Source organism: Pinus tabuliformis, chromosome 9 (genome assembly GCF_031772625.1).
Source record: "Pinus tabuliformis cultivar Carrire ecotype Pingquan chromosome 9, CPIR1, whole genome shotgun sequence".
In the NCBI taxonomy this organism is placed as follows: domain Eukaryota; kingdom Viridiplantae; phylum Streptophyta; class Pinopsida; order Pinales; family Pinaceae; genus Pinus; species Pinus tabuliformis.
Window position 1 is genome coordinate 1085405049 of NC_142307.1, and position 72089 is coordinate 1085477137.

Genomic DNA, 72089 nt, shown 5'->3' on the forward strand with positions numbered 1-72089 from the left:
ACATTTTGCTTCCCTTTTTTGTAGATGATTTCAAAGTCATAACCCAACATCTTTGTGACCCACTTTTGTTGCTCTTCAGAGGATAATATTTGTTCTAAAAAGTATTTAAGGCTATCATGATCCGTTTTTACCTTGAAGTATCTTCCCATTAGGTAGGGTCGCCATTTCTTAAGTGCATGGAGTATTTCCAACATTTCCTTCTCATAAATAGCTTTGCTTAAAAACTTTCCCTTGATCGGACGACTTTCAAAAGCAATGGGTCTTTCATCTTGCATTAGAACAGCACCAATTCCATTTCCTGAAGCATCACATTCCACAATAAAGGTTTTTGTGAAGTCCGGTGTAGCTAAGACCGGTGCTTGGCACATTGCCTCTCTAAGATGTTTAAAGGCCTTTGTTGCTTCCGGAGTCCATGAAAATGAATCTTTCTTCAATAATGTTGTTAGAGGTGTTGCTATTCTCCCATAATTCTTAACGAACTTGCGATAATACCCTGTCAACCCAAGAAATCCTCGCAGATGCTTTATGGATGTGGGATTTTCCATTCCTTAATGGCTTTAATTTTGATAGGGTCTACCTTAACTCCTTCATGAGATACAATATGACCCAAATATTCCACCTCCTGGACTCCAAAGAAACATTTGGATCTTTTTGCATATAATTGTTTCTCCTCCAATAGTTGTAGCACCTTGTCAACATGTTCAACATGATCCTTCCAAGACTTGTTGTAGATTAGTATATCATCAAAAAATACCAACACAAATTTTCTAAGGAATTGTTTGAAAATTGAATTCATCAAACCTTGAAATGTTGAAGGTGCATTGGTAAGGCCAAAAGGCATGACCAAAAATTCATAATGACCCTCATGAGTTCTAAATGCCGATTTCAGAATGTCTTCAATCTTCATTCTGATTTGATGATATCCCGAACGAAGATCCAACTTGGTGAAGTAAATTGATCCATGCAATTCATCCAGTAATTCATCAATGACAGGAATGGGGAACTTATCTTTAATAGTGATCTTGTTGAGCTCCCTATAATCTGGACACATGCGCCATGATCCATCCTTCTTGTGCACAAATACTACTGGAGCTGAGAAAGAACTTTGACTCGGTTGAATTATACCAGCCTCTAGCATTTCTGCAACCATATGTTCAATTTCACTTTTTTGGACATATGGATATCTGTACGGCCTGATGTGTGGAGGAACACTTCCTGGAATCAGATGAATAGCATGATCATGATCACGCATAGGTGGGAGACCTTTGGGAGCCTCAAATACCTTGGAATGATTGTCCAGGACTTTTTGGAGATCTGGAGAAATAGATGATTCCAATGTGGAAACATCTAGCGAACATAATTGTGCAATTACACCTCTTTGCTCCTTTTTTAGAAGCTTTGTCATGCCATTAGAGCTGATTATCTTTCCTGGTTTCCCTGCAATACCACTTAATTCAACTTCCTTTACTTCCACAGAAAACTTCATGAAAAGTTCTTGAAAATTAAAAGCTATTGTACCCAAGGATTGTATCCATTGGACTCCTAGTACAACATCAGCACCTCCCATTGGAATGGAAAGCATTGGGCTAGTCAATACATATTCTCCCATGGATAGCTTGATATTATGGCACTTTACAGAACAATTTATTGTTCCTCCATTTGCAATCATCACTTGACACTCTGGTGCTGGATATAGGAAGCAATTCAATTCTTTTGCTACCCTACAATGAATAAAATTGTGGGTGCTTCCTGAATCAATCAACACTATTACCTTTTTCTTCTTGATTTGTCCTTCTATCTTGATGGTTTGAGGAGTGGTAATTCTCGCCAATGCATTACAAGATATGGTCGGATTTATTTGTTCTTCATCTAGGCTTTGTTCCTGGAATATATCCTCTTCTTTTGACCTTTCTTGCTCCTTTTCTTCTTCCTCTTAACAATCTATGTAGAATAATTTCTTCTCAGCACACTTATGACCTTTTGTGTATTTGCTGTCACAATTGTAACAAAGCCCTTTTGCTCTTTTTTCTTCCAATTGTTGTGGTGTCAACCTTGTAGGTTGTGGAAGACTATGGGAAACAACACTTCCGTCTTTATAGTTGTGAATGGTATGCTTCCTAGTTGCCATAATTTTGCTTTCCATTTTTCTTGCTAACCTGAATGCCTTCTCTAATGAATTAGGTTCCCAAAGGCGCACATCATGTTGGATATTATCCTTTAAAGACCCTATGAACACATCAATCCTATGCTCCTCTGGAATATCTTTTACCCTTATGTTCAATTTTTGGAACTCCTCAATGTGCTCCATTATTGAACCCTTTTGTTTGAGACTTATCAATTGGCTAAAAAAATTGTTGCTTTTTGTATCCTCATAATGTGCTATCAATTCTTCCGTAAAAATTGCCCAAGTGATAAATTGTTTACGAGAGCAAAGCCATTGATACCATACAAACTGATTTGGTTCCAAATATAAAGTTGTCATACGTACCTTTTGTGTGTTTTGCATATTATTGAGATCGAAGAACTGCTCCGTCTGTAATATCCATGTGGCGGGATCCTTGCCATCAAACTTCCTCATATCGATTTTTGGAACATGGTGGGTCTTCGATCCAACATTAGAGTCTATGGAATCATGATTAACATTTCTTTTGTTCACATCATGAGTTTCCTTTACAACCTTTTAACCATTAGTAAGTATTTCTTGTAGAAAATTTGTCAAATCTGTCTTCAAATCTGCCATGTCTGTCTTCAAATCTGTCCTCAAATCTGTCTTTAGATCATCCATCTTAGCTTCCATGCCCTTTATCTTATATTCCACACCATTTATCTTAGATTCCACGCCATTTATCTTAGCATCCGTTCGCTTTTGTGAGCGTGACATTTGTTGCACTTGTTCTTGTAATTTTGATATAGCATGTAGCATTTCTTCCTCTTCTTCATGAGTCATGCTAGAGCTTTCAGGCTCCTTACTAGGTGTTTGCATTTTCTTTCCTCGGGGCATCAGTTACCGATAATAATGCTTTACTATGCCCTTTGAATTCCTTCAAACCAAGCTTATGCAAAAAATTTAAAAAAAAATTACACACCTTTTGTTTTTACTTTGTAGAAGCCTGATATTGAATCTGATGTATTTCTATAATTTCAAATCATCCAGTTCTAAAACTATGATCTGTAGTAGCCTTCTATGTCCTCTTTCCAATGCCACTAGTCTGATCCAAATTGGATTCTCCAAGAAAGAGTTATGCACAATCTCCCGCAGTGACCTGATTATAGACTAGTTCAGTAGAGCGAACTTGTATGAAGTTCCACGTGTCACTGTTCCAACCTTTGACTCTAAAACATATATACAAGAAAACTACATTCCGTCCTCTTTCTGAAACTTCTTACGAAATTTTTATCCGATGCTCAGAAAGAATGTTATGACGATTTTCCCCAGGTCATCTGTTTTGAATGTAATTCAGGAGTCTGCAAAAAGACCAACTTCCTCAGATCATATCTCCGAAAATATCGTGCGAAATGCTCTGAAATTCAGTCCCAAGGTTCAGCATGATGTCTTCTCAAATGGGTTTTTTTTGCGACTTCTGAAACGTCACAGAAAAAAAGTTATAGCGAAACTGCCACGATGACCTGTTTGGAGCAGCGAAACCCTAGAATCCAAAGCTCTGATACCAAATGTTATGAAACCAGCTCAAGAAAAGATAGAAAAGAAAGATCAACACCTTATAATTCAGCCTCTTCGAGGGGGCAACCTCCTTTACATTATATAAATGATCAATTCTTGGATGATACAAATGACAAAACCTCCTTTCTATATATAGGAGTCTAAGGAGTCACAATATAATCCAGTCGACCTAACAATAATAATATAAAGCCACAAAAATAACAATAGAGGGATTCTAAGGGGCACATAAATAACAATATGGGGGTAATAGGGGCACAACAATATAAATAAGGGGTATAACTACAATAGTAATGGGGTAATCACTAGTATTATAGGGACCCAACAATGACTGTACATCATAGAAAATTTTAGGGGCGAATGTTCGCCCTTTGGCTAAATTAAGGGGTTTTAAATTTTTAGTGGGCGAATATTTTGTATCATAGTACATTTTTACAAATCACCTCAAATAGCCCACCTTATTTTAAGGGAGAGGGTAAAAAAGGTAAATTTAGCCCTTGAAATTAGGAGTTACAACCTTCCATTCGCCAATTTTCAAGAATAGGTTTTATTTAAGTGAATCCATTAGCCCATTTTCAAGAATAGGTTTTATTTAGGTGAATCCTATGGGCCAAAGGCCCAAATACCATATTTATAAAAGAGGTATGGTAAATTAATAAAAAAATATAAATAAATGAGAGGTATGGTAAATAAATAAAACATTTTTTATATTTACTCCATAAGTCACCTTATATACATGCAAGGGTGTAAACAAACAAAAATATAAGTAAAGTGGAGGTATGGTAAATAAATAAAACATCTCTTTATACTTACTCAAAAGGTATGGTAAATAAATAAAAATATAAATAAACTAGACGCATGGTAAATAAATAAAACTTCTTTTTATATTTAGTCCATAACCCTCGTTCTATTTATGAAGGCTCAAGAAAGAGGTTTTATTTAAGTGAATCCTATGGGCGAAATACCATATTTGTAAAAGAGGTATGGTAAATTAATAAAAATATAAATAAACAAGAGGTATGGTAAACAAATAAAACATTTTTTTATATTTACTCCATAAGTCACCTTATATTTACGAACACTCAAAAAATGCATTATATTTAGGTGAAACCTATGGGCAAAATACTATGGGACAAATATTTACGAACACTCAAAAGATGCGTTATATTTAGGTGAAACCTATGGGAAAAATACTATGGGACAAATGCCATGGACTAGATTGTTATTAATACCATGCAAAAAAGCATTATTAACCCTAATATTAGTATTAATAAAAATAAAAATGGCACATGGTATTGACCCATGGTATTCACCAAAATGGCACATGGTATTGACCCATAGTATTCACCTGGAATGTAGCCTATTTAAATGGGGGGATTAAACCAACATATATCCATCTTTACTTTTGATTTACTAACCCCCGAGAGGTATCAAATATCAAATATCATGATATGCAAACTAGCATAGAGTGAAAAAATATTTGCTCCGATCAAGAGTAAAAATGGATGTTGTAATTTAATGTATGTTAAACATTTTAGCTTGCTTAAAATAAAAAGTAAAATAAAAATCAACTATTAATTTTATTAATTTTTATAAATTACTAATAGTAATTTCTAAGCTCCAAGTTTATGATAACCCATGGTATTGACCCATGGTAATACCATGATATTCATGTGAGCATAGACTATTTAAAGGGGAAATTCTATCATCTTAGATCCATCTTAATTCTGGGTCTACCAAAGTGCTCAGCGGGATAAATAGATTTCATCCCCCTAAGAGTGGTAGATATGGAGTTAAGATGGATATAGGTTGGTTTTTATGATAATGAAGATATTAAATACACTTAGGAAATTATATTGTAAAAACATCTTAAGGTGAATGGTTAAAGCATAGACATTGGACAAGTATATTTGTATACTTCTGTTTTAAACTCAAACAAATCTAGGGCTAAAAGGAATGGATTGATTGCACTAGTCATCCTTCTATAACTTTCCAACATATGCTGGAATAAACAGATTGTAATTTGGGTAATTTTTCTAATTGCAAATAGGAACATACTTATGTATTGGTAGGGTGGTTACGAGGTCCCTAGAAGTGATGAATTTGAATTTTCCTTGGTTTTATATATAGTATTAGGTTTTTTCTCATGCTTTTTGTGAATGGCACAGGCGAATTTTATCGTACACCCACTAGGTTATCGATATGTAATTTCAGTAATTTTGATTTCAAAAGATATTTTAAAGAAATGCAATGATTTCATTTGTGTATTCAATAAACACAAGATTTTATAATTGAGTAAAATATTCGCCATGCCTGGTGAGAGATTCGCCAAAAAATTATATATACATATCATATTATTGATAAAATTGCCTTCCATTTTTCCTATATACCATGGAGATTCGCCCATTTATTATACATGTAAATTTAGGGGGGATTGTTAAAATTTTCCCTGCTATACATGTGGTTCTGTAAGTAGAGGGTGTTATGCAGATGTTGTACATGTGGTGTTGTGTGAACTTTTTGTTTTGTGCATGTGATGTTGTGTACATGTCATACATGTTGTGTTGTGGGCATGCGATAGTATGTATGTGCATTGTGTAGTCGTGGTATTGTGACATATTTATTCATTGTGTTATAATCCATGTACATATATGTAATGCATTGTACATCAGGTGTAGGTGTATGTAATGAGTGGTGGTGTACACCGAATGTAGGTGTATGTATTTTTTTGTGTTTTACACTAGGTGTAGGTGTATATGTTTTACATCAAGTGTAGGTGCATGTATTTCATTGTCCTTTATGTCGTGTGTGGTTGTATGTGTATGATGCACACTATGTGTATGTGAACATGGTTGAGGAGAAAGCATTAGGTGTTTGTTAGCTGTGGAAACTGATTTGGAGTGCATACAGAATAAGGACAAATGTAGAAGCTAAGGATTGATTAAAGGACAAGTATCAATATTTTATGTCATTTTTATTATGCATGTGCTTTATGATTTTGGTTTATGATGATTACATGTGATATATGATTCTAGTTTATGACGGTTACATGTGATTCATGATTTGGATTTATGATAGTTGTGTTTTGATCTAACCTAATGTGATATGTTTATACATGATGATTTCATCAAAGATTATATTTTGGCTTGTTGCGACATGAACTAAACAATATTACAAGTATACCTTATTGAAGAGCTACTAATGAGGTATGATTTGAAGTTATTTCAATTTATTTTAATCTAATGGAATTTATGTGCTTGGTACAAGAAGCATGGAAATGCTCAGTTGGACAGTTGAAATTGACTACAAGCATTAGCAACAATGAAAAAAGGAATTGGAACATGTAGTAGTATGTTGATAAAGTAGTTCATGAGCAGGGCCATTATGGGACACTGGTACCCAATAGTGCCCATTGATTTCCATGAGAATGCTATGAATGGTATTATGGTTTGAGGCAGATATATGCCTTGGTTGTTTGACTTTATGATGCAAGGAAGCCTTGCTAAGGGATGGATCGCCCTAGATAAGGGATGTCGGGGAACTTGGAAGGTGAGAGACTACATGGAAGGGGGTGACCGAATTGCTTGAGGGACTGTGTAACAGAGAAGGGAAGGTCAAGGATGGATTTGTTTTAGTCATTAGTATTCCTGGATGGAATCAAATGCACATTGGGAGTGCACCTTGGAAAAATGAGTCGGTAACTATTTGTTGAGAGGAAAAATTGCGTAGGATTATAGCGCTGGACATTGGATGTAGTTTGACCATGGCAGTGGATTCTAGACTTCCTAGGAAGGAAGTGAATCCTGGTATTACTTTGAGGGTGGAGGAATGACCCTCTGGATTCCCTTGTTGATTGATATGGGCATCGTATCCTTTTATTGTCTAGTTTAACAAATGTGCATATGTGTATATGTGTTTATTGTAGATATCATAATGAGTTGTGTTATAAAGCTCTAGTATATGGTATGTTGTCATGTTGTCATGATGTTTTTCTTTTGATAAGGTCATTCATTGTAGATACTCCAATGAGCTAATTATAAAGCTCCATTGTTAGTATGTTTTTTTTCAGCGTTTTTGTTGAGGGCTTGGGGTAGTTTAACATTGAGGATAGTGTTCCCCAAGGGGGAGGGTTCTATAACATCCCTAATTAAAAATCTATGTAAAAATATATAAGGCCATGGTTGATGGGACAAGTATTCCAAGCTCAATGGTGGGAAAAGCATCCTAGTGAGTGTTCATTTCAGTTATTATGGATAAAGGAAATTGGCAAAGGTAATCGCTAAGGATTTGGAAAGTCATGAGGCATTTATGAATTTATTTATGAAAATAAAGGAAATTAGGAGAAAAGGGAGGTGAAAGGTCACAGGTTGAATGTGAGGAGGAAAATGAAGAAAATATAGGCTTCATTCATAAAAAACCTTCTGAGGATCAGTGGGTAGGCTTGGTCAGTGTAAACCTTTTGTCAGTGCAGTTTTGGAGCTCTCTCATTATTCTCTCTCTCTCTCACCCTTGGACTCTTAGAGTTTTCTTGGAGCATTTTGGCATTGCATCAACAAAGGAAAAAAAGGAAATAGGAAGGAAGGAGTGAGGAAGGAAGAGAAGGATCAAGTAGCTACAACAATATTCTTTGCAAGTACCAATTTGAACGTCTATTTTCCTTGCTAGATTTGGCATGCATGGTATTTCATGTGGTTGTTTTGTTGTTATGGCATGCGTTTTTCCTAGTGTGACAGTGTTTTGAGGTTAGCCTGGCCATTTCTTGATAGCCACGGTGTGATGGGGTTCTCATGTATTATTTGAGCTGGATTTCCAAATGGATTCAAAGCTGAGTGAGGTGGATCTTTGAATGATAGAACACATGGCCTAGTAACCCCTGAATCAGACTCTAGGTTGCGGTAAAGCCAAATTTGTTTTTGCCCCGATGGACCTAGGAATCCTTGCCAATGAATGGTGGGATATATTGTAAATCCAAGAGGTGGTTTCTCTTGATTAGGCCTTGGAATCCTTGTAGGTGAATGGTGAGATATACAGTAAAACCTAGAGGGTGGTGTCTCAATTCAGGGCCTAGTGATCCTTGGATCAGAATGTGCATTGTGGAAAAGTGTGAGAGACTAGGAGATAGGAAAGCTCCTCATGGTGTAGGTGGAGAAATTCGATGGCATCCATGCTTGTTTGGCCTAGTGATCAGGTGGAGATCATGGTAAAGCCTATTATTGCATGTTTATTGTGTTGGCCTAGTGATCTGAGATAGATTACGGTAAATGTTGGTTTCTATGGATGAGGGTGAGGTGGTTTAGCCTCGGGATCCCCTGGTTGGTTCTTTTACTTTGAGTCCCACATTCATGCTTGGAATATGGCATGGGGGTGAATGGCTGAAGAGATATTTGGCTCAGCCATTCTATGGTCAGTTGGAATGTGGTAGTCCCATCTTGGATTTGGATTTTCCATAATCAATATGAGGTTATTTCTCCTTGTAATTCTATGAGTATTATATTGGTTTATATGTGGATCATATGGTTGCGATTCCTTGGTATTTTTGTTTCTATTATGCTAGCTATATATATACATACATACACACACACACACACAGATATATATATATATATATATGATGATGATGATGACAATATCTATGTATGCCTCCCATCATGTTTTTACTTGTAAATGAATGAACAATGTATCTATGACCTAATAGACAATAATGCAACAAATGATATAAGGGAACAATGCTTCATAGTGATTCTCAGATAGGTATGTGATACCTATTCTTAAATATGTTCTTTACACCTGTAGATTACATATTTGTGATATATTTGATGAAATACCTATCATGGCTAGTAGGGTTCTAGTTAAGGGATTATTTAAGTATTTTCATTTGCATCATTGTTTCCTTGTTATCTTTCTATTCTAAAGGTGTCATTCAACTTTTGGCAGTGACCTGGGCTGTAGGCCTGAAAAGGTGTCTCAAATCCCAGGGATCTTGGCACAACACTTAGAAAAATAGTCCCTGGACACTATTAGGCCCATAGCATGGGAGCATCTAGAGGTCAAGTGGTCTAAAACCTTAGTAGGACCTAGGGGTTGGTTACCAGAAAGGTTGGGATGGTTCTTAAGAGTCCTCTTGATGATGTTGAAGGTTTGTATGATGTGTTTCTGTCGATTCCATTTCTTGAAGGTCACTTAGGAGGTTCAATCCAATCAAAATAGCCTCTCGTCACATGTTTACCCTGATTGTCTAGTTACTTGGGTAGATGTGGGAGGAGGGTGTTACATTTATAGTGATAAAGATAAGGATGTTGAGGATGTAGAAGTCTTGAAGAAGTAACTAATTTTGTAGCAATTTTAGGATGTGTTTCCAGCAGATATTTCAGAGTTTCCACCTCATAGGGAAGTGGACATTCTATTGAGTTGGTACTAGGAGTAGCACCAGCATGAAAGGAACCTTACAACATGAGCATTCTAGAGCTAGTTTACTTGAAGTTTCATTTGAAGGAAATGTTAGACAAGGGATACATTAGGCCAAGTGTATTGCCTTGGCGTGCACTCATGTTGTTTGTAGAGAAGAAGGATGGTACTCTTAGGTTATGTATTGATTGCATGCAACTGAACAAGGAAACCATCAAGAACATGTACTCTTTGTCAAGGATCGATGATTTGTTTGACAAATTGAGGGGAGAATCAGTGTTCTCGAAGATTGATTTGATATTAGGATACCTTCAAGTATGCATCAAATAAGAGGAAATCTACAAGACTAATTGCCAGACCAGGTATAGAAATTATGAGTTTTTTGTTGTTCCTTTTAGTGAATAATGCTCCATCTAATTTCATGTGTTTGATGAATAGTGTGTGGCTTCCTTATCTACATAATTTTGTGATTGTATTCATTGATGATATATTTATATATTCTAATAATGAGAAATAACATGAAGAACACTTAGTAGTAGTGTTAAGACTATTGAGAGAGCATCAGTTGTGTGCCAAGCATAGTAAATGTGGTTTCTTTATGAAAAAGGTACAACTATCATGGAATGGGGATCTCCTAGGAATGTGGATGAGGTCAGATCATTCATGGGGTTCACAAATTATTACAGGAGGTTCATCATGAACTTCTCATAGATTTCTTATCCTATTACATTTTTTCAAAGAAAGGGAAAGAAATTTCGATAGAACGGGGAATGTGCAGCTAGTTTTGTGTAGTTGAAGCAATTGCTTATAAATGCTCAAGTTATATATATATTGTAGATCTTGATAAATAGTTTGTGGTATGTACATATTCTTGCAAGAGAGGACTTGTTGGAGTAATTATGTAGGAGGGAGAGGTTGTATGCTACAGATCAAGGAAACTCAATGAGAACGAGTAGAATTATGTGACTTATGATCTTGAGTTGGAGGTGATCATTCATGCATTGAAGATGTGGAGGAACTATCTTCTTGGAAAGAGGTTTTTGTTCATTAGTGATCACAGTGGGTTGAGATACTTATTTTCCCAACCTAATCTGAATGCCAGACAAGCTAGATGGTTGGTCGTGCTCATTGAGTTTGACTTGAAGATCTGGTACATCAAGGTTAAGGAGAACAAGGTTGCAGATTCTCTTAGCAAAAGAGTGTCAATGAGTCACATAGTAGCTATGAGATCATATGGGACCAAATTTAGAGGATTGGATCTTACAAGAAGGATAGTAGGATTAAAGGTACCAGCAACTTAGGCACAAGTTAAAACAATAGGGTACAAGTGATCAGGATGTGGATTATAATCTCAAGGTGGATGTTTTGGTGAGATTTAGGGACAAGATCTATGTCTTAGACAACAATGAACTCAAGAAGCTTATATTTATGGAATTTCATGTTAAGCCATATTGAGGTCATCCAGGAATTAGGATATCAAAATACTATAACAACTTTGAAGAAGTTATACTATTGTCTGAAATTGAAGAAAGAGGTAGTTGAGTTTGTCCCTAGGTGTTTGGATTGTCAATAGGTAAAACAAAAGTACACGCATCTAGGTGGTTTATTACAACCAATTCTGATTTTGAAATGGTAATGGGAGGTAATTTCCATGGATTTCTTCACAATGTTTTTGAGAACATCTAGACAACATCATTCCTTCATGGTTGTGGTTGACAGGTCGACCAAGGTAGCTCACTTCATTCTAGTGAAGTCTACTAATTCAACTAGTTAGGTAGCTCAAGTCTTAATCAACGAGATAGTGAGATTTCATGGTATTCCTAAGAATATTATATCTGATAAAGATATCGAATTCACTTCCATGTTTTTGAAGGATTTATTGGTAGGTTTTCGGTATAGAGTTGGACTTTAGTACAACTTATCATCCTTAGGCAAATGGAAAAATAGAGAGGGTCAACAAGATTTTGGAGGACAAGTTGAGGATGTATGTTGTGGACTAGGAGAGGAGATGGGAGGAGTAGCTTCCACTAGTTGATTTTAATTACAAAAATTGGCATCAAGAGTCACTGAGGATGAGTCCGTTCGAGGCACTTTATGGGTAGATTTGTAACGATACCATCTGTTGGATTGATTTAGTGAATAGAGTAATGATTGGACCGAACATGTTGGAAGAAATGGAACAAGAAATGAAAGTTATAAAGAAGAATCTAAAGGCCACACAGGGCAACAAAAAAAAATTATGCAGACCAACACAGGGTGTTTAAGGAGTTTTAGGTTAGGGAGCATGTGTATTTTCACATCAAGCCCAAGAATATCTCCTTGAGGATTGAGTCATGTGATAAGTTAGCACCTAGGTATTGCGAGCCTTTCTATATCCTTTAGAGGATTGGACCAGTGGCCTACAGACTTGCACTATTTCCAACGCTGAAATTTTATAATGTTTTCCATGTTTTGTTGATTAAAAGGTATGTGAAGGATGTTGATCATGTGATCAACTGGTACGTATTACATGTGGAGCCAAAAGGATAATTCCATAAGGAACCTAAATGCATATTGTAACGAAAATAGCTCATGCTCTAAAATCGAGCAATCGAGCAAGTTAAAGTCTGGTGGAAGCACTTTGGGCTTGAAGAATCTACATGGGAGATGGTTGATCAGATGTAGGATATGTATTCTTCATTGTTTGTTGTTTAAGTAAAAGGAGTTTTGGTATATGTATATATATATATATATATATATATATATATATATATATATATATATATATATATATATATATATATATATATATATATATGCTATAAATACCATGATGAGTTGTGTTATAAAGCTCCAATAAGTGGTATGGTTTTCATGTGTCATGTTTGTCATGTTGGTTTTTCTTTTCAATAGGTTTTTCATTGTAAATACCACATCAAGCTAAGTTATAAATCTACATGGGTGGTATGTTTTCATTTTTAGCGGTTTATTGGTCATATGTGTCATAAAAGACCAAGGACAATGTGTTGGAAATAACACTGAGAGGGGGTGGGGGGTGAATCAGTATTATCAAATCAATTAAACCTTTTCATTTCCATACTTAGGTACATATACGCTACTTTAATTAAGGGAACCCGCGTGTATACGCAACTGTGTCTAATGAAACTAGCGTATATCCAGAATACTTATGATTCATATAATCCATTAAATGTTGATCTTTAGTTAGTGCATCAGAACTTCATTAACCATATGTACAGTAAGCAGGTGTACTGAAACAAAACAGATCATCACACACAAGAAGCACATATGAACACCATGATATAAGGTGGCAACCCAATGTGGGTGAAAAACACCTGCTGCAAGTTGTCTCTATCTTCTTTTAATAAGAAACTTCATTTTACAATATTTCTATACTAGTGCAGTCTTATACCAGTACACAGGTTTCTACCTGCAGAGGGCTACAACCTTCTCTCGTTCTCCAGACTCTCCTAGATGGGAGCTACAACCCCCTTAGCTCTTGTACTAGTTGATCTATTTACTAGTATGTAGGTGCTTGCCTACTAAATGCTACAATCTTCACTTGTTCTCTATCTGCTACTGGAAAGGAGCTACTACCCCCTTTGCTCTTGTACTAGCTGATGTACTAGTATGTAGGCGCCGGCCTACAATCTCCTTTCACCCTCCAGGGACCACATTTCATACATTTTCAGACTAGATACTCCTGAAGCACAAAAAAATAATCTGAAGGCCACGTTTCATCAAATTTTCATACTGGACCCATAAATATCATTGAAGCACAAAACAATCAATACTAGCATCATCAATTTTTGAATCACTGAAACAATCAATACCTTAAGGTGAAGCGTGGAGTTTCAAAGCAATGTAGATGAGAAGCCATGGAAATTAGGGCATGGAGTTCTAATTCCATGAAAGATAAAGACGTGGAGTCTTCTATCTATAATAAAATGTTTAAGGTGCAGAGTCCTAAATATTTAAAAAGATCAAGGTGTGGAATATTGGATCTTTAGAGTAGATCAAGGCACAGAGTCCTCAATATACTAAGGAATGGAGATGCATGCGATAGGGGTGGGGAATACCTATTCTTCTAAAGAAAAATACCACTCATGGGCAGCTCAAGGATGAGTTTCCTAAATAAAACCTCTTTTCTAACAATCCTAGAGTAACTTTCTAAAAATAGAAAGTAATGTCTAGCATCTCAAGCATGAATTTCCAAAAATAGTAGATCACCTTGCATAAATTGGAAATCAAGTATAGTTGAAGGAAAATTACTTAACTTATCATTATTCAATCCTAATACTTCAATCTCGACTTAATCCTCAATATTATTAATACTTATATTATTATTGTTACCTTTTACAAGACTATGATATGATTATTAAAAGGGAATTACAAGTCACCTTCATCTCCTCAATCACTTCACACCTCTCTCTTTGATGACTGTCATGGCTCTATGTAAATCTCTCTCTTTTAATAATACATTACACTCTATTTTATGCACTCATCAAATAATGACATATTCCTCTTACACTCATTAAAGACATGTCCTATAATATTCCTCTTACGCTTTCTTTAATGCATAAGTTACACTCTCCTTAACTAAGGCATGCACACCTCTCCTTAATGGCATGAGTTACACTCCTCTAAATGGAATACAAGGCATGCATATTACTCCTTCTTTATGACAAAAAAATGTTTCTCCTCCTATATATGTGTCTCATGTATTCTCTCTTTTGGGGAGAGGGAGGTATATGTGATACCAAGAGTTGGAGAGATTTGAAAAATATTATGAGTGAGAGACTTGGAGAGTAGCCAGTTGCTTTCAAAATGATTTTGAAATTCCTAAACTAAATTACTAAGTAGCTCTACCTGTTGGAGCTAAGCATGAGTGGTGTTGGGAGGAAGTCAAACTTATCTTCCTCAACATGCCTTGGATATCTTTCTACTGGTATATTTTGGTATTGTTTGCGAGCTCTTACAGCTCGGGGGTTCCAGGGGGAGAAGTTCTCCCTAGATATGGTTGGGTGGAAAGACGGATGGTTCAAATGAGTTCGTTAAAGGATCAAATATGGATCATAATCTCAATGATTGGAGTTGAATATCTCTTCAGGTATAATTTTTATTTTCCTAAAATTATGGTATAGATTTAGCATAAAATAAAATGTAGAAATTTTAATTGTTGTAAGAATCTAATTTTGGTATAACCTTATGTTATTTGGAATATTATTGGATACTTGAAAATGAAGACTAAGAGGGGTTTATATGAATGGATTTTTATATCTCAAGGTGTTATGGAATTATTATTGGTGTATTATATTGTACTAGCATTGATATTGTAGCATTTGAGAAAGGAAAGACAATTATCACTGAAGGTAATGGAAATAAAGAAATTCCAAAGAACTTGGGTAAGATTTCATGAGTTATGGTTCTATTTCATGTAATTAGAGACATGTTTTAGAAAGGGTTTTAGGATATTTTGCAAAGTGTTTGTCAAAATCCTTGAATGAGAAATGTTATTATTATTTTTATCATTATGTATGAATAAGTGTTAACTTGTAGCCTACTAGAGCAAGAAATGGATGCATGTCTAAAATATACCAGGAGGATTCACTAGATCAATTGTTGAAATAAAAATGTTAAAAAAAAACAAGATGGAAGACAAGAGTTTAAAGAGAATCATTGAGGTAAGTTTCAATCATTATGTATTGCAATAGTTCAATATGCTTTCCATCATTTTGTAGGAATGATTGAATAAAAATAATGTTTGATGAATCTCAAAGCCCTTCAATTCACTTATAGTGGATGAAATGATTTTGAAAGGAATTTATATAATACATAAGTAATTATAATTTAATTATAGGTTGTTATTTGTTTTTCATAGTTGTAGATTCAATATTGCATGCCATCTGTTTGACAACAAATGTAAATGAAATTCCTGGATTTAACATATTTGCTTGTTTTTAAAAATGAATCTATGCATGGTTTCGTACCGATTGACATCAGGGGGTATTCATGACAGATGGACCTGTAACCCCTAATTTGATTAAAAAAAAAACACTTTTCAAACCCAGATCGTAACTCTGGGGGATTTTGCAGATTGTTGCTGCCAAATGTGTGCATCTGTTGTCAAGTTTTGGGTGAAAGAATAAGATGATGTATTCAGTATTTTAATATTTTTTCATTTGAAGAATTAATATATAAATTAATCTAAATAGGTTGAGGGAGAATATTATATTCTTGTCAAATTTCCTTAAGAGATTATGGCTTCCAAGTGCTTGAAAAAATTCCTTAATGGTTGTAGATTGCATGTTTGCAAAGTGTTTGTTAAAAGGCCTCAATGGTTTTTGATTACATGCTTGCAAAGTGTTTCTCAAAATTCCTCAATGGCTGTAGTTTTTAGATTGCATGCTTGCAAAGTGTTTGTCAAAACTGCAATGGATGTAGTTTTTGTGCATACAATTTGTTAGATTAAATGCCCTACTTACTGTAGATTTTATGCATTAGAAAATTTATGAATGGAGTATTTAATGGATGTAGCTTCCTATGTTTGCAATTTTTTGTATGAATGTGAAAATGAATTTAATAAGTTGTCAAAGTGTGAATAGAGAATAAGACAATTGTTACTTTTATTATCTAAATATTTCATTTAAAAAAATGGTTGTTGTTGGAAAAAATTTTAAAATTACTGATTCTGTAGGAATTTGTGCACATGAGAATAATAAATTTTGTATCAGTTGCATGTAATCATGGGTGCATTGTTGTTCTTCAATGACTGTAGAAAAAAACTACTTGTGCCCAATTTATGCAGGTCCATTGTTTTACTTAACACATTTTGAAGAATAATATGCTTGTAAATTGGTAACATTAGTTTCTCTTGCTGCAACATTCATTATACAATTCTAACAATTGAAGCATTAGCTTAATAATTGGGATTGGGAATTTTAATTAATGAATTTGGAAATTTTGTTGGGTCAATATATTTTTTGATATTAAGAGAAAGTTATCCCTCACTTCTTATGTTATATTCTTACATTGAAATAGTTGAAGGAACATGATTACATGATAGCTAAGTTAGTCATATTATGAGTAAAACAAAAATAAAAATTGAGTAATAGTATTCAATGTGACCTTTACTTCTCTATACTATTGATGGTTGGTAAGTGGGACCTTATAGTTTCTTTCTTGATTCCCACATTCATGCTTGGAATATGGCATAGGGTGTGATTAAATGAAAGAAAGATTTGGTTTAACTCAATCTATGGTCGGGTAGTACGTGGAAGTCCCTGACTTGGTTGGATTTTTCATATGTTAATAATAGCTCTTTTCCTCTTATATTTCATGAGTACTTGTATTTCATATTATGTGGATTTGATGGTTGTTCTGTCATGGTTATTATTCTGGTTATATGTTGGTTATAAACATGGTTCCGTAACAAGTTATATCTATGGATCTTGACATGTTTCGATCAATTAATAAATGGTTATTGAATGGATGAGATAACAAATGTTACTGAAGCTATTACGAGAGGGCATTAGACCTTATTCATGATTCTCAGATAAGTATCATACCCATATGTTCATATATTCATTCATACCATGTAGCTTACATGTTCTCAATATGTTTGATGAAATGAGTTCATGTTTAGGCCTGGTTAAGTCAAGCTTTTTATCACGTTTTTTATGAATGGTTTTGTATTGATGATATTTATCATTTTGCAAAGTCACAATGAGTTTTGGGTAGTGGTCTGGAGGACGATTGGAATTTAGGCTTAGAATCTAATAGTGCACCTTCTGTACTGAATAATTTAGGTCACAACCGCTACCTGGTAGGATTGTGCATTCGTTTGGAGGCCCTTAACCGAACGCAGGTTTTTTCATGCATGTGGTTGGGAGCCTAGGTCAGTGAAAAATAATTCAATCTTAGGGTTTGGGCACTGGGAGTGGTGGTTTGGATCCTAGATGTCTTGTAGCTCCTAAGGAAGGTTAGTAATGTCTTAGTTCATTGATTCCACTTCCTTAGCTATACTTAGGAGGTTGTGTCATGTCATAGTAGCCCTCATCTCATGTTTACCCTAGAAGGATGGTTAAAGTTGGTAAATGTGGTAGGAGACACATTACACTTCATGAGATATATTGCATGGTCTTCCTCTTCTTCATCCAAAAGGTTTGAATAAAAGGATTCTTCACTATGATCTTAATCTTCTAGATTATATCACAATCTAGTGGCCCTTCTTCTTGTTGTTGAATGGTCATCTTGTATTCACAACTTCCTAAGTGTCTTCTAGCATACTCTCCTTCTCATGTCTATCGAGTATCATCTTGTCACATCAAGGTGTAATACCTACAAGTGAAGTCAACTCATGACAAGACAAAAATCAGTCTAAAAACCTCCCAGTATAACTTGCATCATGAAAATTGTTCATTTAGCTAGAACCGGGTACTAGACATGATGGAAGACTCAAGGATTGTGTAATTCATAGTTCCAAAGGCTAGGAGTGAGGGAATGAGGCGTACAGCTATGCAATGCATAGTTCTGGAGGGCTAATATGTAGGATTGCACATTTGAGAGTTACAATGAGGCATACTTTCCCATTGTAATTGCATAATGCACAGATTTGGAGGGAGACTAGGTAGTTGGATTGTGTAGTTATGTACTTCAAGGAGCCAGGGAGGTAGAATGTAGGCTAGAATTACACAATGCATCAAAAAGGACTACCTAGGAGGAAAGATTGCATAGTTCTGGAGATCAGGAGGTCAGGATTGAGCACTATGAATACAAAATACATAGTTATAAGAGTGAGTGACTGTGCATGGTGTAGTTCCAGGAGGCATGGATGCAATGTTGATGCTTGCCACTACACAATGCATAATTATGAGGGAAGAGTGGGTAGAGTTAACTGAAGTTGGCCAGTGATAAAACATTCCAGAATTTGACTAAGTGTGTGATAGGCGAAGTGGATATGAAAACTAGGTGGGACTCATACATGATGACACACTAAGAACCATTGATGACAAAAAATAGAAGAATTATCACTCAAAAACAACTTGATCTCATTAATGCGACTAAAAACAACACTTTCTTCCAAGTTTGACACTTAGGATACACTTTGCAATGACAATGATGAGACTAGTATGAAAGTGCATAACATTTTTAGAATGAGTCAAGTTCATGTATGTATGATAGATAGGACCCACACATACCAAAGGTACCTTTTGAAATATACTAGAAAATTGATTTCATAATATGCGACACTTCCCACACAAAAAGACAACACTTTTTTTTTTCTTCTAAAAGGGACTAGAAAACTTAGAGGATTTACATGACATGAATCTTACCACTAGAAACTTCAGCTTGCAAAGTTAAAGTAGGATTTGAAATTTGATGTAGGCCAAAATTTTGGAGGGTGTTGTAGCAGCGACAACACTTGGAGAACACTGGTTCATCTAAGACGCTCATTCTACAACCCAATGTGATGGAGATGTGTAAGTTTGTCCATCCATTTGTGCTCAACATTTTTGATCTAAAAATAAATTGCTCTCCAAATAGAAAAGTAATGTCAGCTATAATAAAAAAACAAATGCTAATATGATATATATGTTTAGGTAGTTTCCATATGACGTAATATAATTTAATGTAAATAAATTAGAAGTAGAAAAAATGTGTGAGTAAAATGTTTAAACCATATATTTTTCAAAAATATTTCAACAAATGATTTTTTTAACTAATTTTAATATCTATGTTAACTAATTTATGTGGGCATCAATTTATTCACACATTGTATTTTGTACTCTAGAAGAAGTTTTCACTTGAATAAATTTGATCCCTCTCGGCTCATGTTATATCTGGAGTTAGATGGATCTAGGCTAGTAGAATTCCAACTCCTCTACCTTGGTCTTACTCTATGTACAAGGTCTAGTTCATTAGGAAGTATTGATTCATCATGTGGCTTACTCTGGTATTCCCACTTAACCTGGTTATAGATACAGTCCACTCCATTCCTTTCTTGGTTCAACACATTCATAAGGCTAGCTATATAACAATTGTTTCAATTTAGGAGAAGGTAAATATAGTTCATGAGTTTAAGATAATCAGAGTATGAGTTTTCATCTCTAGTATTTCTCCACTACGAGTGAGCCTATTTAGTACCTCGATGGAGTCACTACCAGAACAAAAGAATTTCTTCGCCACCAGTGAGCATGGTAAGTACCTCGATGAAGTTTCTTACTTCACCTTTTTTCATATGAAGCCTGTCTCTTCTTTCACCCTTATTTATTTTATTTATATAATTGTGTAAAGGCACTTATTTATTTCAATGGGGCGGAAGAGGGATCCTGACTTATTGGGATTGGAAGAGGCTGTTCCTTTAGATAAGCATATGTTTAACCTATGATATAAATTTTCTCATTATATATTTTCCCCTTGTCCTTCTCTACTTGATTGGATAAACATGTAAAACACTGCAACAGTACAAAATCGAGCTTAGAAATGAGGTTCCTAGAATAGATATGGGTGTCATGGTTCTACATAATTCTCTCCTCACAGAAGGATCATATTTTCCATCAAAACATCATTGACCAAAAGATATGGATGAAGATAAGGAACAGGAATTGAAGGTTAGCCAAATTTTGTAGTGTCATAAGCCCTTTTCATTTTTCCACATGCACTGGAACCAAACACAACACTTTCACACAAGGCTTTATTCACAAGGAAAACACAGAAGACAATGGAAAAAACTTACCATAAAACAAATATGTGAACAAACCCAAAACAAAAAAGAAATATGTACATCAGGTAGAAACATATCCATAGACTGCTATTGAAAATATTATTACAAATCTTGGCCATTGACAAGAAGAGAGTACATCTTCCCATCCAAATATTGGAGGCGATAAGTATGGTGGACAAGCTTGTCACCAACAACAAATGGTTTGATCTACAGGGGAAGAAATTTAGTGTGCTTCTCTTTCTCTTCAAGGGATTTATCCCACTTCAATACTAAGTATCCCACACTGAACACCCTTTTCCCTGTAGACTTCTTATCAAACCATCATTTGATACGACTATGATGAATGGAAAATTTGTGCTTTATCTTTATTCCTTTCTTCCTATAACTTCAAAAGAGTGTCCATCCAACTCCAAACCACAAGACAAGACTTACCTCATGACTCTTGATAAAGTTAAATGGTTGGTAGATATATGTTTAGAGGTAGGATGGCTTCTTTCCCATACATTAAAAGTAAGGAGAAGTTTCTAGAGTGTGTTTAGGCATAACACGGTCATCCCATAAAGAATTCACCAAAGCATTGTGCCAGTGGCTTTGTTCAGAGTAAACAATTTTCTTAATAATATGAGTCATATTTTTATTGGTTGACTTAGCACAATTGTTACTCTATGGATAATAGTTAGATGAATGTTTCAAAACAATGCCATTTCCTAATGAAAAATCATAAATTTTAAGGGATGATAAATATGTTGCATTATCGAAAAAAAGTGACGTAGGAATGTCAAACCTGGTGATGATGTCCTGTTTGAGGAAATTTATGGCTTACTATTCATTCACTTGCTTGAGAGGAACTTCTTTTGTCCACCATATGAACTATTTTATAGAAGTTAGGTTGTATCAATGTTGCTTTGATGAGTGTGGTAATATTTCTCCAATGACATCCAATCCCCATTGTTAAAAATGCTCATCTACAATGATAATATACAATGGGGCAACTGACTTCCTATCATGACCAACAAATTTCAGACAAAGTGAACATTTACTGGCATAAGCATTAGCATCCTTGAAAAGTGTGAGCCAATAGAATCTAGCCCGCATGATCTTGTGCATAGTAGTATCACTCACATAATTTACACCATCTAGTCAATCATGGAGATCATGCAATACCCTTTTTGAATCAGGTGCTTCCAGACATCTAAGTAGAACCCCATTATGGTGCTTTTGAAAATGCACTTTGTGTACCAACTAATATGATAGAGATTTTAGTTGAGTAGCCCCCTTTTGTCATGTCGATAAAAGTGATGGAAAGGTACCATGCTTAAGATAATCTCGTACATCTTCATACGAGGAAGTGTATGTGTTAGTGGGGGTAGTGTTTTCGATGTTATGCATTTCAATTTCCTGCTCCCAATCAGAAGACTCTTTTTCTGGTGTTAATCACTTCTACCACGACCTGGAATAGACCATGGGGATTTATAGTGTGAATTGGCTTAAATTCAATATCATACTCTTGTAATCTTGTCATCTAGTTCACCCTTCTTTCACCCATTTCTTGTTGAAAAAACAACGATCTGACCATTGGGTGAGGTACAAAGATAATGTAACTTTTCAGAAGGTATGGCCTGAAATTTTTTATTACCTCATATAGCGAATACACTTTCTTATGAATGGGTAGTTTAACTCAAATCCTTGCAAGCCATAACTCATGAATGATATGGGTCTCTCATTGCCTTGATTTCCCTTTTGTGTGAGAATTATAACAAGAGAAGTATCAAAATCGAGAGTATACAATAGGAAATCTTTGCCAAAATTTAGACTATATAGCTTTGGAGCTTCAATAATTGCTTGCTTGATACAAGTGAAGACATCCGTTTCACTTTTATCCCACTTATAAGTTTCATCCTTATTAATCATCACTTGTAATTGTTTTACTATCTATGCATAGTTAGAGATGAATTTATGGAGGAAATTGATTTTCCCTAAGAAGGACTACATAGCTTTCTTGTTCATCAGAAAGGGAATCTCAGTTATAGATTTGAACCATTCTGGTTCCACTTTAATCCCACTCTTTGCTATGATATAGCCCAAGATAATTCCCTCAGACACTCCAAATATGCCCTTCATAGGATTTAAATATATCCTATATTTGTGACATCACTCAAAAATATTCCTTAGATAACGCAAGTAATCAGATCTTTTCATTACAAATAGTTTCACATCATCGAAGTATACCACAACACTTTGTCTCATCAAACCACAGAGTTTCATATCCATTGCTTGTTGGAATGTAGCTCCTACATTCAGGAGTCCCAAAGGCATTCGTTTGAATGCAAAAGTACCCCACTTGGTCCTAAAAGTGGTCTCGTGTCTATTGGGTTCTACTACTAGAACTTAGCTATATCCTGGAAAACCATCCTGTAACGAGAACATCTTTGATCCCGATATTGTTTGAAAAATTTGTTCCATTAATGGAACAAGGTAGTTATCCCTGTCTCAAACATGGTTCAAATTGTGAAAATCAACACACAACCATATTTCTCCAAATTTCTTTCTTACCAGGACTAGATTAGAGACCCATGTTGAATGATGAACCTTAAATATGATCTGGGCATGCGACAATTTTATGAGTTCCTTTAGAAAGAGGGGTTCAAGCTTACGATGAACTTTTCTCAAATCTACAGAAAGGACTTAACCCCTTCCTTGATGTGAATCACATTATGGGTTATTCATGTGTTATAAGTTTCCAGATCATCATATGTCCATGCGAATTCGTCTTGATATTATAAAAAGAGGAAAATGAAAGCTTGTTTCTCTTGAGGTGTGCAACAAGTACTGAGATTTAGACAATTCATATCTTCTTTTGTGCCAAGATTCAGTTGTTCATGTGAAATAGTGGAGCTATGAGTCTTTACATTAACTGGCCCCTTGAACCAATTTTATAAGTCATAAATCTTTTCCAATGACACCACACCCTTCAACATGGGGTTTCCTTTACTTGCTTGATTTGAACCCTACAATGATTTTTCGTGCTCATATTCATCAATGGCTACATCCTTTAATACATCAGTGTTCACCATAAAGTCCAATATTTTTTGGTTGCCATTGAAAACATGAAAGTTAGTTATATTATCAGGCACAAATTGCCTATACATAATTTTAATTGAAATTCCATCCTTCAAAGGCGACAACCTAGCATCAACATTCGCTAATGTATTAGAAACAACATTATGAATCCAAGGAGCAAAATTTATGTTAAAATAATGAAAATGTGAAATAAAATTCCATACCTCTTGTTGATAATTTATGAGATTAGGTGAAACATTGTATTGTATTTCATATCGGTCATGTGACAATTTCTAAGTCACCTATTAATTTGAGTACTTCAACTTTGAGGTTGATGGCTTTCTTAAACCCAAAATGAGTGCTTCATATTCAACCACATTTTTAGTGCACTCAAATTCCAAGAAGCAAGAGATCAAATGTTTGTTCTGTTTTGGGTATATTAAAATACAACTAGTCGTGGAACCCTCCTGTGTCTTGGAGCCATCAAAATACATTGTCCAAATGTTAGTACTACTAGAGTTATTTCCTACACTAATATTATTTACAACTATATTACAAGAGTCATTTGAACCAATTATATTTCGAGGGAGGATTTCAAACTATGTATCTGGTGGGATAGGTGAAGGTTGTGCTAAATAACATCTATGATGTCATTCCAAAAAAGGATAAAAAATCTGAAAAAACATCTGTGAATCCAACTAGATCATTTTATCCCTCAAGTTGTGTCATGGTAAATTTCATATAGGGATTGATTTATTCTCAAATCTATTTATTTATACCCTTATATGGAAGCCATAAATGTGTTCAATTAGTTGAGAAATACCCTTGCCATTTGCTGGACCAATCTCTACTTAAAAGTAAACCATATGCTTTGGGACAGTCCATAAAAAAATGTTTATGCACTGGTGAACTTTATGGTATGATAACAAATGAATGATAACGTTGTTAGGTTCACCAATTTCATAGACTAATGACTTGTCTAGTTGCATGATTCGTGCTTTAGTCTTTTCCCATTTAGAGTTAATTTTCATCGCAAAAAATAATGGTATAACATTTGCAGATGCATTAGAATCAACCAAAAAATTATGGAAATTATAATTGACAACATTGAATCTATACTTGACAATATCATGAGAGTTGTAGGGAATAAGTAGAGAAGAAAAAACTTCCTTACCTACCAAAGAACACAAGGAGGGTGATTTGACAATCAATTCTTGTTGTGTCATTATCTTTGTGATCTCATGTACTGAGATGTTGGCACGAGATATTTTCATATCTTCAATAATTTTGTAATTAATAATTTCATTATTAATTGGCTCTGTTGATGTATCAGGTGGTGTAGCTTTATTTTAAGTGTGAGGAGTGGTGGACCTGTTCTTGTTGTTGGCATAAGTGTTCTTAAAAGAAGAGAACTTCCATACTTGTTTTGTGAATTTTGAGCTGATTTGGAAGGTGGAAGAATTATTCTCAACAACTGCTTCTTAAACTATTGTTCAAAGACAAGTCCTTTTATCCTTAGATTATAACGACTAGTTGCTTGCTGAGGAGGAGATTCACTCATTGATGGTTCATCAACACAATTGCTTATCAACATTGTATACAACGTGAAAAGTATTAACTGAATCTGAAGCACCTCAACTTTCCTTAGTCATGCTGGGTTCATTTGGTTATTCACTCTGCTCAGGCTATTCATCTTCCAGTAATATGTCTACAAAATTTGCCATCATGGCAGTCATGTATGATTTCATTGGGGACATGTTTTTTCTAAATGCTTCTCTTGATGGAAAGTGTAGTAGTTTTCCATTTCCCATCTTTCACCATTAAATAGTGAATTAGAGCTCTAAGAAGATTTAGCTAGTTGAGAGTTATTATTCTTTTTGAATAAAGGTGACTTGGAGAGCTTGTTTCTAGTGGTTTCCTCAATTTACCTCCTCTCCAATTTAGATACTTCATTTGTGAGCAACTCCAAATACTTGGTCAAGTTTTCCATATCAAAAGAATCTTTCTCTTTACTTTTGGTGGAAGAGGCTTTCGTTTTCTTACTAGTTTCCTTGGATTATTTACAATCATCGGTGCCTTCAATGAATCTAATAGAATGCGGATCCTTTTCAACAAAAAGGGCTTATGTAGAGTTTAAATCCAAAGTATTCTTTACAACTCTTTTAACAAACACAAAAATGTTAGTTGGTAAGGTAGTTGTATAGTAATATTTCTTTATGTCATTGTGCAGTTGGACATATGTGGGGAACTTATTCAACAAATGAGTAAATATTTGATTGAAATATTTCATTCTTTCTTTGTTCCCCATTTTCAGATTCCAAAGTTCTCTTAATCACATGGACAGAATTTTATTATTTGCAATTTTTTCAAAAAACAACTTCTTAAACTCCCTCCAGCTACACATTGAATTGGACAGAAGGTTGTGATACAATACTGACACTCTACATTCTAAAGTGTATGAAAAGAGTCTATAAGAAACATCATCAAAACGTACCTCAAGCATTCATAAATGCATGTGGAAATCATCAAAATGGTCTCCAAAATTAGCCTTCTTATCCAAATCAAACTTTGATGACAAATTTCCTGGATGTTTTTTCATTTTGTGAGGATTATCCAGAAGCATGAGTGGCCCTTGGGCCATCCAATCCAACTTTGCATCAGCCATGTCTTTTTTCCTTCCTCCTCCTCTTCTTTTGAATCTGAAGAGGCTTCTCCTTCACTATTAGAATCTTTGTTATAATCAGGATGATCCTTGTTAGAAAATTGAAAATCCTCCCCTTCAATGTCTAAATTTTCCTCAGTAGGTGGAAGTTTCACTGGTTGATTTGTGCTTTCTATAGGATCAACCAACTCTTTAAGGGTTGCTATAACCAAATATTCCTTCGAAGAAACCAATACACCACTAGGAGTTGTTTCCTTCTTTACATGTTTAGGAGGTAGAATGACAGCAATAGGGAGTAAACCAAGAGCTCTCAAAAACTAACGAGTATCCTCGAAATATCCTAGACTAGGATGAGAAGTTTCCTCTCTCTCAGGAGTATGAGTTGGAGTGGAAATTATAGTGCTACTACCTTTATTGGAATTTTTCTTGTTAAGAGGTGGTGAGCTATCAACCATAAAAAGGTGGTTTCCCTCCTTCTAGCTCTAGAATATTGATGGATCTGGAACTCGCCAACATTCAAGGGGGTCTCCCTTATGTGAAGTCCCAATTAGACTTGTCACTATTTGGTGTAGGATCCCTTCCAAATATAAGGCTCGGCTACCATTTTCTTATAGATTCTCCTAGGCTACAATAGTTAGCCCAAGAGAGTAATCTACATGTACTCTTTAATGAACAAGTGAGTATGCCTTTTGGAATGTTTGGTTGTAAAATGTATCAAGGTTCTTTCACCCGAGGGAGATGAAAGTGAGCCTTTAAGAGAAGAGTAATAGTACTAATATAATAAAGACACATGAGCATATTTATGAAATAATTTTTAATCAACTAGTGAAATAGTGCACATAGAAGTAACGATCATTAAAATAAGTACAACACACATTCAATACGATAAGCACCAAAGCCATGGAAATAGTTCAATTTATTTAGTAAAAATGAAAACAACATATATTGCAAACATTCAAAGGATAGTTGTACAACATCTATGACATATGCATGAAAGTGTGGAGGCTCAATGAGCTTCAATTATTAAGCAAAGGTTGTAAGATACATCAATACAATGAACACCACTAGCTCCAATAGTGGAGCGTTAGAACTACCACTTGCTCTCCAAAATAAATATATTCCTCTCTAATTCCTATTTAGAGAATTGAAGGTGAAAATTACTTTGCTTGATCTATGAAAGTGTATATATAACAAATGAGGCGACTCTCCACCTGCCTTGTGACTCTTGGACTCCCCTCATGAATCTTGAACTTCCATATGACCCTTTGAATTCTACATGGATTTTCATATTCTATAGGTGACTCTTGGATTTCCACTTTACTTTTCTATAGGTGACTCTTTTCTAGAGAGAGACTGCACAGTTGGATTGCACAATTCAAGGAGCTAGGGAGGCGGATTGAAAATTAGGATTGTGTAATGTGCAGAAAAGGACTAGTTGGGAGGCAATATTGCACAATTCTGGAGGTGAGGAAGCCATGATTGAGCACTGTGACTGCGCGATGTGTATTTCTTGGAGGAAGTGACTATGCATTGCAGATTTCCAACATGTAGGGATGCAGTGTTGATGCTTTCCACTGCATAATGCACTGTTCAAGAGAGAAAAGTGAACTCAAGTTGGTTGGGCAAAAAAATCTTCCAAAATTTGACTTAGTGTGGGATTAGTGAAGCGAATATGAAAACCAGGTAGGACTTAAAAATGATCACACACTCAGAACCATAAACAACACAACATAGAATACTCAACACTTAAAAACAACATTATCTTCTTAATGCAATGACAAACAACACTTTCCTCCAAGTGCAACACTTAGGATACACTTTGAGACAATAGTGACGATACTAGTATGACAATGTATAATATTTTGGGAATGAGTCAAGTGCATTTCTATATGTTATATAGGACGCATTCGTGTGAAATTGACCTCTTGAAATAGACCAGAACACTACATTCACAATTTGCAACACTTAACATGCCAAAAGACAGTACTTTGGTTTTCTTCTAAAGGGGACTATAAAGCTTAGAGTATTTATTTGGGATGAATCTTACCAATAGAAGCGATAGCTTTCAAGGTCAAAGTAGGCTCTAAAATTGGATGTGGGCCAAAATTTTGGATGGTGTTGGAGTAGTGACAACAACTTTCCAATACAAGTCTTACAACCACATTTTCCAAGAGAAATGTTTGATGAATCTACAAAGGCAACGTTTTATATAAACAAAACTTGCAAGAAAGGAGATAATCATAACCTAAGTACATAAAATAAATATTCATAATAAAATGTACAAATGAGAGAGGTTATATCCTTTGGATTGGGCCCTTATCCAAAGGGACTCGACCATCTAAAAAAAACTCATATTTAAGATAACGAGATGTTTTTCATTGATATAAAATAGTGCTCAAGTACATATATGAAAACTGAAAATGACAAGTACAAGTTCTTAGACCTAGCAGTCACTATTCTTCTCTAAAATTTCAAATCCTTTTAAGCCCTTCGGCTTCCTTATTTATACAAAACTGGTTGAGGGGGGTAGCCTCGTTGGAAGGAGGGTTTCATCCCTCCAAAATCCCTAGAAAGGGTGATCTAGGTCCCCGTAATCCTCACAATCCTTGAGTGCATCATTTTTTCAATAGATCCTTGAATTGTAGGTCAGTAAATACAGAGAGCAAGTAGATTTGATTGTGAGTAAATGAAGGGAAAAAGCCTCTGAAATATCCAATAGCTACCTCTAATGTATCACAACATAATAAATGCACAATATTCCTGCACAATAATCATGTTAGGCCACAAGATATGATAAGCACCCTTTAATATTCCTAATTAAATCATTATAGTAAAAAATGTGTTATAAAGTGCAAGGAGAGAGGTAAATATTTGTTGAAGAATGGCCATATGGGCCTTGTTATATACCTATTAGTGAGGGCCATCATCACCCCCCTATTGACATTGTTAATCATCCTCTGAGAAGTTCATCCACTTAATTTCAATGCATTAATATCCCTAGTGGTAGCCTTGACATACCAATATATCTCTAATGGGGTGCCCTATTAAGGGTGGAACCCTACTTTTTTCTCTATCCCTATCGATTCTTTTTTCTCTTATGTCTTCCCTTTTATTTCTTATAGCCCTAACAATAAAGGAGGTTTAAACTTAAGCCTAATATAGTTGACCTTCAATATTTGAACTATTCTATTATACAAGGGTTTCTTCTCGAAGGCATTCATAAATCTCTCTAGAGAGTGATTCTCTTTGATTTTTAAGCTATGTGGTAAGGAGTGGCATTGCCTCTAAAAAACTTGCAGACTCTAATTTCTTAGTAACCTGAAAGTGTCCACAAAGTGCAATATGGAGTACTCCTGTTTTCCTATGTAAAGTGGTACTAATTTAGGGTCTTCAAAAATTATTCTATGGTTGTTGATGACAAGGTGAGGGGCTCTCAATTCTACTCGTATACATAGGGATTCATCAATTTCCATAGACATGAACAATTTTGTCTCTTTAGTCCTTGATTCCTCATGTGTTAGCAAAGAGGCCAATGTCCTTGGTTGTACATCTCCCATCCTCGAATTTGGATCGTAAAATTTCATGTTAGTCAATATGAGAATGTCCATATATAATTCTACCATCTTAGCTCTGTCCTCTACACTATATATATGGAAAAATTCAATGAATTGTTTGTAGTCTTGGAAAGAAAGTGATCAATATCTTGCTAGATTCTTAATTTGGAATTGAAGCCACTACTCCTTGAGGAGCGCGACATAGGATTTTGAGGGGTGCCTCCACAACCAAGATTACGATAGTAGAAATCTCCCCTTTTTCTTCTTCAAGTTGTTCCTTCAATATATTATTTTATAGTTTCAACTATCCTATCATATTTGTCTCTTTGAATATTAATCAAACCATCTCTTCACCCATTTTCTTCATCTTTTTTTCCATCAAGTATACAAAGTCAACTCCTTTAGACTTGGAAAATTTCATTTAGTGGTGGGTTCTACCTCTTTCTTTGTCCAGATCGAGTAGGATTTGAATTGAAAATGTGTGGGGTATTATATGCCCTTGCTCATAAAATTTGTAATAAGACCGAAGATCTAGTCTTGGATTAGGTTCTTGTAGCTCTTGTGGGCACCTACCTTCTTGTAGTAGTTGTTCAACACTTTCTTGTAGTAATGATTTATTTTCCTCTAGCAGTTTTGTTCTTTGTTGTATATCTTTTCTCCCTTCCTGTAACATGGGTGATTCCTCTTACAGTTGTATCATCTTGGCTCCCGTGGTGTTTGGCTTTATTTGTGAGGCTTGGGGTTTTTTCCTTTGTCTTTGATGGAGGTGAATTCTTCAATTTGTTTCTTATCCTTCTCTAATTCTCCCTCCTAGTGACTATTTGACCCCTCAATGGTGATGGGGGTTGTTGAGGGAGGTTGAGGCTTCCCTTACTTGAGTCTATTACTTCTCATATTTTTGAAATATAGAGGACCTTGATTTGGTTGCCTCCTCTTGGCCTTTACTGGTGTACTTAAGGCTTCCAAGGTGTCAGCCACTTATTGCTCAATGTTCCCTTTTGAAAGGCTTTATTTTTGTTCTTGTCTTCTTCTCTTCTGAGGTTTGGTAGGTTCCCAAAGGGTTTGTACTTATTTCACTGATTTTTCCTCTTCCTCCTCTAATTTTTCTTCTATTTCATCCTCTTCTTTTTACTTTCCACCTTCTTCTTCTTTTGCAGATCCATCTTTGACCATCTCTTCACGTTCTAATATCATCATTGCTTGTGTTCCCAAAAAAGATTCCTTATCCATATGTACAAAATTTTTCCATGACATAGCATCTTGAATGTGCTCCAAAGCATCCATGACAGTAAGTCTTATGAGCCTATGATGAGTAGTGTACTAATGTTTCCCTTTTCTCACCCTTTGGCTCATTTCCACTATGGACAGAAGAAAGAAATAGGGAACACTTAGTCTACTTGGGATAGGAAATTCCTTTTGGAATCTTAACTCATAAAGTAGTCTGCACTGATAGGAATAAAAAATATTGAGTATCCACTCACATGATATGTATTTAAATATGTGATATGCTACTTCATCCCATGGGTAGGCTTAGCTCTCTCTTATAACCCCATTTTTATCTTCAATCAATTTTGCTTCAAGAGGGAAGAAGTTCCTTTTTGGTTGTGATAGCTTCTATCCTCTCCTCCTTTCTCCATCTTACTCCTGGGAGCAATGTGGTCAACCTGCTAATGATTTCTACATTTAAATAGATAAAAAGACCCCCTCTTTTTCTGGGAAAACTAGTGTCTTTTCGATCTGCTAGTCCCACTAGGATTGGTAGCTATCCTAGAAACAAACACTCAAAGAAATTTGTGATTTCCTTTATGTATGACAGATAGGAGAGAAGCAAAGGGACCAACCTGGATCTTCCTCTTGTTTCCTTGCTTGATTTCTCTCTCCCTTGATAGAGCTTGTGCCTCTTCTCCTACTTATTCCGCTCAATCAATACCTGTAGAGACAAATTAACAAAACACCATCAAAGCATCTCAATCTATTATATCATAACTAATGCAGAATTAGAAATACATTGAACATACAATGGCATTCACAAATAGCAAAATTCAAAAATACACGATTGTATGGAGTCATAGAACATTATTAATAATAGAAGGGAGAATTAGAACCCATTTGTTTGATCCAACATCATCCTCCCAACATCAAAGCCTTCTTCACATCATGAAAAGCAAGATCACCAAACAATACAATGCCTTTTCTCAAAGACAAACTATCAGTGCTTCCTTACAAATTACAAAATTCCAGCCTCTAGATCTCTCAGATGAGGGATCCATTTATAGATGTTTGCAAGGGTGTGAGTCATCTATGGGTTTTTTACTAGTGTCATTCCACTTGTTGTTTTTGGTTCCACTTGGAGATTTCTTTGATCTCTTACTCATCCTTGGGCGAATTCAGAGTGGTGAGTGTCACAAGAGAAGTTTCTGGAAGATTCCATGAGCATCCACTTAGCAAACGGTCTTGGAAATTTTTCCATCCTCACTCATCGCACCCTACCTGAGGCCTATTTAGTATGCATCACACCTGGCTAGTGTAGAAGCCAGTATGCATTGCACCTTGATAGTGGGGCAGTCAGTATGGTCCAGTTTTTGCCAGTTTTGAGTGGTTTTTTAGGTGGAACTTTTGGGGAATGATGTAATCTGTTGACTATGATCTCTTAGGGTATGAAACAACACTTTTAGGGGTTAAAGAGCCCTTGGTTCATCAACATATAATATTTGGGTTGCAGTGCCCAAATATGTCTATAACAGTTGCCCCCTAAAGCATGAAGTCATAAATCTTTTGATGTCGGGTGAAATGCTTTATCATGAGGATCTGAGGTATTCGAACTGGAAGGTGACCTGTATAAGATACAATACAATACATCATCATCATATTATTTTCATGATCGAGCTGAGGTGGGAATTCCCATGCTCAGCTTTATAAATTCATTTTCATGTACATAAGACAGATAATTGTCTACAATTGCAGACTGGTTCTTCATATGAAGAGTCATCTTCCCTCGCTTAGATGACTATCTGTGTAGCTTCTGTGTACATTTGATGTCTTTATATCCCTGGATATATCACAGCCCAGATGGATGAAACTAGATCGGGGTCTTCAAACTTGTTCAATCTTCGCCCGATGTACAAGTCGATCCATGTGAAAAGATGTCCTGAAGTCGAACATGGAAAGACATCGCCTGATTACTAGCCAATAATGTAAGCTGTTAACAAGCATGAGAGGAATCACTGATAATGATAATGATCCTCAAGTTTCTACAGTACAATTCACTTGGTGTGAATATATGATCCAATGTTGAACACCACGCAAAATCTTTCAGTCAAAGGCCATTGATGTAAACCTATTGCCGGAAGTGAGAAACTTGCCATTGAGGCATGCAAGCTTCAAAGTACTGAAAGGGTTGTTTCTAATTCAACGTCTTGGATAATGAGCTGATATCTATAAGAAGTGACCCGTCGTAGGAGGGTCTTAATGTACCGAACATCTACGACATGAAATGAAGCAAATCATTTTCTAGAGGTGAAAACGATCGACAACACAAGGTTCAAGAATGGCAGTCATTAAAAATGGAGGTTGAAGGTATTGCAGTGGATGAGGCATTGACTGGATGGTGAATTCTCTGAATGACTTCTCTTGAACATATCGGTGACACTCAGATGGATTGGTAGTGTTAACCCCAAAATATGGATGGTATGGAGGACCAATGGTGATTATGACCGGTGAATGGAATAACCCAACCCAACTCAATCATGGTGATGGAGTGAAAGTGTCGTGTTCAAGAGCGACCTGCTACCATAAAATTCTTCAAGTTTTCTTCCCTTTTTCCCCAGTCATTGCTAACCATTACCTCTTTATGTTCGTCAAGCTTGAGGAGGATAACATATGCTTGTTCTATAATTTTCCCTTCGGGTAAACCTGTCGCTATGTTTTAGCAAGTCTAGCGATAGTGAAACTCATTCTTGTATGCTTGGACAAGTTTGTCGCTATTGTTTTAATGAGTTTAACGACAAAGACAACTTGGTCCTTTTCATGTTTAGAGAGTTTGAAAAGGGACGAAAAGAAAACTCTAGTAGTTCTTTTTCATAGCATAATCCTTTAAGTCCAAAAAAGATTAAAATAATACAAAGGGGATGACTTTTCCGATCACTTTAGCTAGCTAAAAAAGACAAGCACTCGACAATCCTTTCATATTTAGCTAGTCTGAAAAGGTTTTAAAGTGGACTAATTTTTTAGGAACGAGTGGTATCAAGAGTAGCGACTGGTTCTGGGTAATCTTGGAACTTCTCAAAACATGGTGATGTGAAGAGGGTGGCTAACAGGACCACTCATTGCAGTTTTTCCTCAAAATGGTAAACAATCAAGTGGAAGCGTATGATCGGCCAAACGGATGGAGGTGATGGAGGGAACACAACCAAGGTTCAAAAGGCTCATATAATGGAAATCACAAAGGTTGTTTACCGAAGGTGGTTTCATTTTTTAACGAGCTTGAACTCTGGGGGAACATATGCTTAGTGGTAGGTTTATTTTTTAATGAGCTTGAACCATACAATAACATTGCTCATAGCCTTTGTATGTAGGCTAGAAACGACCAAACTACAAAGCTAAAAAACACTAAAAAGCTTAGGAACTACTGAGGTTAGGTAGGATGGCTTCATCAGTAGTTTAGACAAAACCCTTCCATTCCCTTGTCCACATTCCATACAATGGTGAATGGTGGGTTAGACCAATCACCTAACCTAAGAAGTTAAAACTAGAAAGCTAAAAAAGCTAAAAAAGTAAAAAATGAAATTGGTCATTTTTTGCTTGCATATAAAGGTTTGCATGCCCCCAGGCATCAAGAAAAGGAGAGTCTCCAGGTAACCATATGGAAACATACTGTGGTTAAGCAAGATGATTTTTTGTCAATGGTTTAGACAAAACGCTTCTTGCATTGTGTCCACAAAATAGACGAAGGTGAAAGGTGTCAAAGACCAATCACATAACTCACAAGGAAACTTATATTTTCAGTTGGGTTCATCTGCTAAATAGACAAGGGTGCATGCCCCCTAAGCTTTGTTTCATTCCCCAGACTACTCGAGGTAATTAGGTGGATGAAATGAAGGTTGAAGAGACATTCTTGACGCAAAAGGACCATTTAGAGATGATGTTTGACTTGAAGCTGTGTTTGAACTAGGAAATGAAAGCTGGTCAATAGTGACAATTTTGCCTTAATGCGGGAAACACATCACTAAAAAGAGTGTTGAAACAATAGCTTCCATGTTGTAAACATAGTCACGTCCGAGGAGTAGATTGTAATCTAACAGTCCTTGGACTACCATCATGTTCAAGTGAACGGTTTTCCTCCTCAAAGTTATCGACAACTTGGGAAGGATCCCTAACAGTCGAGTGGTTCCTTTATTAAACCCCGACAAATCCTGTGTAACAGGCATAAACAATGGTGAACCAAGTTCTTTCCAAGCAGTTGAGGAAAGGATACTCACTGAAGCCCCTTCATCTATGATAGTGCCAAACATGATCATTTTGTAAACTTGAACTATGATCCGGAATGGTACATTATAAGGAAGGCGAGATCTTGCTAGTCGATTCCAATCAAAGGAAACAATTAGACTGCTTGGGGGGGGGTACCGAATAAATGGGTAAAATAACCCCTAGAGTAGTGGGAACTGGGGGATTCTCTTCCTGTTGTGAAGGAATGGGTGGATTTCCCACAAGTTCATCGGACTATGAAGTGACGAAAAGAATTTGAACAATATCGTTCTCACTCTCTTTGGGAATGATATCATCTAAAGGTGGATCTTCTGAAGGCAAAACTGGGTTGACTGCCATTTCGACTTGTTGACTTTGGTCCGATGTGGACTCAAAAGATTCACTTTCAACGATAGGTGTTTCGACCAATGGTTCAGTTAAGTCAGTTGGATTTTTAACTAGTAAAGGACTAGGGGAGAGTTTCTTGTATCCAGGTGGAAGTCACTGTAGTGAAGCAGGACGATTATGCAAGACTCTTTTGGCCTCACCCAAAAAAGGACAACCAGGAAGTATATGGTTCCCTTTACATAACGCACATGGAACTTTGACTTTCCTTTCCTATCTGTGGACTTCACTATCACTAGTTGATGGTGTATTATCAACATGATCAGTAGAGGTTGATGACACTAGTTGGTGTGAACGGGGGGACCATTCTCTCAAGATTCGAGGAATGCACAAAAAATCTCGATGAAAATGGTTTCCTTTGGAAATTACACAAGGATATTTAGGAGATCTAGTTTGCAGATTTTCACCAGCTAATGCATCCAAATCTATGGTTGGTTGGTTTCCCCCTTGCTTAATTGACTTCTTCTTCTTCTCCTTCCCTTCCTTCTTCTTCTCAGGCACTTGGTTACTAGCATCACTACATTCACCAAGCGAAGAGGAAGAAGTGGAGGGAGAAACAAACAAAGAAGGAGGCAAGGGGTAAATATTAACATCAATTGGTTTCTGATTTGATTTCTGAGGAATCGCGTTATTTTGAACCACAGAGGTTGAGAATAACCATACAGGCAAGCCAATAGTAAGTCCTGGAAGGGACAAAGTGGACATATGAGGTGCACCAATGTTTCCCCAAGATGTAAAAGGACTAGGAATCCCCTCCAAAGGGATTCCTTGATTGGTGGACTCCATTATCTCAACCTAAGACCAACGAAGGAACAAAGATGTTATTTTGATTTTAAATAAATTTTAATGACGCTTTGACACAACTTTTCTTTTTCAATTTTTAGGAGTCGAGAAAAAGCTTAAGATGACTCTAGTCCCCTTCGACTTTTAATGAGCCTGAAGTGACAAGTGCTCAAATGGACCTTTTCTTTTAAGGAGTCAGAAAGGAATGAAAGTGACTACTTTAGAGATCTAGACAGAGGGATTACCAAACCAATCACAAAACTGCAAAATATACCTTGGTGATAAATTAAAGAGAAATTACCAAGGACTTATGTACAACAATCAATCTTCCTAAATGTTGTGTTCAGTGCATTGCGATCAATAGGGCGGCAGACATGGCTTCCTATGGATGAAAGATATAAGCCTATTGTGGTCTCCCAATATATACTCGACGATATGGGGAGCATAAGTCCATGCTAGCACTTGTCATATCAAAGAGGAGGAATCACCCAACCTTCGATGAAAACGATAGTTACTAGATTTTACGATGTCGGAACACGTTTCTAGCCTAGACCTCTAGATGTGTTGCATTAGGTTCCAAAGTGTTGTTAAGTTCATTAAAATTTATTGTAGAGTTGATCTTGTTTAGAATTTTGTATTTCAAGGTTCACCACGTGATGTAGATGTAAAATTCCTAAATATGTAATCTAAAATGATAAACAGTCGTTGTTTATCTTTAGCAATGAAAATCCTAGCTACTATGGAAAGAAGATTACGGTTCTTTCAAACAAATAGCAAAGAACACACACTAAATGCATTTTTCCTAAATCATTTTCCGCACACAATCTAAATGCAAATGCAAATGCATCTATTTTTTTTCGTTCCCTTTAATGTGAAAAATGCCAAAAAGGAAAACTAAGCATAGATCTGAAATATTTTCTTCAAAGCAACACTTCGACAATTTCTCTTCAAAATGAAAGGAAGACTAAACAACACTTTTCGATTTTGAATAGAGAATGTTTTCAACACTTAAAGATATCAACAAATCAAATCAAATACATGACAAAAAGTCCAATCGATTATCCAAGGAAGGAAGATTCAACAACACTTCTCTTTTTGATGCAAAATGACAGTTACGACACTTTTTTGCACCAAAATGATAGTTTGTTTTAAGAAACTTTTCAAAAAAGGATTGTAAATGATGGAAAAATACATAAAAACATTTACTAATCCTAATGAATGGAGGCTGAACTATCTAAAGCAAGGAGGCTTCAATAATGAGATATTGTTCACAAGCACCAAGATAATTAAACAGAGCTGAAAACAAGGACAAAATCCCAAATTTCAAGGAGAGAAATAGGACTAATCAGTCATCACACTTGTGCTTCACAGAAACAGGGATGCATATCACCTACTACACTCGAGAAGTGCAATGCATACTGGCTTCCAGTGACAGATAGTGCGATGGGCCAGGGAGCGCTACTGAGGTGGGTTTTGGCTCAAATTTGCAGCTGAAGTTAGTGAGTTAAGATGAGCTATTAGGGACAGTAAAGAACAAATTACAGGGGTATGATCTTGGAAGGTTATTGAGCTACCAACAGGGCCACTAGAATTCTTGTAAGTCAAATGTTCAAATCATAAACTAAACTGGAGATTGACTGAAGCAGCATTCATCTACTTCGCAATTGCAGAGGAAGAGCAGTTTGAAGGCTATCTGGCTAACTTCGGGCTCTGTCTATAGTTTATAAAACAAACAAACAAACTATTCGATCCCCAGTGGAGTCACCTTTTGTTTCTAGGAAAACTAGTGTCTTTTTTATCTGCTAGTCCCACTAGGATTGGTAGCTATCCTAGAAACAAACAATCAAAGCAATTTGTGATTTCCTTTATGTATGATAGATAAGAGAGAAGTAAAGGGACCAACTTGGATCTTCCGCTTGATTCCTTGCTTGATTTCTCTCTCCCTTGATAGAGCTTGCGCCTCTTCTCCTACTTATCCCACTCAATGAATCCCTGTAGAGACAAAGTAACAAAACACCACCAAAGCATCTCGATCTATTATATCATAACCAATGCAGAATCCAAAATACATTGAACATACAATGGAATTCACAAATAACAACATTCACAAATACACGATTGTATGGAGGAAAACTCAAAGAACTTTATTAATAATAGAAGGGAGAATTACAACCCTGCTGTCTGAACCAGCATCATCCTCATAGCATCAAAACTATCAGCACTTCCTTACAAATTACAAAATTCCAGCCTCTAGAATTCCACTCAATGAATACCTGTAGAGACAAATTAACAAAACACCAACAAAGAATCTCAATCTATTATATCATAACCAATGCAGAATCAGAAATACATTGAACATACAATGGCATTCACAAATAACAAAATTCAAAAATACACGATTGTATGGAGTCATAGAACATTATTAATAATAGAAGGGAGAATTACAACCCAGTTGTTTGATCCAGCATCATCCTCCCAGCATCAAAGCCTTCTTCACATCATGAAAAGCAAGATCACCCAACAATACAATGCCTTTTCTCAAAGACAAACTATCAGCACTTCCTTACAAATTACAAAATTCCAGCCTCTAGATCTCTCAGATGAGGGATCCATTTATAGATGTTTGCAAGGGTGTGAGTCATCTATGGGTTTTTTATTAGTGTCATTCCACTTGTTGTTCTTGGTTCCACTTGGTGGTTTCTTGGATCTCTTACTCATCCTTGGGCGAATTCAGAGAGGCAAGTGTCACAGGAGAAGTTTCTGGAAGATTCCACGAGCATCCACTTAGCAAACCGTCTCAGACATTTGTCCATCCTTGCTCATCGCACCCTACATAAGGCCTCTTCAGTATGAATTTCACTTGGCTAGTGTGGAAGTCAGTATGCATCGCACCTTGATAGTGGGGCAGTCAGTATGGTCCAGTTTTGGCCGGTTCTGAGTGGTTTTTTAGGTGGAACTTTTGGGGAATGATGTAATCAATTGACTATGATCTTTTAGGGTATGAAACAACAATTTTAGGGGTTAAAGAGCCCTTGGTTTATCAACATATAAGATTGGGGTTGTAGTGCCCAAATATGTCTATAACACCCTCACAATGGTGGTGGCACAATATTACCCTTGTGGTTGGAGTCCTAGTGCAAAATCATGAGTAATTTCATCATTAAACCCCTTGAATTTATCAAATAACTCCATCCACTAGTGGTTTTCAAAGATGTCTCTAAAAGGAGGGTGTTTGTGGAGCCTAGATGAGTGTGTGAGATATTTTCTATTAAAACCACCCTCCATGGTCCATATTGTACTTTTTCAAAGTGTTTACAAGGGAATTATTCTATAAATTATTAGTTGTTAGAGAAACTTAGGATTTTAGAGTAGAGATGAGAGGAATTATTCTCTCTGGCTAATTAGAGGAAGAAAATTTGCATGTCAAACACAAAATAAGATCATTATCCTACTATCATTCTTATCTTGCAAGAAAAATTTAGAACTTGAATTTATTTCCACTTTTAAGAGTTTTCTACAAGATACTTTTATCGACAAAATTTGAACAATTTTACTGGCTCTTTTTACATAAGAGGTGAGGAAATTTTTTTATCATACCCTTCCTTTGGAGGCTCCTTTTTGGATCTATAGTTTTGTGGGAAAATTGCGCAAGGTTGACTTCTTTTTCACCTCTTGGGACAATCATGTAGTAGTCGAGTTCAGTCCCATAGCACATAGTCAGGATCCTGTAGCACCTCCTCTGTATTCTATAGCACTCGACCCAAATCATGTAGCCGCTATTCCTTGGCTATATAGCTTCTCTATGGTAGACTATTAGACCCCTAGTTTAGCTATATCACCTCCCAATGATGAGAGTGAGCCCCCTTACCACTTTTTGAATGAAACTTCGGTACAAATGAGGCTCTATCCCACCTTTTATTCCCTTTTTGGATTGGTGGTAAGCTCAGCATGTTGTATTAGGTGGCCTCCACCTACCACCTTTGCAACTCCTTTATAGACCCATTGGCCCACTCCTTGTAATAATCAATTTTTTCTTTTGGATTTTTCTCCATGTGTGATGAGAGAGAATGATAACCCCATCTTAACTACTTCAGGGTGTGTCACACTGCTAAGCCACCTTCAACCTACAAAACATCATCTCTCATGCATTTGAAACATTTTTAGGCTACTATGTGTTTAAAGGAAGAAGTTATGAGTCTTTCATACCTGTACCTGCCTAATAGTTCTTGATGTTGTGAATGACAAGACTTTTGTATGCTATTTCATAATAGAGGTAAGGCTACATTGCTTGTCTCCTGAGTTGTCATCCTCTCATTTTTGTTTTCCTGTGTATTTTATTGCTTTGAAGATATTTTTTTTTTTTAATATACCTAACCGATTGAAGCTTGAAAATATAGGTTTTTCAGGAGGTGGATCAAAGGTTGTTTCTTGTAGGTGAACAATGATCCTGTAGTAGATTGTAGAGGGTCACATAGCTTATCAATATCAATGTAATGACCCTCCAATGTATTCATGCTAGTTATCTTTTCAATCTGTTGCTCCAACTGTGGCCCTTTTCGGTTTGTGTAAACTACTATAGGACTATGTCTCTTCATGTAGAAATCACATAGATCCTCCTAGGATCATAATTTGCTTCAGGTGCTACCTCCAAAAAAATTGATAATTAATGAGTATCTGGTGGACAAGGGTCTGAGGCCTTTTTCGTGTGTGAAGAGATGGAAAAAGTGGTAAAAATGAGTATTTTTAATGGACAAAATTGGTAATTTGGGTGGAGGAGAGGCCAAGTGGTGTGGAAAATGGATGATGAGGTTATGGTGGACCCCTCCCCTTATTCCTAGTTGAAAAGAACAATATTTGTATCCTCTCATTATACCAATCACAATCCTGTAGAACACCTATGTAATAGCCCTAGTAAAAAGTACATGTAATAAAGTTAATAAAGTAAAAATAAGACCTTGGTCATGGGACACATATTACAAGATGAAAGTTGGGCAGAAACATAAGTGATGGGGATCACTTATGATTAATTAATGGCTATGGAAATTGGCAAAGGCATTGGCTAACGATTTGGAAAGACAAAGTGGCATTAATTGGCATTTTATTTATGAAAATAATGAAAATTAGGAGAAAATGAAAGTGAAAGGTCACAAGTTGCATGTGAGGGGGAAAATGAATGAAAACGATGGAAATTGAAGAAAATAGAGGCCTCATTAATAAAAAGGCTTCTGAGGATCAGTTGACATACTTTTGTCAATTCATTTTTGGAGTTCTCTCTCTCTCTTTCCTTCTCTCTCTCATACTCTTGGAGACTTAGATTTTTCTTGGAGCACTATTAGAGGAGTGTGGCATACTTGGGATTTGGAGAAAGAAGGCAAAGGAAAAGTACGAAAGAAAAGGAGGACATCGGGAACAACAACTATAATGGTTTTTTCTTATAGGTACCAAGTTACATTTATGATTTCCTTGCTAGTTTTGGCATGCATGGCATATGCATACGATTATTTGGTTATGATCTATCATTGACATGGAGGATTTCCTGGATTGACAATGGTTTTCTGTAACCTTGACATTTCCTATATAGACATGGTGTTGTGGGTTTTAATTTTGTTTTCTGGTTGGTTCTCACATTCCTTTGGCTATGGGTTGAGTTATTAGTTCCTGGACCCTTGGTTGGACAAACACTCTGGAATCCCTGTAACATCTTGGGTGGAGTTACTAGTCCTGGATCCTTGGTTGGAAAAATGCTCTGGAGCCCTTGGTGGGTTGAGTTACTAATCCTGGAGCCTTGGATGGAAAAATGCTCTAGAGCCCAGCCCCAGTTGTGGGTTCAGTACTAGTCCTAGAAGCCTTGGTTGGAACAAATGCTCTCAAGCCTTGAATATCTTGGGTGGAGACCAATCTGGTGATGGTTCATGATGTCCAACTGTGAGGTGGAACCACTGGTTGAGGGTTGAGATGGTTTAGCCGCTAGAAGCCCTGGTTCAGTTTTGTTGCATTTGTTTCATGAGATCCCACATTCATACTTGGAAAGAGAGATTTGGTTCAACCCAATCTATGGTCAGGTGGTTCATGGAAGTCCCATACCTGGTTGACCTATGCATTCTTTAATAAGAGCTCCTTCTCCTTGGTATTTTATGTGTAAATGTATTGGTTCATATGTGGTTTTCATGGCTTTCATATCCTTGTTAATTATGTTGGTTATGTCTCGGTTATGAGTAAGACTTATGATAGTGATGATGTTTGTCTCTCGTCATGTTTTGATTAATAAATGAATGTGTAATGAATATATGACCTAATAGCTAATAATGTAACTATTGTGATAAGGAATCAATGCCTCTTAGTGATTCTCAAATAAGTATGAGACCATTATGCTCAAATCTGCTGTTATGACCTATAGATTGCATATTAATGACATGTTTAACGAAATTATTGTCATGGCTGGTAGGGGTCCATTCAATTCCTTGATCAAATTTGTTATCAAAATCATTATGTTCATGTCTTTTATGATTTTTGGAAGTTTCATGGAGTTCTGCACAACAACTCGGTCCTAGCCCTGGAAAATAGCCTTAAGTCTCGTAGTCATTGGCATTACACTAGCATAAAAAGGCTAAAGTCACACTCAGGCAAGCTCATGGGAGCAGCTAGCGGCTCTCAATTGCTTGGAGGGCTTGTGTTGCGTGTGTGTTATATTATTTTCACAACTAGTTGCATGCACCGGGGGGTGATAGCCCCCATTGTTTTTTGTGTCGATAGAAGAAGGGGGGTCACATGGGGTGTAGTCCCCATGCACGGGGTGTGGGGAACACCTTGTGAATATTTTTTTGGGCCCTATAATAGGTGGGTGGACCTACCTATGGTTTTGTGCATGGGTTTTTCACATGGTTTTGAACATGTTGGTTTCTTGTCCATGGTATTTTATAGATCTGATTAAGGGAACTATGATTATGTTCTAATCCAAGGATAATGGAATGGGGTTTATGAATGCTTCAACATGTATCTATATATATATATATATATATATATATATATATATATATATATATATATATATATATATATATATATATATATATATATATATATATATATATATATATATATATATATATATAGATATATATATATATATATATCTGTGTGTGTGTGTCTTTATTGTAACATTGAAAGGATCATAAAGAAAAATCAATCTAGTAGTCCTAGTTTTGGGATCTAGGGGAAATCTCTGTTTATTTGTTTTATATTCTCATCCTTGTTTATTTTCTATTTTTTTTTAGATTTTGTCTGCAGGTAATTTCTGTATAGGGTTAAAACCTACATTTGATATCAAATTTGCTTCAGCTTCAAGGGGATGGCTTTGCTAATGAGGGGTTTTTATCGAGCCTGTGGTAGACCCTATTCAATGGGCGATCTTCGGGATAAATTTTTGCAGTGAAAGAAGATGGTGAACAATGGAAAGATAGAGATCGAGAAATTTAATGGTCAGAGTTTTTAGTTGTGGAAAATCAAGATGGAGGATATGCTGGTGGATAAAGATTAGTGGATCATGGCAGATTCGAGTACTAAAACAACGACAATGTCAGATGAATACTAGGTGAAGTTGGATCATAAAGAAAAGCACACAATACGATTATGTATCTCAGATTCAATATTTTTGAATGTATTAGGGGAAGGTACAGTGAAGGATTTGTGGGACAAGTTAGTGAATTTTTACCAATCTAAGTCTCTGGTGAACAAATTGTTCCTACAGAAAAGGATGTATAACTTGAGGGTGAAGGATGGAAGCTCAATGAAAAAGCATCTAAACGCCTTTAATACTGGGGTAAGCCAATTTTTATCTATTGATATTAAAATTTCAGATGGAGATAAGTGCATCAGGTTGTTGTGTTCTCTACTAGATTCATGGGATAGTCTGGTTGTTACAATAGGTAGAAATGCAACTACCTTGAAGTTTGATGAAATAGTCTCATCTTTGTTGTCAGAGGAGATGAGACAGAAAAAGATGGAGGGAAGAATGGAGATTCCTTGTCTATAAAAGGATGGTCCTAGAACAAAAACAAAAACAAGTCCTCTAATGGGAGATATAAATCTAGAGGGATATCTAAATCTCCAGGAAAACCTATAAAAGTGTGCTGGAAATTTGAAAAGGAAGGGCATTTCAAAATGACTGTAGATATAAAGTTCCTAAGAAATGAAATGGATCTAATGATGATCCTTCTGCAGAGGCAGAAAACACCTTAGAAGAAGGTGGGGATGCATACTTAACTTCTTCTAAAAGTAAACATGTAGATCATGAGCCATGGTTGATTGACTTAGGTGCATCAATTCACTTCACTCCCCATAGGGAGTGGTTCTACGAGTATGAGAAATATGATGGTGGGGATGTCTCCTTAGGGGATAAAATGAACGCTAGAATCGTCGGCCACAGAAAAGTAATACTAAATTTGCAAGGAGAAAGGATTAGAACACTTACGAGTGTTCTACATATTCCTACATTGTCCATAAATCTGATTTATGTAAGCAAGATGGATGATCTCGGTGTAAAAACAATGTTCGAGAAAGATACCTTCAATATGGTTCAGGGAGTACTTGTACTAATTCGGGGAGTTTGGATTGGAACTTTGTACAAGCTTCCAGGTAGTACTGTTATTAATGGGTGCAATAGTTCTCTGGTTCCTGAAAGTGGAGTAGAAAATCTAGTGGTCTTTGGAGAAAATACCATGCTACGACATCAAAGGCTTGGACATATTGGAAAGAAGGGCCTTCGAATATTTCATGGTAATGGTATGGTAGAATGTATTTCTAATTTCTCTCTGGATTTTGATTTTTGTGATTATTGTGTATATTTGAAGCAGAAAAGGGTGTATTTCCCCTCCGGTGCTAAGAGGGTGAAAGGATAATTAGAGCTTGTGCACAATGATGTGTTTGGACCTGTGTCGGTTCCATCACTAGGTATGTCTATGTACTATGTATCATATATAGATGACCTTTGAAGGAATACATGGATGTATTTCCTCAGGAAGAAATCTTATGTCTTTGACAGGTTTAAAGAATTTAAGGCTCTGGTGGAAAACAAGATAGAGAAAAAGAGAAAGGTGATGAGGAGAGATAATGGTGGAGAGTTCTACAAGAAATAATTTGAAGAGACCTGTAAGAAGTGTTGTATAACATGGTAGAAGACTACTCCATACACACCTTAGAAAAATGGAGTTGCAAAAAGAATGAACATGACATTGATGGAAAATAAGAGAAGCATGCTTAGTGGTTCCAGGTTAGGACAAGAATTATGGGCATAGGTGGTGGAGACTGCATGTTACCTGGTTAATAAACCACCTTCATTAACATTGGAGTATAAGACTCCATATGAGGTATGTGTTGGAAATAATACAGAGAGAGGGGGTGAATCAGTATTATCAAGTCAAATATTCCCCTTTTCAAATTCAGATAATATACGCTACTTCAGTTAATTAAAACCGTGTATATACGCAACTATGTCGAAAGAAAACCGCGTATACAATGTAAACTTATAATTTACTTTATCTGTCAGATGTTGATTGTTAATCTGTGTACCAGAATCAAATAACCAGTAACCAGGAACAGTAAAACAGAGCAAAAGACAATCACACACAAGAACACAAGATATACGGTGGAAACCCAATGTGGGTGAAAACCACCTACTGAAATTCGTCTCTATCTTCTTTTAATTAGAAACTTCTTTTTACAATGTACTGGTGCAGTCCTTTACCAATACACAGGCTGCAACCTGTAGAGAGCTACAACCCTCTCTCATTCTCCAGCTTCTCTTGGAAGGGAGCTACAACCCCCTTAGCTCTTGCACTAGCCAAGATACTAGTACATAGGTGCTGGCCTACAGAAGGCTACAACCTTCTCTGTCTTCTAGGGACCACGTTTCATAAATTTTCAGACTGGATCCATGAACATCAATAAATCATAAACAATTTCTGCATCAAACAATCTCCTTTTCACCAATTAGAACTGAATCAAGTAAATACTTCTCTGACAGCTGTACCCAAAACACAATAACAGTAACCACACACCAAATTCTGAACCCAAAACACTGCAGCAATAAACAGAAGCAGCTATATCACAACTCAAAATATATACGCTACTTCAATAACCTGAAACCTGTGTGCATATGCTTTTGCGTTTGGAGAAACCTGCGTATACGTTGTTTTCATTCACTGAACCAGCGTGTATACGCACCTTCGCTTCATTGAACCTACGTACAGATCTATAAAAGATAATTCACTCTTTCACATATTCAGACACTGATTAACCCAGATTATCAGATTTGTAGATCAAGCATGCGCCACATATAACAGATCAAAATCATGCAAAGATATTATCATTCAAGCCAAAATATTATGACCCATCAATAGAACTTATCCTTCTTTGTGCTAAGGTTCCTCCTTCATTCAGATCCAGATCTGCACCATAACCCCAATCACCAATATTTCAGATCTTGCACCTATTAGATATTCAATTCATTCAGATTGATTGCCTTGCCAAATGATCTCCTTCCTCTTTTATAGTCTTAGGCCTTTCACAATACCACAGTCCAAAACCATAATAATATAATACCATGAACCCAATACTTGAGGTCAACACTTTTGGATGCAATACCACGGACCAAAACCATAGGATCAAAAACTGTCGGACAAATACCATGAGCGAACCATGAAAGTGCGTGAACTTTTCTCTTCATGAAAGGAACTTTTCTCTGCATGAAAGTGCGTGAACTTTTCTCTATATGAAAGAAACGTTTCTCTGCATGAAAGTGCATGAACGTTTCTCTACATGAAAGAAACTTTTCTCTGCATGAAAGTTCGTGAACTTTTCTTTACATGAAAGAACCTTTTATCTTCATGAAAGTGCGTGAACATTTCTCTATATGAAAGAAACTTTTATCTTCATGAAAGTGCGTGAACTTTTCTCTACATGAAGGAAACTTTTATCTTCATGAAAGTGCGTGAACTTTACTGCACTATAATTTATCATCTGAGATGAGTGGGTTGCCATCAAGTACAACATATGTATCATAATTCCAACAATCTCCCCCTTTGGACTTGATGGCAACAACAATCAATCACTCTCCCCCTTTGTCATCAAGGGCAAAGGGCAGACCAAGATAATCTCGTTCCTAGATAAACTTTCCGCTGCCCATACTCCCCCTGAGTACCTGCTGAAATCTCTGAATAAGCTCCCCCTTTGTATAAGCCAAGGTGTACCACTCTGTCCATGCTTCCTCTGAGTACAAGCTGAAGTCTCTGCTCTGTTGAAGTCTGTTGTTCATGCTCCCCCTGACTATAAGCAAGGTCTGCAAAAAGATGTTTTACAAGAAGAACGATGACTTATACATCATAAAAGACCGTCCTATCACCAAAAGACTTAATACATACATCCATCACCCAACCAAGTGGGGATACATCAGAAATGTACATATGACAACCAAAAACATTACATCTTCATCCCAGGCATAGTGGGGAAACCAAGATAGGTCGTTACATGACCTTGACACCATAGAGATGAAATATCTAGAGAAATACTAATGAAAGACACCAAAAATTGATAGTAGCAGCATCTATTAATCACCATTCATATCAGCAACCATGATTTCCTTCTGTTCTTTCTCTACATTTGTTCCACCTGAAACCAACAACAGCTATGAACTAGAACTAAAAGCTTCTAAGATAATGCCAACAATGCATCATTAGAAGTTTATTTGCTCCCCCTGAACCTATGCCAGAAGGTCTCGGTCAGACCCAATTCAGATTATCTCCACCATAGCCAGAGCCTGTCCCTACTAATATCCATCAAGTGTCCATATACGCGACTATATCTACACAAACCTATGTATGTACGTGGATCCTCCTCAGGCAACTCGCATACACCCATTTTTCTCTGAAATAGACAAGATTTAATAGCAAGATGATGCATCAACTACCCCCAGATTCTGTTTGAGGTATTGAAATGTCTCCCTGGGCAGTGGTTTGGTGAGAATATCAGCAACTTGTTCCTTAGAAGGAACATACTCCAACTTGACCTTTTGTTCCAACACTTGTTCCCGGAGAAAGTGATACTTGATTGGTATGTGCTTGGTTTTTGAATGCATGACTGGGTTCTTAGAAATGTTGATTGCACTTGTATTATCACATAAGATGGAGATAGGTGGTGTACAAGTGATTTGAAAGTCCTGCAAGGTTTGCATCATCCAAAGAAGTTGAGTGCAACAAGATGCAGCAACCACATATTCCGCTTCAGCTGTAGATAAAGCAATCAAACTCTGTTTCTTGCTGAACCAAGATACTAATCTAGAACCCATAAAGAATGCTCCACCACTTGTGCTCTTTCTGTCATCCACGCTTCTAGCCCAATCTGCATCTGTATAAGCATGTAGAGTGAGATCTGTATCTCTAGGATACCACACGCCATAGTTTTGAGTTCCTTGAAGATACTTGAAAATTCTCTTTACTGCCTGAAGATGGGTTTCTTTAGGATTTGCCTGAAATCTTCCAACTATTCCCACTGCATGCATGATGTTTGCTCGAGTACCTATCAAATAAAGAAGACTTCCAATCATGGATCTATAGGTTGGTTGATGCACTGCTGCAGATTCATCATTTGCACTGAGGCTGCATCCTGTAACCATAGGGGTACATATTGGTTTTGCATCTTCCATGCCATATTTTTTCAAGATCTACTTGAGATACTTGGTTTGAGACAAAAAGATACCTCCTTCATTTTGTTGGATTTTCAATCCAAGAAAATATGTCAGTTCTCCAAGCAAAGACATTTCGAATTCTTTCTGCATTACCAAGGCAAAGCTTTGACTCATAGCTTCTTCATTGCTGCCAAAGATAATATCATCTACATACACAACAAGTATTAGCAATTTGTCATTTTCAATTTTTATATAAAGATTAATATCTGCTGATCCTTTTGAAAAACCCTGTTGATGAAGATATTTGTCCAAACGGTAGTACCAAGCCCTTGGAGCCTGTTTAAGACCATAGAGAGCCTTTTTTAGTCTGCATACAAGATTTGGATCATTCCCAAGGATGAAGCCATCTGGTTGCTCAATGTACACTTCTTCTTCTAAGTCTCCATTCAGAAAGGCTAATTTCACGTCCATTTGAAATACTTTGAACTTATGAAAGCTTGAGAGAGCAAGGAACATTCGGATGGCCTCAAGTCTAGCAATGGGGGCAAAAGTTTTTTCAAATTATATACCTTCTTGTTGAGCATACCCTTTATAAACAAGTCTGGCCTTGTTTCTAATCACTTCCCCATTTTCATTCAACTTGTTTCTAAAGATCCATTTTGTCCCTATGACATTCTTATCTTTTGGTCTAGGAACCAACTCCCAAGTGTTATTCTTTTCGATCTGCTCAAGTTCTTCATCCATTGCCTTGACCCAGCATTCATCTTTGCCTGCCTCTTTTATATTTTGAGGTTCAGTGGAGGAGAGCAATGCCAAATAGCTTGAGGCTTCTGCAATTGTTCTTCTTTTTTGTACACCTACCTCTTTCTGCCCCAAAATCTGAGATTCTGGATGATTCTTCTGAACGTACCTGGATGGAGTCTTCTCTTCTATCTGTTAGAGTCGGTCTGGTCAGCCCTCCGTCAGAGATCAAAGCTCTTGGTGCATTTCAATTTTAGGTGTCCCGCTTCATCCACTCAGCTGCATTTCGCTAGGGACATGTCATGATCTGACGGAGAAAGTCATGCTACTCATTTTCCCTCATGACGGGCCTCTGCTGGTTCAGGTCTTGGTCCAAAAATCAATGAAGTTCATGATAGTCAAGGTCTGGTCCTATTTCAGGACAGAGTCATTTTTTATTGTTTGGGTCTAGAAATTCATCAGTTTGGTCCTTGAAAAACATGTCCAGAAAACAAGCCATGCAGGCCAGAAGGAGATCTTATACACCTACAGTGCATAAAGCTTCATCATCACCGCAAGAGACATAGACTCTTCTTCAAAAACTCTGTTTTGAAGAAAAGTCAAACAAGGTCAACTATGGCAAAATTTTCCAAAAAATCGACAGTTGACATTTTCAGATGCAGTCATGGATTTCGAAAGCCAGAGGCTCAGTCACACAGTCCCCGCAAAGAAATGCCGAAAATTTCATCATGAGAGCCAAAATTTCAAAGAAAAAGGAAAAACAGAGTGTTTTAAAAGTCAATGAAAAGTGCAAAACAAAAAACATTAGAAAGGGGGTTTTCAAGGAAGAAAAAATCAAACCAGTTTCTCTCAAGCCTATATATACATGTTTTGCCCAAATCAAATGGCATTGAGCTCTTGCATGACTTGGAGAATACATGTGCAAAGGTGTGAAGTTGATATTGTGAACGGTTGAGTGAGTTGGGAGGCGATTACAGAGAGCGCGGCGCATACACCAGGTCGCACGGCGCACTGGCAGCTAACCCGCAGTGTAAAATCACCACAGGCGCGGCGCATATAAGGTACGCGGCGCACTGGGTTTGGTGCGTGACGCACAGAGCCAGGAGGATAAAAAACCTTGCAAACTACTTCAAAATCTCGGTGGAGGCGGGCAAACAAGAGGTAGGCTCAGTTGAAACTTCTTCTTCATCAATTTTGTCTATGCTTTGGGGTTTGTAAGATGTTGAATGATATCCAACGCATATTGGCCATCCATGAAAATAATTCATCAAAGAAAAAATGATAAACGAGGTTACAAATTTGCAATGATGTCACCAAGGTCTGCTCCCCTCCCCTTGGCTCCTCACTCCTCATTGTTCCTGCCTCCATTCCCATCATGATTCCTAAGGAAAACACCCTAAAACCCTCACCCCTTGTTTTTCAAGCAAATTCGGCTGACTTTAACAGTGCGCGACACACACACATGGTGGCACGGTGCACTCAGGGTGCGCGGCGCACTGGGAGCCCGGCCGCAGTGCAAATTCGCCACTGGCGCAGTGCATACCCGGCACACGGCACACTGGGCAATGCGCACGGCGCACACACATGGTGGCGTGGCGCACTCAGGGCACGTGGCGCACTAGGAGCCTGACCACAGTGCAAATTTTCCACTAGCGCGGCACATACCCAGCGCGCGGTGCACTGGGAAATGTGCGTGGTGCAAGACTTAAAAGCCCAACAATGCATTAAATCGCCCAAAATTTTGTGAATGCCTATCAAATTTGAAAGGTAGACCAACTACCTTCACTCTTGGCATTAAACTTGAAAAGAATACCAGGATTTTGATGAATATGAATCAAATGCAAAAGTTTTGATAAAGCCAACAAAAGGAGACACAAAGAACTCAAACTCCTAGGGTTTTGCTACAGTAACAAGGTTGTCAAAGTGTTCCCCTACCCTACCCCTATCACCATTTTCCCTGCATCATTCTCCCTATGTCATCACCCTAACACCCCTGTAATCATATTCCTTTTTCCCCCTTTATTCCTATGGCTCAAAATTCAAACCCTACCCCATCAAACCTATACCCAAAATACTCCTAAATCCCTGATAACTTTCTCCTCTTAAACCCCTATCCCTATTTCATCATTCCCCTCCTAATACTCCCTATTTTATTGTCCCCGTGGTGACAGATTTGCAGAGCATCTACCAGTTCAGTGGGTTCAGAGGGTAGCAAAGAAATTCAGGGTACAAGCAGCAGAAATGGCATCGGAAAATTCATCAGAATATGAGGGGGAGACCCACAATGACATAGCTTCAGGAGAATAGGCTCCCCGGAGACCTAGGAGCGGCAGACATGTCAGGGATGAACCAAACACCCTCACCGAGTTGCAGGCATGCCCTCTTGCTATGTCTTGCTTCCAGCACTTAGCATGCTTCGAATTTTGTCAGAGGGTGGCAAATGTCAAGATTCATCATGAGTTGACCCGTCTTTTTGCACTTCACCTACATGGAGGTTAGTCTATCTTGGCAGGGGTCACTTTCACATTGACACCCAAAACCATATCAGTGGCAACAAGCATACCGAATGTTGGAGAACAGTGGCACAAGAAGATGAAGGTGGAGAGGGAACTTTATGAGCCTTACATTAAGGCCAGTTGTTTGAGTCAACTCACGAGAGTTTTCCCATTCAAATTTCTGAGAGATGATTATGCTCCGGTCATGAGATTGATCATGAAATACTTCAGTTGTGAGGGGAGGTTTTCTCGCCTTTATGCCTATCACATCAGGTTGCTCATGCACTTTACCAGGGTGCGTATGATGAACCTCCCATTTTTCATTTGCGGGAACATAGAGAGGATGAGAAATTTCATGTAGCACAAGACCCCTCGGCAGCAGCTCAACAGTGTTTATCACTTTTCTCTTATCCAGATTTTGGTGGAACATCAGTTGGGATTGCAGGGCATTGCTTGGGAGGACTTCAGATCCCGTGACTTCTTCAGCGCTCCACAGGTAGTAGTAGAGGCAAAGCATGAGATAGGTGGTCCTTCTCATCAGCATGAGTGCCATGAGACCACGGTGGTGCCATTTTCCATCACATATCAGAGAGGCTATCCAAAAGGCACCAGGCCTTTGTTTGCAGCAGCGAAGTGAGTGTTATCTCCACCCGGGGTGGAAGGGGCCTTGCTTCCTACATCAGAAATACAGGTATGGGACAAGGGAAAGAAGCCCAAGCATGAGGAGGGGCCTTCAGGTGTGCCACCAGGTAAATGAGAGACCGGATTCATTCTCCTTCATGATGATGATGATGCAAATACACGTCCACAAAATGCACATCTGAAAGACATCTTCCAGGAGCAAGAGACAGAGATTCAATCCTTGACACTCAAGTTGGAGATGGCCCAATGTAACATCAGGTATCTGGAGCAGAGGAACAAACAGCTGGAAGACCAGCATGTGATCACGGAGCTGCAGAACATCCGTGAGGATCACCTAACTGCCCAGCAGAGGAGGATTGAATTCACTTCATTGGAGCAATAGGTTATTGATGATCGTGAGTCTGTTCTCAAGAGAGTTAAAATGCACCTGGACAACATGTTGAACAAGGCTGATGAAGACAACACACTGCTGAGACACATGGCTCGCTATTATAGGGTACGAAACTTGAGTTTGAGAGCCCGAATAAGAAGTTTGAAAGCAAAATTGAGGAAAGTCACAAGAAGGGAAAAACAGGCAAAAGAGAAATACAGGCTTAGAATCTTGGCTGAGCCTTCCTTGGCTCAGCATGGCACTCCATAGAGAGCCCCCAGCCCAAATTTCAAAAAAGTTGGGGCAATTTTGTGTTTTTGGAAAATTTTTGGTCAAAAACAAGGTTTTTCTCCTTGTGCGTCGCGCACCCCGCGCGGCGCTAAAATTATAGCACTCCAATAGAGAAAAGGTTTGAATATTTGGATTCAACATCGAAAAATATGTCTACTGGTGTCTGGGCAAGAAATTTTGATACGTTTTGGGTCTCCTAAAGGTCAAAAAACACCCAAAAATGGTCCCTCTGCCACTTTTTGGACACACAGGAAGCAGTCTTGGGAGAATGAAGTTTTGGAGGGGAAAATGAGCTTCAAATTCAAAAATTCTAGTTGGGTTGGAAAGTAGACAGGCAAAGCCTTCCAACATGCCCACTTGGGCACATTTTGGACACCTTAAAGTGCCCCAAAACAGGCCCCAAAGTAGCGCAATGCACAGAGAAAAGCGCGCGACACATAGAGGAAATTTTGCCCAATTTGCTCCCGTTTCGCGAAATTTCGGGTCGCAACTTCTCCAAGTGGGCCCGGCCATCCACTCTTCGGTTTTTTGGGACCAAATGCAGATTTTAAAGAGTTTTCTCTCTAGGTGGGCGTCTATCCAAGTGGCGAAGAATGCAAAGGGTCACCACAGCCAAATGTCACGCTTGAGAGCGCTACACCTGTGGTTGATGGTTGGCTCTCCATCTCCATTTCGAAATGATTTGAGTAACTTCCCAAACCCTGTGCATTCCATCTCTTCTCCACATATTCTATATATTGTATGCATTTTATTTGCAAAGGGTTGGCTGGCTTGTAACTTTTGAGAGACTGTGGGAAAGAAACTCTGTTTCTGCACTGTGTATTTTTGACAGAGAGTTTAATGAAAGGCAGCGGCTCTGTTTCATGAGATTCTTGTGGTTGTGAGTGTAGAAAATGTGTTCTTATGTTCCATAGGTATCCTTTTATGTTTCATATTTCATTTCATGTTTCATTTCAATGAATTTTTCTAAGTGATATTAGGAAGAATTCAATTTATATTGCTCTGCGTGTGGGAAAATTTCATATGCAGTGTTATTCTTCTGTTGAAAAGGATTCATGTGACCATGCCCTTTTCACCATCTTCAGCAATCTTTCCATTCTGCGTCACCTTAAGTTGAAATTGCTATGCTTCCCGCCTACCTTGCCTCACGGAATAATCTGTGCCTTCATTCTCAATTCTCTATTCTTTGCTAAGCGCCAGTCCCATATACATCTCAGAAGTCAGTCACTTCGCAAATCTTTTCCAAAATCCTTTTTCACTTACTAGCCTAAGGTAAACATCATATTGTAAGTCATCTTAGACCATTTTTCTTATCCATTCGCTGAGTGTGACTCAGAGAGATCCCTCTCCTGCTCTGGTATGGATAGCTACCAGACTGAGCGTGGTTTGTGGTTACCCTAATTTTTTCCTTCTTCAGCCTAAGGCAGATTTAGGTGCTAACACTATCCTTATCTGTTCCTCTGGTGCCTCTTGAGGTTCTTCTTCATCATCAGTTTGATTTGGAGAGTAGTCTTCATCCTCTTCGATATTTTCATAATTTACATTCCTAGGAATGTATCCTTTTTCATCAACCACTACATCAATGATGTCAACAATTCTTCCAAGTCTTTTATTGTAACACTTATATGCTTTGCTGTGGGGAGAATAACCAAGGAGAATGCCTTCATCTACTCTAGGTTCAAGTTTGCCAAGCTGTTCATCATTATTCTTAATATAGCATTTGCTTCCAAAAAATTTTAAATGCTTTACCGAAGGAGTCTCACCATACCAGAGCTCATGAGGAGTTTGAGTGCTGTTCACTCGGACATTTGTTTTGTTGAGAATAACAACCGCAGCAAATGCAGCTTCACCCCAGAAGGTTACGGGAGTTCCAGACACATCAAGCATAGCACGAGCCATTTGTTGGACCATTCTGTTCATCCTTTCCACCACTCCATTTTGCTGAGGAGTCCTAGCTGTAGAGGATTCCCTTCTTATTCCATGTTCTTCACAGAAATCGGAAAATTCATTTGAGGTAAAATCCCCACCTCTGTCGGACTTGAGGCACTTAATTTTTTGATCTGATTTGTTTTTAGCCAAGGCTTTGAAGGATTTGAATTTTTCAAATGCTTCGTCTTTGTGCTTCATAAGTCCTAACCAAACCATCCTGGAGAAGTCATCAATGAATAATATAATGTATTCTTCTCCTCGAGGTGACCTTGTCCTAAATGGACCACATACATCTGTATGGACTAGCTCAAGAGGCCTGCTAGTTGATCCTTCCTTCTCAGGGAAGTTAGTTCTAGTTTGCTTACCAAACTGACATGATTTGCATATTGTGTTGTCTGGAATTTTGATATCTGGAAGACCACGAATTGCCTGGTATTTGCATGCTTTCCTTATTTGTGAAAAGCTTAGATACCCCAACCTCCGGTGCCATAACCAGTGTTCATCATCCTTACTCAAATAGCATTGTTGTTGTCCTTCTTCAAATATGTATAAATTATTTGGAGTTCTTCTACCTTTGATCACTGTTTTTCCTGTATCAAGATCACAAACACTACATCCATTTGATCGAAATATTACCTCGATTCCTTGATCACACATCTGACTGACGCTTAGTAGATTATGCTTCAAGCGATCAACATACAAAACATTTCCAGCCTTGACCTTTTCTTTCAACTGAGCAGTGCCTCTTCCTTTTATGACTGCAGGGGTATCATTTCGAAAAGAAACTTTCTTTCCCTTTTCTAAAAAAATATATGATTCAAGTTTTTCTTATCACCTGTCATATGCTTTTAACATCCACTGTCGATGTACCATAGATTTTCCTGTCCTTCTGCATAAAAATCTATCCCACATCTTTCTGGTTGTGGTTCCTTTATTCTCCATGTTTTGGGGCTTGAGGCTTGTTCCTTTGTCTACCGAAACCTGCTCCTGCATTCAAAATCTTCATGACCGAAGTTTTTACAAATAGAACATTCAATTTCATTTTCAAGGGCCGAAAATTTGTTATAGGTCCTTTTCGTAATCCCATTCATACTTCTTTGTTTTTGAGCTTCTCTAGTCATGATTGTCTTATAGGAAATACATTGAGTTGCTTTGTGACCAAAGTTATGGCAAGAGAAACATTGGCCATTGAAGAAACTTCTGCAATTATCAAATCTACCAGCCAAATGATTGTAGTTTCTATTGTCATCCATTCTTGAAGCAAATTGAGAAGTTTTTACCTGTGGCTGGTTGTAGCTTTTGTTCACCCTTAAGATGGATTGCCCCTGGTTTACCTGGTATTCTTTGTTTATTCTTGATGTAATTCATCCCTATTTTACCTGGTGATCTCCATTGGGCTTTTTCTCATTCCTCCTTGCTGCATCAAGATAACTCTTTGAGGTGGATGCTTGAGATGCTTCTCCATTATACCCCAGACCTGTCTTGATTAGTGGAGAATGCTGCACATTGATAATCTCATCCAGAGTTTCAGATCCTTTAACAAATTTAAGATTAAGAGCCTTTGTTTTCTCAATTTCTTCTCTAAGGCCAACAATTTCACATTCTAACTTCTCAAGAAATTTTTCTTTTTCATCAAGTTGGAATTGTAGAGTATCAATGATCATATCTTTTTCTTCTAAACATATTTTGAGTCTAGAAATCTCTTCATAAAAACCATCTACATCTATAGCGTCCATGTAATCATCATCTTCAAAAGCCATTAAAAGTTTATAATCATTACCTCGTTCATCTTTGTCACTATTTGATAGGCCATCACTGTCTTCATGAGTGTAGTAACTTTTCTTAGTTGCATTCTGTTTCTTGTTCCATCTAACAAGTTCCTTCACTTTGTCAATCTTATCCTTATGAGGACACTTGGCAGGGTAATTACCGACTCTTCAACAAGAAAAACATTTTAAAGGTAACTTACCTCAGAATCGTCCAGCACCCCGTTGAAGGTTTTTTACAAAATTTGATTCTTCTTCTTCTTCTGACACGTGTTCTGACTAATAGTAATCTCCTTTGCCTAAAGCCTTGAAGGCAGCTTCTATCCTGTCTGATGGTCCTCCTTTCCTCATTTCATAAGCAGTCAGAATTCTGTGCAGCTGTGACATGGTAAGGTTTCGTAGATTCTCCTTTTCTTCTATTGCAGAAACTTTAGATTCAAACTTAGGGGACAAAGATCTTAGAACCTTTTCAACCACAACAACCTCTTTTATTTCTTCACCAAAATTTTTCATACAATTAACAATCTCATCTACATGAAGGAAATAGTTAGCCACACTTTCATCGTTGTGCATTCTGAGATTTTCATACTGAATTCTGAGGGTTTGAAGTTTTGCTCATTTTACCTGATCATCTCCTTCATAGCTCAGAACAATCTTGTCACATATTTCTTTTGCGGATTTATACTGCATAACCTTCACGAATTCTGATTGAGAGAGACATCCTAATAGAGTATTGACAGCCTTTTCATTTGTTTCATATTTCTTCTTCTCAGCTGGATCTGTAGGAGTTGCGTAGGAGTTGCTGATGGAAAAGTGTACCCTGTATCTATGATATCCCAGACTTCTGTACCAAGAGATTGAAGATAGGCAGTAACTCTTACCTTCCAATATACAAAGTTTGTCCCGTCAAAGATTGGTGGCCTGATAGATGCTTCTCTCTCGTAGTTGCTCATGATGATGGATCTTCCTTCAAGCGATCAAGCTTCTTCAGAAGAACCTGGCTCTGATACCAATTGTTGGAAATAATATTGAGAGGGGGGTGAATCAGTATTATCAAGTCAAATATTCCCTTTCTCAAATTCAGATAATATACGCTACTTCAGTTAATTAAGCCCGCGTATATACACAACTATGTCAAAATAAAACCGCGTATACAATGTAAACTTATAATTTACTTTATCTGTCAGATGTTGATTGTTAATCTGTGTACCAGAATCAAATAACCAGTAACCAGGAACAGTAAAACAGAGAAAACAACAATCACACACAATAACACAAGATATAAGGTGGAAACCCAATGTGGGTGAAAACCACCTGCTGCAATTCGTCTTTATCTTCTTTTAATTAGAAACTCCTTTTTACAATGTACTTGTGCAGTCCTTTACCAGTACGCGGGCTGCAACTTGTAGAGAGTTACAACCCTCTCTCGTTCTCCAGCTTCTCTTGGAAGGGATCTACAACCCCCTTAGCTCTTGCACTAGCCAAGATACTAGTACGTAGGTGCTGGCCTACAGAAGGCTACAACCTTCTCTGTCTTCCAGGGACCACGTTTCATAAATTTTCAGACTGGATCCATGAACATCAATAAATCATAAACAATTTCTGCATCAAACAATCTCATTTTCACCAATTAGAACTGAATCAAGTAAATACTTCTCTGAAATATGTACCCAAAACACAGTAACAGTAACCACACACCAAATTCTGAACCCAAAACACTGCAGCAATAAATAGAAGTAGCTAGATCACAACTCAAAATATATACGCTATTTCAATAACCTAAAACTTGTGTGCATACGCTTCTGCGTTTGGAGAAACCTGTGTATACGTTGTTTTCATTCACTGAACCAGCGTGTATACGCGCATTCGCTTCACTGAACCTGCGTACAGATCTATAAAAGATAATTCACTCTTTCACATATTCAGACACTGAATAACCCAGATTATCAGATTTATAACAGATCAAAATCATGCAAAAATATTATCATTCAAGCCAAAAGATTATGACCCATCAATAAAACTTATCCTTCTTTGCGCTAAGGTTCCTCCTTCATTCAGATCCAGATCTGCACCATAACCCCAATCACCAATATTTCAGATCTTGCACTTATTAGATATTCAATTCATTCAGATTGATTGCCTTGCCAAATGATCTACTTCCTCTTTTATAGTCTTAGGCCTTTCACAATACCACGGTCCAAAACCATAATAACACAATACCATGAACCCAATACTTGGGGTCAACACTTTTGGATGCAATACCACGGACCAAAACCATAGGATCAAAAATTGTCGAACAAATACCATGAGCGAACCATGAAAGTGCGTGAACTTTTCTCTTCATGAAAGGAACTTTTCTCTGCATGAAAGTGCGTGAACTTTTCTCTATATGAAAGAAACTTTTCTTTGCATGAAAGTGCGTGAACGTTTCTCTACATGAACGAAAATTTTCTCCGCATGAAAGTGCATGAAGTTTTCATTACATGAAAGAACCTTTTATCTTCATGAAAGTGCGTGAACGTTTCTCTACATGAAAGAAACTTTTATTTTCATGAAAGTGCGTGAACTTTTCTCTACATGAAGGAAACTTTTATCTTCATGAAAGTGCGTGAACTTTGCTGCACTATAATTTATCATCTGAGATGAGTGGGTTGCCATCAAGTACAACATATGTATCATAATGACAACAGAATGGACTGGCAAGAAACCATCTCTTTCACATTTGAGGGTATTTAGTTGTGATGCATATGTACATGTTCCAAAGAACAAGAGAACCAAGTTGGATTGTAAATCTGAAAGGTTTATCTTTATTGGGTGTAAGGATGGTTTAAAATGTTATACGATTTGGAACCCAAAAACAAGGAAGGTTGTCTACAACCAAGGTGTGGTGTTTCAAGAGGTGAAATATGTTATTAAACATGAATTCCTACCAAAGGAACCTAAGAAGATAGATTTTGAGCTAAAGGAGGAAGAATTAAACTCTACAACAGAACAAGAATTAGAAGACAAAGAGCTGCAAACTCCAACTATGAGAAGACCATTTCGAGAAAGAAGGAAGCCAGAAAGGTATAGTCCATCTACTTTCTGTTCAAATTTTTCTTTATCTATTATTGATGATGATCCAAAAACCATTAGGGAGGCACTAGATTCAGAGGATGGACAACTTTGGAAAGAGCCTATGGTTGATGAAATGGAATCTTTGGACAAAATGAGGCTTGGGATCTGGTGGAGTTGCCGGCTGGATGAAAACCCCTTGGAAGAAAATGGTTGTTTAAGAAGAAGATTAATGCAAAAGGAAAGATGGAGAAATAAAAATCTCAGTTGGTAGCAAAAGGTTATTCCCAGGTGTCGGGAATTGATTTTGGTGATATTTTTTCTCTCGTTTCCAAGGTAGCTTCTATTAGATTACTTTTATCTATTGTTGTTTCTTTTTATTTTGAGGTAGAATATATGAATGTGAAGACAACATCTCTTCATGGGGATCTAAAAGAAGATATCTACATGAAGAAAACTGGAGGCTTTGTAGTGATGGGAAATCAAGAACTCGTATGAAGGTTTAAAAAGTCGTTGTATGGGTTAAAACAATCAACAAGGATGTGGTATCATAAATTTGATACATATATATGGGGACTTGGCTTCACCAGAAGAAAAGTAGATCAATGTGCGTATTTTAAATTAATTGCTAACTGTGTTATTTATCTGGTCTTATATGTGGATGATATCTTGCTAATTGGAAATGATAAAGAAATTATCCTCGACTTGAAGACCCAATTGTCCTCCAAATTCTACATGAAGGATCTTTGTGGTGCAAACTATATTTTTGGCATGGAAATTAAACATGATCAGGAAAATAGGAAGCTCTAGTTAAACGAGAGGAAGTATGTTGAGACAATACCAAAGAGGTTTAATATGTAGGATAGTAAACCGATGAAGGTTCCTATTCTTTTAGGTGTAAATTTATCTACTAAACAGTGTCCCAAAACATAAGAAGAGGAAGAGGACATGTCCTATGTTCCATACGCAAGTGAAATCGGTAGCCTAATGTATGCAATGGTCTATACTATACTAGACTAGGGAAGGAGCATTGGACAAAAATGAAGTTGGTTTTAGGTATTTGTGTGGCACTAGTGATTATGGTTTTTTCCACCAAGGAAGACCAAGATTGGACAGATTTTTGGATACACATGGATCTATTAATGAAAAATGGGATGGAGATATGGATCAAAGAAGATCTACAAGTGGGTATGTGTTTAACATATTTGGAGGTGCAGTTAGTTGGATGAGCAAGGGACAATTTGTAGTGGTACTTTCAACTATAGAGGCTGCTATAGGGATTAATGCACAGGTGTTTGGTGATGTATAAACCCTCGAGGATCTTACTAGGATCCTTGGCAGACAGTAATATTAGCTGCATCTATCATAAATATGCATCCATATCTATGCTTAACAAATGAATATCAAAGAGAGAAGGAATTATTACCTCGAGTCTTAGTGTGGCGTTGCTGGAGAGCGCAATGTAGCTAGGCAGAAGACCCATGAGCCAGATCCAGATCAGAACCTGCACATAGAAAAGAAAAGCGTAATATCACAGCATAAAACATTTGACAAAAAATGCATGAACATATAAAGATATATAGTTGCATATATCTAAGCCACTCATGCAAATGATATTGAATAAATATACAAACAAGTCATACTATCAACGTCTCAGAGTGGACAACACAACTTTAGTTCTATATTGATGTAGAAAGATTGATTACAACCATTAGTTGCATCAGCCTTCCCTCACCCCTACATCTCCTCTCTCTCTCTCCCTTATTAACCTCTTCTGATGCCTTAGTCTGAGATTGTGCTCAACAGTCAAATAGGAAATCCTTTCAAATGTTTTGATCCCTTTTCACAATGGCCCTAGCCTTGCATATATAGCTTGTGAGGATAGGGTTTCCAAGTCATTCATGATTTCCATTAGGCAAAAGAAGTGATGTTTCCATGCGTTTGTGCTCTTTCCCATTTGCATACTCCATTAGGAATTAGTAATTCCCCCAAACATGTTGAGTTCTGATGTTTCCCTTCTTTTGTGATCTAACATAGGAGAGAATCTTAGGATATTTCTCAGTCAACTTGTTCCCTTGACCCATAGAAATTCTTTAGGTTTCACTAACGCTCTTCCTAAGGTAATAGAAAGAGTTACTTTGGGCACTAACACACCCTTAGCCTTGCTTAGAAGCTTTATAAAGTAGGTTGCTAGTGTTTAGGTAGTGTTAGCTTGACAACTGGGCTTGTGAACTTGGTTAGTCCTTCAGTCATCATGTCTTTCTCCTATGAGATGATGAGGAGGTCATTTTACTATATAAGATATGTCCCATAAAGTGTGAGATTAGAGGTTGTGATGATGGTCGAAATACTTTTTATTTAACTGTCCTTTTATTTGGAAAAAAGAGAGAGAGGATCAGAGCTTCGGGCAGTACGAGAAACCTGATACAACACATATATATAAAAAACTAAAATCATGTCCTCAGTCAGGAATTCCCACACTTAGTAACTATGTGAGAGTTATTTTCTCAGAAAAGAGATATGATGATGCTGGCCATCGATAATCATAATGCCGAACCTATGTCACAATAGGATCATTCTGATGAGCTTTCTCCAAAAAACAATAAACACAACTTGGGAGAGGAAAGAAGGCTGAGTGATGCGAGCCTCTACCCAAGGTCTTGATTTCCGCTTCACCACAACAACATAGATCGATACATGTGAATATAGGAATTAATTTTGAACATGCATGAAATCATCATATTACCAGTCAATAATGGAGACCATTAACAGATGCGAGGATGGCCACTGATAATGGTGATGGTCTCCAATATGCATAGTAAAATATAGCGAGTGTGAATAATTTTTTTTTCATCAAACAATCGTAGAATCGTTTAACCAGGAGCCAATAATGAAAATCCCTAACCAAACACAAGGTGACCTGTCACTGATGTTTGCAAGTATCAAGGCACTAAAATGTTTTTGGGTCTTCTTCCTAGATAGAGTGTTGAAGTCCATAGGAAGAGACTTGTCGAAAGGTAGGCAATAAGGTGTCCTATATCAGTCGACACGAAACAGGACAAGAATGGTTGTTTCTTCCGGAAAATTTTGACCATCGGGTCAAAGCAATAGAGGGCATGATGATAAGATATGCTTCATGGGTTGATGGAGGAATAGAAGATAAAGGTTTTCCCTTGAAAAATAGAAGGCACGACAACAATTTTAACCATGCAGCACTACGCTCATGAACACCAAAGAGTGTTAGGATACAAAGATGCAAGAACATTGGGGTATATAGGCTAAACTCATAGGATGGTAAGATTCATATTGAGAGGCGATCACAAGGAAGGCCTATATGAGGTAGTGCCATGTTCAAGGGAGCGATTGCTGCCAAAAAACTATTTTCATAATACGGAACATAACACAATTGTATTTTCCACTTTCGTCATCTGATTAGCTTAGTGAGTCTAGACAGGTAAACTCATCAATATTTTAATGTTTTAAGAGTCTGGAAAGGACCATAAAAAGAGCGACTCTATGCCATATCTGATTAGTTTAATGAGTCCAGATAGGGAAACTTGTTGATATTTTCATGTTTTAAGAGTCTGAAAAGGACCGTAAAAAGAGCGACTCTATCCCTAATCTATGTAATTTAATGAGTCCATATGAGACAACTCCTTGGTATTTTCACATTTCGAGAGTCTGAAAATATCGTAAAGAACGACTCCAAGGTGGTCCCTTTTTCATAGTTTTTAACTGGGTACGACAAAGGTTTAATAGTATACCTGAAACGGTTCCTTTTCCATAAGTTAATCTACTGAGTTCGGATAAAGTGAAACCTATGCTCAATAGATTTTTGCCTCATTTTGTTACAAGTATGAGGAGACAGAATAAACTTGATATTCTGTTGGCATTATGACACAAATTTGGCACTCTGACACAGGTGTTTTCCTTGATGGCAGCTCACTCAGATGACAGATCCCAGTTCAGACTCATAGATTGAAGAAAGAGAGGTATATGCAGGCCATTTACCAAGCCATGTGTACACGTGGGTTAGCAGACCAAAAGGAGCGTATAGTGTACACATGCACTTTCACATAAGGAAAGGTGCATACATGTTGGAAAACTAAGTTTTGGTCCATGGTATTGAGTAAGGCCAAAGATTATAAAAGGAGGAGAAGATCATTTGGCAAAGACACTCAAGTATTGAATATCTAATGAAGAGAAAGATCTAGAATACAGGTTATTGGTTTATGGTGCATAGCTGTATCTGAATCAAGGATGAACCTTAATGCTTGGTGAAGGATAAGATCTAATGATGGGTCAAGATCTTAAGGCTTGAAGTGAATTATCTTTGTGTGGTTTTGATATTTTATCTGAATAAATGGCGCATGTTGTAGTCTTTAAATATGATGATCTGGGTATAACTAAAGTCTGAATTGTTGTGAAGATTAAATCATCATTTACATATCTGTCTGTAAGTTCAATTGAGAAAAGGAACGTATAAACACTAGTTCTTCATATCAAAATAATGTATACATCTTAAATTTGATTTGCAGATCTGTACGCAAGTTTGCGTTGAGAAAAGTGCGTATGCATGCAGGTTTGACACATTGAAGTAGTGTATACCTCATAAAATATGCTTTAGCTACTTCTATTTGTTGTTGTAGTGTTCTGGGTTCTGGTTATTATATTCTTGTTACAGCATTCTGAAAAGTGATTGATTGATTAAGTTGTGGTTGGTGCAAGGGAGATTGGTTGATGCAAATATATTTGATGTTTGAATGATGTTATTGATGGATCTAGTCTGAAAATATATGAAACGTGGTCCCTGGAATTAAAGAGAAGGTTGTAACCTTCTGTAGGCCGACAGCTACGTACTAGTAAACATATCAGCTAGTACAAGAGCTAGGGGGTTGTAGCTCCCTTCCAGGAGAAGCTGGAGAACGGAGAAGGTTGTAGCCTTCTGTAGGTAGAAGCCTGTGTACTAGTATAAGACTGCACCAGTACAAAAATTGTAAAAAGAAGTTTCCTATTAAAAAGAAGATAGAGACGGTTGTAGCAGGTGGTTTTCACCCACATTGGGTTTCCACCTTATATCTTGTGTTCGTGTGTGTGATTGTCTATTCTATTTTAACTGTAGTTGGTTACTGTTTATATGGTTTTGATGCACTGATTAATGATCAACATATGATGAATTAACTGAATCAGAAGTTTGCAGGATATATGCTAGTTGCCTTAAAGACAATTGCGCATACACGCAAGTTCCATTAACTGAAGTAGCATATATGAATTTGATTATGGAATTGAAATATTATTGACTTTCTAATATTGATTCACCCCCCCAGTATTATTTCCAACAATTGGTATCAGAGCAGGTCCTTAAGAAGAAGCTTGATCGCTTGAAGGAAGATCTATCATCATGAGTAGCTATGAAAGAGAGGGATCCATTAGACCACCAATCTTTGATGGGAGAAACTTCGTTTATTGGAAGGTAAGAAACACAACCTATCTTCAATCTCTTTGAACAGATGTCTGGGAAATCGTGGAAGGAGGATATACATTTCCATCAACAATTCCTACAAATACGGCAGGTAAAAAGCAATATGCAACCAATGCCAAGGTTGTCAATACATTATTGGGGAATCTATCACAATCAGAATTTGTCAAACTTATGTAGCTCGAAACTAAAAAAGAAATATGGGACAAGATCATTCTAAGCTATGAAGGAGACAATCGGGTAAAACGTGCAAAACTGCAAACTCTCATAATTCAATAGGAAACTCTCAAAATGCACAATGATGAAAGTATAGCTAGTTACTTCTTACATATAGATGAGACTACTAATTTCATGAAGAAATTCGGTGAAGAGATAAAAGAAGTTACTTTAGTTGAAAAGGTTTTAAGATCCTTGTCTACTAAGTTTGAATCAAAAGTATCTTCCATAGAAGAAAAGCAAGATCTTCAGACTATTACTATGACACAGTTGCACGTAATCTTAACTGCTTTCAAAATTAGAAATGGAGGTCCATCAGATATGAGAGAAGTTGCATTAAAAGCTTCAGCAAGAGAAGAACTCAATGAATCAGGACATATTTCAGAAGGAGAGGAAGAAACAAACTTTGTCAAGAACCTTCAATGGGGTTCCGGAAGATTCAGAGGTAAACTACCTTTCAAATGTTTGGCTTGTGGAAGAGTCGGTCATTATGCTGCCAAATTTCCCCATAAAGATAAGCTTGATAAAGGTAAGGAATCAAAAAAATGGAATATAAAACAAAGTGTAAGTAAGAATAGCTACTATACACATGAAGATAGTGATGGTTTATCAAATAGCGATGAAGATGAAAATAATAATGAATATAGACTTCTGATTGCTTTTGAAGATGATGATTTCTTGGATGCTTTAGATGAATATGACCTTAGTGAAGAAATATCGAAACTCAAAATATATTTATAAGAAAATAATATGATTATAGATACTCTAACATTCCAACTTGCTGAAAGAGAAACACACGATGAAAAACTAGAATGTGAAATTGTGGTTCTAAGAAAGGATATTGAGAAAACAAAAGCTCTCAATCTCAGATTTGCTAAAGGATCAGAAAACTTAATTGAAATTATCAAAGTGCAGCGTTTTCCTGTAATAAAGATAGGTCTTAGATACACTGAAGAAGCATCCCAAGAACAGAAGTCGTCAACTTCCACTAAAAGCTATCTTGATTCAGCAAAGAGTAGTGAACAGCTGGACAATCGACTGCAAAGGAATAAAGCATATCACCAGGTAAATAAGGCTCAATTTACTTCAATGATGAATAGAAGCTACAACCAACCTCAGGTAAATCATACTCAATCTGTTTCAAGAATGAATATCAATAGCAACTACAATCACCAGGGTAGTAGATTCGATAATCATGGGAACTTCTTTAATGGCCAATGTTTTCCATGACATAACTTTGGACACAAAGCTGCTCAATGTGTTGCTTACAAGACCATTGTTAGGGCCTCATATTGTCCCTTTTTTACCATATATTTTGCTATGGTACCATCCCTTTCAAACTTATATTTAAAAGCCTTTGTTAAGATTTTGACCCAATTATCTCTAAGGCATGAAATGATTCTTCTCATCACTATACGTTTAATTATTTATCATATAATCATGACATATTCATAGTTAATCTTTGAATTATTAAGTGCTAAACAGTTAAAGGATGATGTGCAGTCTGTGATGCTGAAACAGTTGAGATCTGCATTCTACATATGACAGCAGCAAAGGAATCGAGACTGATCAGCAAAGAAGCTATTACACGGGATGTAACGCTTATATCTAAAGACATCATTACTGTAATAGCATTTCATTGACAGGGAATTGACTTCCCTATTTTTGTATAATGGGTTAGAACAATGTAAATCTTTTGTAATAGATGTCTCCTCTATATAAAGAGGAGACATCTACATTATAGGGGGATGAACAGATTGTGGAAAAAGTCTTAGCTGAAGGAACAAGACTGGAACTCTTTTCTGTAATATGACATATTGATGGATGAATAATGTTTTGTTCTGAGCATATTTTTCTAGTTCTTGTTTCTTGGGGAAACACGTGAGAAGGACAGGGCCCACCTTCATCCCAAGATTCACCCATTACATTTCTACAGTGTGTTAAGTGTGCCTTTTATTCATGCCTTGTTAACAGTACTATTTGTTGAACATTGTTTATAATACCTTTGCTAAAACTCTATTTCTGATTATTGTTATATGAGTTTTTCACCGGTGATTAAGTTACAGAGTGAATTGGCAAGGTTGAATTAATCAGAGGCAGGTGCTGGAGATTCCCGCTCTGGGGGATAGGGTCCTAACTCTCTGTTATGGCATAGCCATTGTTTTCTTTTGCAGATTGATTCTTTCCATTTCTTTATTAGAATTAAGCATTTTTCTGATAGCCATCTGCAACAGAGTGTAATTGTTGTAATGCAGAGTGGAGCTTCAGTTTGTTAATTAAGGCGTGATTTGCTTATACTATAACTTCTGTTACTTTTAAAATTAAAGTACATATGGTACGTAGTTGCCTTTGAAATAACAAGACTTCCCTGGGTTGACAATTAATGTCGCACTTCTTTGTTTAATTCAATAAGCAATTAAAGTGGCCAACATTTTGGCGCCATTGCCGGAGAAGGCAATTATATATTTTAAAAGTACTGATGACTTTTTTTATAGGTATGCAGAATGCATGAGAGGACGCAAGAAAACTAATCCTACAGGTTGCAAGGGCAAAGGAAAAGGAGGAAGAAAAACTTTCATCGATGATATTATTTCAAAAGCTGAGACATCCCAGAGGTTAAGCTCTCGAAGGCCACAAACCCAACACTCTTTCCAAACAGACTATCAAACGGAGGAAGTAGTGGGACCTGAAAGGGTTATAGAACCATCAGAATACACTGAGGAACCAGTGGAAGAAGTCAAAGGACCAGTAGAAAATATTGAGGAGCCAATAGAGGATACTGAAGTTGAGGAACCAGTTCAGGACATTGAAAGTCCAATAGAAAGCACTGAAGACCGGGCAAGCGCATCAGGAAAACAACCAATGGAGGATAACAATGAAGGACTTTTCAGTGGAGGTCATAGAGGAGAAGGAAGGGGAGAGAATTCTCTCTCCACCCTGGAATTCCCTATTGGGGAACTCCCTAGAGGAACAACTCCTATGAAGAATATCCCACTTTCAGCATTACCCAATTTCCATGGTTTATCCTCTGAAGATCCTGATGAGTTTCTTTTTGAATTTGATATATTGTGTAGAAGCTATGACTATGTTAATGCTGCTCAGAAATTGAAGTTGTTTCCAGCTACATTAAAGGGGAATGCACTAAGATGGTTTATGAGCTTGGGAGCTCATGTGATCACGACATGGGATCAGATGAAGGAGAAATTTCTGGCCAAATACCAAGATTATTGTCGGACAAGGGAAAAAATGGTGGAATTATTCAAGATGGTTCAGAAGGAGGATGAAAATCTGGAGGACTTTGTGGAAAGACTCCAGTATAATCTGCAGAGATCTGAACACCCCGATGTAAGTAAAGATATTCTCAAAACAATATTGTTGAAAGGGGTAAGAGATGATTGTTTAGATATGTTAAATATGCTTGGTAAAGGAGATATATCCAAAGAATCGTATGACGAAATTTTTAACCTCTGCAAGAGGTGTTCAAGAGGAGCTACAAATAAATCAAAGAGCAGGGATAGTACTTATTCAAGGGTCTAGAAATCAGCTAGTAGTGGAGCAACAAGGGCTGAAATAGGTAATTTACTTGAGGAATTTAAAACTGAAATGTTAAGTTCTTTTGCTTCACAGATTGATACCTTGCAAGTTAAAAAGAAGCAAGCAGAGGCAGAAGTTGCTTTGGCCATCTTCTGCTCTAAATGCAGGGAAAAACATCCGTTGAGGGAATGCCCACTAGACAAGGTGCCAATCTGTACCATTTGTGAAAAGGACCACGAAACTCAACAATGCCCCTCTTTACCAGGGATAAAGGCAGCGTTACAACCAACGGAGGAAGAAGCTGAAGCAGTTTATCTGTTAACACAAAGGAGGCAACGGCAACCACGAGGACAAGGTACGAATTCTAGTATGCCATTTAATCATTGGAATAATTATCCTTCGTTTAATCAAGCAAATTACCCACCCTTTAACCAAATGCAATACCCACCCTTTAATTTCCCACCCATGCAGCAAACAAACCCTCCCTTTGTAGACCCTACAATGTGGAATCCCTGGCTTCTACAGCAATCCTATTTTATCCAATGGAACCCAAACTGGAGAGCTCAATAGACTCCATTCTCAAATCAATTTCCTCAACTCCAGCAACAACTTTCTCTTCCGGCAGGTACCCTGTCGAATAATCAGACCATGAAGCCTCAGCTGCCTGTACAACCGAACCCTAACCCAAATAACAATAAAGTTGTGCAAGTTATTGACATTCAGAACCTGCCTACATCTCCTATGCAATGCAATGATATTCATTTACGATCTGGGAGAGTAGTCGAGCCAATTATAGATGATATTACCTCTTCAGACTCTGAGAAAGAGGAAGCGAAACAGAATAAATCATCTAATAAAACTTCTGAAACAATCAAGCCATCCTCTAATAAAACCGCTGAAACAGTCAAGCCATCCTTTAATGGAACTACTGAAACAGCAGAACCACCATTCCCTAAGCGCTTGGCTCTCACTAAGACGCCGGAGCTGCTCGCTTTTAACCTTTTAGGGGAATTGTAGAATCTGTATGTTAAAATTCCACTCTTACAAGCACTCGGAGATGTACCAATCTATGCCAGAACTGTTAGAAAAATTTGCATTAAGAAACCCGGTAGGAGGGCTAAAGATCCCCTTATAGTTCATGTGATGGGAGATCTAGCTGCTTTAATGACAGGAAAAGCCCCTCCTATCAAATATGGTGACCCTGGTCACCCTACGGTCACAGTGCAGGTCGGAAAAACTATTGTTTCACGAGTTCTGGTAGACCTAGGTGCTGCTATAAATATCATGACCCTTGAAACTGCACAGCCGTTACAATTGAAAAATGTAATTAGAGAAACGCCAACTATGCTGGAATTAGCTGATCGTTCCACAATCAAACCAGAGGGGGTTATTGAAGACCTGATTATTTCAGTTGAATCCTGGAATTACCCAGCTGACTTTGTGGTGTTACAGACTAAAGTAAAGTTGGGGGGGCATCCTCTGATTTTGGGGAGACCCTGGCTAGCTACAGCAAATGCTTTTATCAGTTGTCGATCAGGTTCAATGACAATTTCTAATGGCTGTGAAACTAAGCAGCTTACGCTGTACCCTCATGCTACACCTATGATTAATAATGACGATTTTGTATGGTTAGACTATGAGGATAATGGTACTCAACCCATCTTGACCATTGGACAGGCCTTAACTCTTAAAGATACCACAGAAGACGAAGTAATTAGTAATTTTATTTCTGAACCTTCCTCAGTTACTTCTGAAGCACATAATCACTTAACTGCAATTCTAGATCCTGAAGCACAACAAAAGCTTAAATCTGAAGATTTACCTCAAACATCAATTGCTATCTCCTCTAAAAGCATAACAGTAGAAATTGAACCTGGCAAAACATTAAACATAAACCCCAATTTATCAGATCCTGAAACACAACAGCTAATGAGGTTGCTCCGTGAAAACAAAGAAGCATTCACCTGGGATTACACGGACATGAAGGGGATCTCTCCTGAATTATGTACTCATCGTATTTATATTAAGGAGGGAGCCTGACCAGTCTGTCAACCCCAGCGACGAATGAATCCCAACCTAAGGGAAATTGTTAAGGAAGAGCTTCAAAAATTTCTTGATGCTGCGTTTATATATCCTATATCTGACAGTGAATGGGTTTC